The sequence below is a fragment of the Ambystoma mexicanum genome, chromosome 3q (assembly GCF_040938575.1).
Source record: "Ambystoma mexicanum isolate Mex_15411 chromosome 3q, UKY_AmexF1_1, whole genome shotgun sequence".
NCBI lineage: Eukaryota > Metazoa > Chordata > Amphibia > Caudata > Ambystomatidae > Ambystoma > Ambystoma mexicanum.
Genome location: NC_090926.1, coordinates 858,715,605 through 858,787,693, shown reverse-complemented (window position 1 = coordinate 858,787,693; position 72,089 = coordinate 858,715,605).

Below are 72,089 nucleotides of genomic sequence, written 5' to 3'. Positions count from 1 at the left end.
AATAAAAACACAATCTAGTGGCTGAGCTCGTAGGATCACACATGTTTGTATTAATAAAAGCACTCTAAAAATGTGGTCCACTTTTGATAGGCCCCTTCCAAAGCCAGTCTCGTACCTCTCTAGGATTAGTAAGGATTGCCTGCTCCTCCATGCAACCCAATAACACGTTCCTGTATATTTTGGCTGAAGAATCCATTAGTGGAATTGGTGATAACTTGCTGGGTCCGAGTGGTCACTTTTTTAAAAATTGGAATTATGCTTGCACTTCACCAGCTTTTTGGGAATGCAAGATCTGCATTAGTATTACGAAACATTTTGGTCGAAAATGGGATCCATATATTGGGTCTGCTTTTCAACAGCTCTAATGGGATGTGTTTGGGGCCAAGGGCTTTTCCAGACTTTTAGGAATGTACAGCTGCCTCGACAAAAAAAGATGGTTGTCCGGTAAGCCTAGGTGCAGCCACAGATTTGAGGATATCTATAGACGTTTGATAGTCAGGGTGATTGCACTTATACATGTGTTCAAAGTGGGTAAACTAGACAGACTCTGGGATTGGTGGTGGTTTGGGGGAGGAGTCTATCAATTCCCCACCCGTCACAAACTGACAGACTCCTCGTGTGTCTTTAGCCTTTACGATGGATATGAGCTGGTTCCACCTATTTTCCAAGTAGTGTATTCTAAAATGAAGCATTTTGTAGAGAAAGCAGTTTTAAGTATCTGCTCATGACCACAGAAAGATCATACAAACTGTATTACAACCACAAGACTATATTCCTAGTGCAAAGAACGGAGGCAGATCCGTGGCCATGTGATCCATATGAACTACACGTTTACTATTCGGTCTATTCATGTTGTTCTGTTCGGAACAAAACAAAGGAGATTAAAAGGATTACATTTTTTTTTAATTTGAATTATTTATAAAGGGCTGAAAAAAGACCCGTAGGTATAGGAGCGCTGAAAAGACAGGCAACACTAAACAAAAACCATATGACTGAACAGACTGAGTGGAAGCAGGCGGGTAGCAGCAGGCAAGCAGAGGGTTACTGGAACTGCAGTGTTATCAAGCCACGCTTGAACCTGGCAAGAGAGCGGCAGGACCTCAGGTCAGGTGGCAGGGCATTCCAACTTTCCGGTGCGGCATAGAGAAAAGACCCTGGGGATACCAGATTCAGTTTGGCCCTGGGGGCATGCAGAAGAAAGGAGTTATTGGATCTGAGCACTCAAAAAAGCTGGTTGCCAGAGGAACCTATCAGATAAGTATACTGGGCTAGATCCTTTGAGGCACTTGTGCGTGATGGTCAGCATGCGGAAGGTGATTCTAGATGCCACAGGAAGCCAGTGTAGGGCTTTCCTGGCCTCTGAAATGTTTTCTCGTAAATCCTATACGGCCCGAACAGTGTTAATTTGAACTTTCTGCAGAAAAATCAGCTCTCCTTTGCCAATGCCTTGTAGCAAGCTGGAACAGTTATCAAGCTTTGCGCCTTTGATAGCTCTGACAATGATGGCTCGATTACTGTGGATAAGGTATGACCTGAGTTGGGATAAAAGTTTGAGATAATATGAGGTGGAGGAGATCAGGTAATTAACAAGCACTTTCATTTTTAATTCCTGATCCAGGAAAAACCCAAGAGTCTTAACTTGGGAAAGGGTGGCGATGGAACAGCCAGCAATTTGGAATTTGCATAGGTCGGGGCTAAACTTGGGCTAAGCTGGAACAGTTATCAAGCTTTGCGCCTATGATAGCTCTGACAATGATGGCTCGATTACTGTGGATAAGGTGTGACCTGAGTTGGGATAAAAGTTTGAGATAATATGAGGTGGAGGAGATCAGGTAATTAACAAGCACTTTCATTTTTAATTCCTGATCCAGGAAAAACCCAAGAGTCTTAACTTGGGAAAGGGTGGCGATGGAACAGCCAGCAATTTGGAATTTGCAAAGGTCGGGGCTAAACTTGTTCAACTGTGGTCTTGTACTCATAATCATTAATTCCATTTTTGAGTCATTCATGGCAAGGCTGGTCTCCATCATTCAGGTCTGGATGAGGGAGTAGGCCACGTTAATGGTTTTGGAGTATTCGCAGTAGTCCCGTGACCGAGGTACAAGGCATTGAATATTATCTGCGTAGTTATTATAAGATACACGATTCTCATTGAGCAGTTCAAATAAGGGCTTGATGAAGAGGTTGAAAAGGGTAGGGGATAAACAAGCTCCCTGGGGGACTCCATATGACAACAGGAAGTCCTTGGCCGCAGCATCACCAATGAAGACTCGGGCTGACCGTTTAGCAAGAAAGGATTTGACCCAGCACGCTGCAGCTAGTGAAAAAGCAGCAGAGTGTAGTAGCCTAGTGGCCATCTGCACATGATCAATCAAGTTGAAAGCTGCTGATAGGTCCAAAAGCATCAGGAAAGCTGTTTCGCCTTTGTCAAAGATCTGGAGATTGCAGCAAAAGTGCTGACTCTGTATTATGGGCATCATGGAAGCCAGATTGCCCTTGACCCAGGATGTTATATTTGGCTGAGAAGTCTTGCACCTGAATGTAGGCTGCCATGTCCAGGATTTTTAGCAAAAACAGTGAGTTGGTAATGGGCCTGTAGTTTGATGGGACATTACGCTCTAATGGAGGTTTCTTAATCAGAGGCAAAATCGACGCTTGCTTAATGCATGATGGCACAGTGTTTTCCCTTAAAAATGCATTAATTAATTTGGAGATCAGAGGAATGAGTCGCTTCGCACATGCCTTAACGGTCGTGTGGGTCAAGCGTCTCCCTTAGAATGAGTGGGTTTGAGTTGTTGGAGTATTACTGATACTTCTGCTTCTGTAACCTGAGAGAACTCAAACACAGGAATATTTCAGCCTATCCTAATTGTTTCTGAGGCAAGCTATGGTGCTCTACGTGTTACACGTGCAGCATGTTTATTAGCCATATCCTTTTGGATATTTTCAATTGGGTTGGCCAAAGCATCCTGGATGGATGTGCACTAACCTTTATTTATATTAACAACTGGTGCTAGCAGGCATGGATCTTCCAATTCGTTAAGAATTTAGGAGAACTCTTTTGTGTTGGAGCTGGCATTTTCAATCCTGTGATTGTACATCATTTTTTTAGCTAGGATGATAGCTTTTTTAATGCTCCTTACCTGCAATATTGTAGCTGTTTCTGTTCCCGCCTGTGGTGTTTTTTTCCGGATGTTTAAGACTTTTCATTTAAGCATCTTAAGGTTTTGGATTTCAGGAGAATGCCAAGTTTTGGAATTCTTCTCCCTGATTAACCTGGATTTCTCTGGAGCCACAATGTCAGCTTGCATGGAACATCATGTTCTGGTATAACTCGGCTAGCTCCACGCTGACTCAAAATGAGTCAGATTATCCAGTGTGTTTTTAAATAGAGGCACTAATGTCAACCACGCCATCCTCATAAAGAGATTAGAAGGACTAGGGATAACAGACACTGCCCTACTATGGATCAAATCCTTCCTAACAAACAGAGCAGAAACAATATGGATGAAACCTTGTAAATCCAAACCCAGAGTCTCCACGTGAGGAGTACCACAAGGATCATCCTTGTCCCCGCTTCTATTCAACATCTACATGTACCTATTAATCAAACTCATCAAAAAACACGGCCTCACATGCTACAACTACGCCGACGATACTCAAATAATCTTCAACATACAAGACACCCGAGAAGAAAACACCACACTAGTGAATTGCCTTCGTGACATATTCAACTGGATGAACCTCAACCATCTCAAAATCAACCCGGGCAAAACAGAGATAATGATTGTCTCAAAAAAGGGAGGAGACATCAACTACATCCCCTGGCCAAGAGAGCTCGGCACCACACCAGAACCATCATCAACTGTAAAAATCCTAGGGGTCCTGATGGATAACAACTTCACTCTGGAGCCACAAGTAAACTCGGTAATCAAAAAATGTTTCTTCCTCCTGCGAGCAGCAAAAAGGATCCTACCGTTCCTGTTATTCGCCAACAAAACACTTACCATCATCGCTCTGATCATGTCCAGAGTAGACTATGCCAATAGCCTATACCTGGGCATGCTCGAACGACCTCTAAAAAAACTGCAACGCATACAAAATGCAGCAGCCAGACTCCTCCTCAAGCTACCCAGAAGAGAACACATCACACCCGAGCTAAAAATACTACACTGACTACCACTGAAACAACAAATAAAGTTCAAGGCCATGTGCACCACGCACAGAGCAATATACAAACAAGGCGCAGAATTCCTAAGCAACAAACTACGCCTACACCAACCGACAAGAACACTAAGATCAAGCACCGACATACGCCTGGAAGCAAAACCCTACAACAGAAAAAAACTCGGAGGATCGTCTTTCTCTCACCAGGCACCCAAAACATGGAATGACCTACCCAAGAATATACGGAATACAACAAACTACCTAGCATTCAGGAAACTCCTCAAATCATGGCTCTTCAAAGCGTAACCACAACAGAGACGCACTAGAATGCCCAGACATTAAAACAATGACGAAATAACTCCAACCTCGACCACTCTCAAATTGGACAAACACTCAAACCAAATAACCAACCAGTCGACAGAGCATAAGACATCATGGAAAATAGCCAATAAGGAAGGCTGCAGAGACTAACCACATACCTAGACCCAGACAAAGGCCCCAAGTGACTCCCCCACTCATACATACCGGACGAACATATCCAGACCGGCAGACGCATCTAGATAGACGTTGGCCTGCATCGCATCTGGATAGGATCGTTTGAAGGATACCATGCCCGCGCCCAGAAAAACGTGAATGCTAACATGTGCCACGCCTAGAATTGTGAACACCGGCCTGCGTGGCGCTCAGATGGAGTTGTGAATGCTAGCATGCCCAGACCTGGACGGGTCTCTAGACACTAGCCTGCGCCGCATCTAGATGGAGGGTGGGAGGGTTGGCACGACCACACCTGGATGAAGTCCTAAACATTGGCCTCCGCTGCATCTAGATGGGAATGTGAGGGCCAACAGGTGTCACACTCAGACATAACTATGAATGTTAGCATGGTAAAGGTCAGGTAACCCACTAACCAATATAAGCTCAAACTCTGCATACTTATCTCTCTCAAAAAACTCACACAACCATCTCTCGCAAAACAAGCCGCACACACTTCACAACAATGCAACAACTCATAAGCCGGAACAACAGCACACGCGGACTGACTCCGATCCGATACCTGCACCAAAGCTCAGCACCCGGTGTATACTGAGTTGAAGCTGCCAACAGAACACCACTCCTCTCACTATCCTACTCCCTTCTTCACCTTACTAACCCATCCCACCTTTACCGTTTATAAATCCGCCTGGGCGCCTGGGGACCAATTCCGTTGGTGACGGTGCGCGGTACAAATACCTTTTACATTTAACATTTAACATTAACTAATGCTTCCTCAGTCAGCCTGCGCGTGTTTCTTGAGTGGATACGGATCCTTTCTGTTTTAATTTTCTTTTTCTGCTGTGCAGTGGCCATCTTTCCGAAGTGGATTAAGGAGTGATTCGAGCATGGGCATGCAATACGTTTTTCCTTCTTTACTGCAGTTTGATGGCATGCAATCTAGTCCAGGGTCCTGCCTTTCATCTGTGTGGCCTCTTGGACATGCTGCAAAAAACCTAAATCCACAAAAGCAGCCTCAATGCCTGATGCATGGGAGTCAGGGCCAGTGGCGTCACTAGGGGGGGATGTGGGGGGGCCAGTGCCCCTCCTCTGAAGTCCTGTGCCCCCCCTACCTAAGGCGCACAGTGACCATGTTCTCTGTTCGTGGTTTTGTGACACTCACTGAGGCAAATGTCTGCATATCACACGGCAATACTCCTTTTGTCTCAAAGCGAGTAGTGCTCGAGCAGCTTGCAGTCCCTCCCATCAGAATGTAGCCACGAAACTGCTAATGATGGGCCATTAATCACCGAATTGTTTCGTGCCTGCATTTTGATGGGAGGGAGGGGAGCTGTGTGGGGTGTGGGTAGTTGGTGTGCACAAAAACCTCTCTGCAGGAGTGCTTGTGACGCCACCACTGGCATACCGAGGGCCTCCGCAGCCCCCACGGTTCAGGGGGCCCCTGGGAGGGGGTCCCACTTTGAGAAAAAAAATGAAACATCCCCCCCCCCCCAAAAAAAAAGTTTTGTTTCTTTTTGAAATCACTCTGCATTCATAAAGAAATGATTTCTTTAACAAAACTCATTTCTTTATTAAGGCAGAATGACTACAAAAAGAAACGTTCTTTTTGAAGTCTGCCTTCCCCTACCTCCCCCACCCCATGACATGGTAGACCCTAGGCTCGAGGCTTCCATGTCATGGTGTTGGGGGGATCCCTATGACTTCAAAAAGAAATAGGGACTCATTACAGCTATGCCAGTCTGGAAACAACGGTGCTGGTAAGCTTACCGGCACCGTTGTTTCCGGACCAGCATATTATAGGTCTGCCTGCCATAGCCACCGTGCCGGCAGGTCTGACCCTGCCCAGCACAGCGCCCATGGTAGGCAGACCGCCATGCAAGCACCAGCACCATTAACAATTAACAGAGTCCTATGGGAATAGGGAGAAACATTTTACCGGCGCCTGACTTTCTGGGCTGCCGGGGTTGTAATCTCCCGGTGGCACTGGGAAGTCAGGCGCTGTAAATCATTCCGAGTCTGGCGGCAATCCTGCCGTGGCAACAGCACGGTTATCACCGGGACTCAGAATGAGGCCCATAGTTTATTTTTGAAGTCACTCTGCCTTCATAAAGAAATTATTTCCGTTATGGTTCGGTCCTTACCGGAAATGATTTCTTAATGAAGTCAGAGTGACTTAAAAAAAACATTTCTTTTTGAAGTAATAGGGCTCCCCTCAACCCCATGACGTGTGCGTGTGAGAGTGTATGGTGAAAGGGTGCACACTTAAATGTATAGGTGGCTGCCTGTGTGAGTGTATGGTGAAAGGGTGCACACAAATGTATGGGTGGCTGGGTGCGCGTGTGTGCTTGTATAGTGAAAGGGCACACACTTAAATGTATGGGTGGCTGCCTGAGTGTGCCTGTATGGTGAAAGGATGCCCACTTAAATGTATAGGTGGCAGCCTGTGTGAGTGTATGGTGAAAGGGTGCACACTTAAATGTATGGGTGGCTGCCTGAGTGTACCTGTATGGTGATAGGGTGCACACTTAAATGTATGGATGGCTGGGTGTGCGTGTGTGTATATGGTGAATGGTGCCTGTGCTTATGTTCAGGGGTGCAACAAAACCTACATTTCGGGTGGGCTAATCCTTCAAATGTTGGTAGAGGCGCTAACTTCACGAGCGGTGGGGAGGGGAAAACGTATTTGTGTGGGGGCATCTAACTTCTTTACGCATTTTAATGAGACTATTCTAGTGCAGCTTCAATGTTACAAGCAGTTAACTCTCTCCTTTAAGTCTAAAAGCACCCAGCTATGGAGTACTGTGAGAATGAGCGGTCTCCTGTTCCCTCTCCACCCTACCAATCACTCCCCTGGCATGCAAGTACTAATCCCACATCACAATTTCAATTGCCTAAAAAATGTGGCATTTGAAGGCAGGTACTAACAGTGAAATGCTTTACATTGGTAATTTCTGGGCCCTTGTTAACAGTGAAACCCAGGTGCCGTTTAACATCTGAGTCCTATTCTGTCCAGCAGCTGCTCTAAAGGTCAGCCAGGTCGAGTCAACATAGCACAAAATTTCAGGGGGGGGGTGCGGAAGCACAGTCAACTCAATGGTGTTGCACTACTACTTGTGTTTAATGCATCGATTACTTATTGGTAATCTTCATTACTCCTAGCCCTTTTCTTCCTCGTCCCAGTACTATGCATGAGGCAGTACTTGTGTTTGAGGCACTCTGCCTCATACACAAATACTGGGGTGAGGAAGAGGTACATGGCGGTAATGTCTGATTTTGCTACCTGTAATCTTCATTACTCCTAGTCCCACTCTTCCTCACCCCAGTACTTACCTATGAGGCAAAGAGCCTCATACGTAAGCTCTTGGACAAGAACGAGGGACGTGGAGGTAATTCTGGGCCAAGGAGCTGATTTTGGAGGTTGGGGTAGGGGGTGGGAGAGGGGAGGTTCGGAGGGGCGGGATTGTGTGATAAATCATAATGGTTGTCCATGTCCAGGCCAAGCAGGCATGATATGTGCATTATGGGCTAGAGAGGCATTTTGGTGCAGCCAGTCTAGTAATTCCTCAGTTTGGTATGACTTTCTTTTAACTGGGCATTTCTGATAAAGCAGTCCTGCTAAGTGTAATTACCGGGATAGATTGGCATTTCAGTGCTGCCAGTCTAGTAATTTCTTACTGCCGCATTTCATATTTTTCTGGGCATCTGTGATAAAATGATATGATATGATATAAGTCATTTATAACGCGCCCGTACATAAGGCGTGACAAGACAAGGGAGGGAAGATAGACGGAGGACAAGACAAACAATCTTACTAGGCCATGTGTCATTCAGATGGTGCAAGTGCGAGAACGAGAAGTGCAAGGGAGGAGGGGAGGGAAAACCAGGGCAGCAATGCTCTGAGTAGGTGCAGCCAGGGCAGCACGGCTCTGGGTAGTGCAAGGAGAACAAGGGATTTCAGGGTTACCGTTACAGCCCCTAAGTGCATGGTAGGCCCGGAGGCAGTGAAAGGGTAACCGATCAAGAAAGTGCCTGGACTCGGAGAGACTCTGAGGGTAGCCAAGCAACCAGGCGATACAGCAGACAGGTAGGTCAGCAGGGGAGAGAGAGAGAGAAAGCAGAGGAGAAGAGGAACGTTTTGAACTGCTTCCGAAACATCAGGTGGTCTGCCTCAAGTTTGAGAGGAGCAGGGAGGCCATTCCAGAGGGAGGCACCTGCAGAGGTGATAGATATATCCCCCACTATCTGCCTGGAGAAGGGTCTAACCCTTAGAGAGTTGGAGGTAGCTGAGCGAAGGGCTCAAGAAGGAAGGGATTTTGAAAGAGAGCGTTGGAGGTAATGCGGGCCATGGCCCCAGAAATCTTTGCAAAGGGTCTTGAACTTGATCCTTGCCGCCACTGCGAGCCAGTGGAGAGATTTCAGGCTGAAGAGATATGATCCCTGGGCTTGATGCCAAGGATAAGACTTGCAGTCCTGTTCTGGATTAGTTGCAGATGATGGAGAGTAGAGGCAGGCAGATTGAGAAAGAGGCTGTTGCATTAGTCCAGCCTAGAGAGAGCCAGTGCTCTGGATACAGTGAGCCTCTCGTGGAAAGTAAGAAAGTGAAGAGCCCCTTTGAGGAGGAGCAGCTGCTAGCGGGACATCTTGGCGACATCGGAGATGTGAGGAGAGAAAGAGAGAGTGGAGTCCAAGATAACACCAAGGTTTTTTGCCTCTCAGGAAGGCGAAGGAAGGGGGACCAAGGTGGGAGGCCAGAGTGAGAGAGGGAAAGCATGGGCAGGGGTCCCAATGAGACGGATCTGATGGCATTAAGGTAGAGATCGTTGGAGGTGCACCAACCTTGAATCGTAGATAGACAGTCAGGAATGAGCGAGAGAGGAGAGGAGGCTGAGGGGAGCCTGAAGGAAAGCTGAGTCATCCGCATAACACTGAAAGTTAGAGGAGAAGGCAGAGATCAGGTGAGACAAAGTGTCCAGTAGAGGTTGAAAAACCAGGGTGAGAGGATAGACCCATGGGGAATGCCACAGGTGGGGAGAGGTGGTGGAGAGAAAGGAACCAAGTTGAACCTGAGAGGGGAGGGGTGGTCCAATAGGAAGGCGATCAGTCACTACAGGGCCTGATCCGTGATGCCCAGGTTCTCACAGAGTCGATTGATCAGGATGGCATGGTTGACCATGTCGAAAGCTGAGGAGAGAAGGAGGATGAGGATGAGGACAGAAGGAATGCTTGAATCACGGTTAGTGAGCAGATCTTCACAGGTTTTCAGGAGAGCATTTTCCGTGCCTCTGGCAGCCCTGAAGTCAGACTGAAATGGCGACAACCAACAGATTCATTGTGGAGAGTAAGCTGGGAGATGGCAAGTTTTCCAAGAATTTGCCCAGGAAAGAGGTAATGGAGAATGGCCGATAGTTTGCCGGGCAGTTAGGATCGGCAGACGGCTTCTTGAGGTGTGGGTGAACAAGGGAGTGCTTAAGAGGAGAGGGGAATGTTCCAGTGGCAAAAGAGTGATTACAGAAATCGCCCAATGCTGGAGAGAGGGTGTCAATATGGTCCTTGATGGTTCTGGAGGAGCAGGGGAGCACCTGTTTGGATGACATTTTCATAGATCGGACTTGTCTAGAAACCTTTTCAGGTGTTGTCAGAGAGAAAGAGGAAAAAGTAGGATAAGAGGTAGAGATGGCCAAAGGAGGCCGAGAGAGGAAGAGGGAGAGGAACAGGAGATAGCGGACAGGATGTCCTGAGATTTAGTGTGAGGCCAGAGATGTACAGAGGGCCTGGGAGGGAACAGGAGAGGTAGAGACCGCAACAGTATTGACCATTTCCTTCCAGATTGTAAAGAGTTTGGCCGTGTTATTAGAGGCCATGGAGACGCAGGCTTTAATGTGTGCTCTTTTCTTGATGAGTGTTATTGCTTCGACTGGCATTTTGGTGCAACCAGTCGAGGTATGTCTAAATGTGGCCTGGAATGCTTTACTGTAATGTTATTACGTGTCTACACTGGTCTACATTGTGCAGTCAGTTGGACGTGTTTTGATTGTGGCATGGCATTTTTAATAGCAAATAATTAATATTACTGTGCATTGCTGGTGACTTGCACGTATTGGATTGGTGTTACGCTACAAAACAATTGCAAACACTATGGCTTCATAGCCAAATGTTTTCATAAAATTGTGTTGTATATTGCATTAAAAACACATATATATCTTTCTCCTAGTGCAGTGTGCGGTATACCCCTTCAGCAGCATGCTTGTGCATATTGTGCAAGCGTGCTAATCTAGGCCGGCCTAGAGTGTGCTGCGAGCCAAGATTTGTTGCCGAGTAGGGGGGGGACCATGGCTCGCAGGAGGGCCCCCACATTTTGTGTTACACCACTGCGTCACTCATTACCTTTCATAGGCGCCCCCCTACTTTTGTCTGTGCCCAGCCTACTTTCGTCTTTGGCCCACTCTGTGCCCCTCCTAAATTTGATTCCTGGTGACACCACTGGTCAGGGCCACCCCCCAGACCCACATTGAGATCAACCCTGGACGATAAATGTAGATAGCGGTTTAAGTAGGGGCATCAGCATGTCACTGGGCCTCATTATGACCCAGGCGTTAAGGGTTAACGCCGTCGTTAACCCTTAACGCCTATTCTGATTTTAACGGCTGCTTTTAGCAGCCGTTAAAATCCATGGCGCTAACCCGCCATGATGCTAATTACGCCACCGTAATTTACGGTGGCGTAATTAGCGCCTTCCCCACTCCCATTATGCCCTATGGGGCAAAAATGGGAATGGGGAAGGGAAAATGGGAAATGGGGATTTACCGCCCCACTCACCTTGGAATGGGGCGGTAAATCCGCCATCCACCATGGTGTAAACATAGTTTACACCATGGTGGTAAAGTTGGCGTACTTAGCGCCTGGGTCGTAATGACCCCCACTGAATTGTGCATGGAATTCGGGCATTGTAGATGGAGGGCGATAGGCGAAAATGAAATTAATGGTAGTGTTATTATTGGCCAACCTTTTAATATGCAAGATCTCGCAGCCGAGCAGGCCTGTAATGACCACTTTGCGTAACTGTAGGGAGGCCTCGTACATGATGGCAACACACCCACCACAGCCAGTTTTGCAGTCTGCTCTGAGGATTTGATATATACAAAAAATGCACCAGAGGCAAGAGGATGGTAAGAAACAGTTCAAACCTTTTCACAAAAATATCAATTTATTTTCATATTTAACAAATATTTAGTGGTACTCAACCAACATAGGCATTAAAAACCAAATTTTATACATATCCATAATGACTCATACTCCACTCAGTGTACTCCATCAGACATAATATCAACATCATAACTCACTCACATACCGGCAAAATAATTCCATTGAAGGACAATGCTACATGCGAATCACAGAATGTAGTGTACGCAATCAAATTCCCATGTGGTCTCACATACTTTGGACAAACCAGTCGCAAAGGATGCATAAGCTGGAATGAACACAAATCTAATGTAAGAACAAATAATCGGCATTCACCCATAGCAAGACACTTTCAAGATTATAAACACCAGTTATCTCAAATGAGGTTTCAATTTTTGGAAGTAATCAGAACTAAAGATTTACGCATGAATACCACAAAAAAACTCAAACAACGTGAAGCTTACTGGATAGACAGGCTTGAAACAGTTGCTCCTGCAGGTTTAAATGAAGAACTGGATTTATTTTGTTTTTTTATGAACTACGTATGATGAAAAGAGGTCCCCATAAAATTAACCAAAAGAAAGGGGCATCAAGAACGAGCATTGGACATAAGGTTGAGACTGTCATTAAGTACCAGATTAAAATACATAATATGGATCTCTTACAATGAATAGGAGCATATATGAACAATGATGTGATATTGAAATAACATTTGCCAATTTATGACCATGCTATGCCATACAAGTTGTATGTTTTACAAGTATAGAGCCATTTACATCCGGTAGCGAATCAGGCATGACATATTAATGTGTGTGTTTACTGGAAGATATTAATAGTAGACACTTGATATTTAGATCTAACAATTATCACCATGTGGATAGGCAAAATCCTCTGAGTTTCATGATTAAACCATGTACACACAAGCAATTTCTATATGCGAGGTGCATTGATTGTGCTGCCTCGTTCAAGCAATATTGTACATAAGATCACACTGAATACTACTAGTCATTAGATATACCCTATCAGGTTTAAAACATTTCAGAAAGCGAGACACCGATTTCAAGTACCTCAGTTGGTCCTCGTAATTTGAATTCGAGTTAGGTTACATTTACCTTGTAACTAGATACTGTCCATATCGAACCACAACTCCCTAACACCATCGGATTACAAGACAGCGTCATTGCGTGCTCGAACACGATGACTTATCATATTTAAAGATGGCTGGCGGCACACAGCGTTCTGTTGCCAGGGGGAACCACCGTTGCCCCAGACACCACAACGCTGCGGACCCTCGATACGATCGCATACGGAGGCATGAACAAGTAAGTACTGCAACAACGCTCGGATTAGTATACGCATATTCAGCTAGTGCATGCTAGGTTTTTAACTTATTCACGTGTCCTTTGTTAGAAAGGACCGGCTAACTGCAACAGAAAAATCGGAATCTCCATAACAAATTTGTTTAGAAGCGCACCTCATTGGCGGTCTAATGAGGTAAGCGAGCACATGGATTTGTCTTTTCATTTTGTCTACAATACGTTTTAGCCAGCCAGATGGTAAATACCATTGTTAGGGCATGGACTTTAAAATGAATGCTAAGCAGAGTAATTTTGATTTCTTTACAGAATATCTCTGCATGTATAAATAACCATGAGTATCATCACAAGCAGCTTTAAAGCTGAATGTATCCTGGCATACTCTCAAGAAATGCTACATAGGAGTGTATAATAAAAGTAGTTCGCAGCCAAACAGTGTGCAACATATAATTGTGAATGGAAGGAATTGAGCAATAAGGAAAGCATACAATAATCTGGCAGGTGTGTGGTATTTCGATGGCATGAACAACCAAAAAAATAGTGTGAATGTTGATAAATGCAAATTGTAATGTTTATCTTGAGTTGATTGTATCGGGGGTGCAGTTAACCCCAAGCTGTTAATGTTTTTTAGAAACCTGCCTTGAGGAATGACACAGTCCGAAATGAATCGGCAATGGCTTCTGCTATAACGATAACAATAAAGAAAATTTGAAAATGAAAGTGTAAAAGTGATTGAAACTTAAGTAAACAATGGGAGTCGATCTATTAATGATTGACTACACAGGAAGCATTATAAAATTTGAACTTTGAATAGAAGTACATTTGAAGTAGTATTTACTACAAAAATAGGCGTCTCCAAGCTCAGTGGATGTGCCACTGAGCTGTTCTCTCCTGTTACTCCATCAGACATACTCACTCATACATACATATATCGTATTTCTCCACAGTACGTTTTTTATATCGGTCTTGTAACATACATGACCATGTAACAAATGTTCACAAATTTCCCTACACCCCCTGCGTATACTGGTGTGTCTGTCTACTCTGCAACAGATGTTGTTGTCGACGCATGTTTCAGTCAGAATCAGCGGGCCTAAGACTATGGCTCTCAGTTTTATCCAACCCCACTACTATATATATGGAGTTGGAAACACCTAAAAAATAAAAATTCAAGACCTATTACCACCCATGTTCTCACCATCCTCATTTATTCTAAGTTGAGGCACAGATACTTGTGCATGTAACCACTTAATTGTTACACAAATTGTACTCACCTCCAAATGATTCTTGGAGGAAGTTCAAGACTATGGATTCCGGAATATTGGCTGAGCAGGCAGCAGGCTGAATCAGGAGCTCCTGCCCCCCTGCTATGGATGTTGATTCAATGATAATGAATTCAAAGATGAAAAGTGATTCTTTGGAAACTCCAGTCTCCAGGAAAACTAAGGCGGATATGGAGGATACCCCCAGTGTCCAGGATGTTTACAAACTGTTATTGAAGGTAGCCCAGGATATGGAGGATTTGAAGACCTCCTTTGCTGATCCTTCTGGCAAGGTGATTCATTTGGATGGTAGGGTGGAACAGTTAGAAAAGGACTCGGCTGGTTTTGCTTCTGAGATCTCGGGAAGTTACAGAGCCTACAGTGATTTGAAGAAAGAAATGGAGAATCTTAAGGTTAAACACCAGTTGTTGGATTTAAAATCTAGGAGTCACAACCTCAGATTAGTGGGTATCCCAGAAGATCTGACTGCGGACGGACTGATGGATAGCAATGTGATTAAGATCATTACTGAAATTTATGGTGAAAACATTATCCTACCAAAAGACTTGGATTTTGCCTATAGGGTGGGAAGGTTGGATAGTGCGAAGCCAAGACAGATTCTGCTGGTGTTTAATAATATTTCTGCAAAGGAGAGAGTGCTTAAAGCAGCCAGGGAAAAAGGACAAGTAACATACAACAAATCTAAAGTAGCAGTGTTTCTGGTTATTCCAAAGGACCTAGTGGAGAAAAGAAAGCTTTTCTGGGAGGTGAGAAAGTTGGCAAAGGAGAAAGAGATTAAAACAATTCTGGTTACCCCAGCCATTTTCAAAATATACTTCCCTAATGGTATTAGCTCGACTGAGGATCCAGAGGAGGCAAAGAGTTGGATCCTTAATTATAAGATATAAGATGTGAATTTAGCCTAGGTGCACTAAATTATAAATTAGGTGTGGATGTTTGTTGTAGGGGATATGTTTGTATGAATTTGGGGATGCTGTTTTTCTTTTTTAATTCGATCTTGCAATTTTTCATTTTCTTGTACATTGAATTAAATGGGGACAAAATGGTGGCCTATAACGTTTGTTTTCGAATGTGAGGGTTTGAATTTAATATGTGGAACGTGCTTTCCTTTTCATGTGCTTGTTGGGTGCCCTTTTCTAATGTTGAGATAGCCTCGCAGCTCCCGTGTGCACGTTGGGTTCTAGGGAAAAGGAGACGAAATGGTGTGGGAGGGGCTGTTTACAATAGGAAGGTCAGAGGTGCAGCTTATGGGAGGCAGTGTATGAAATCTGCCATAGCCGCGCTTGAGTGGGGGCATGACCTCGGAGTTCCGGGAGGATGTGTGCTTCCGAGTGAGCGAGCAAGTGTATCAGTGTTAGCAGTGGCATCACCAGGAATCAAATTGAGGAGGGGCACAGAGTGGGCCAAAGACAAAAGTAGGGGGGGCACAGACAAAAGTAGGGGGGCGCCTATGAAAGGTAATGAGTGATGCAGTGGCGTAACACAAAATTCGAGGGCCCTCCTGCGAGCCATGATGAGGGTCCCCCCCCACTCGGCAACAAATCACGGCTCGCACCGCACTCTAGGCCAGCCTAGATTATCACGCTTGCACAATACGCACAAGCGTGCTGCTGAAGGGGTATGCCGCACACTGCACTAGGAGAAAGATATAAATGTGTTTTTAATGCAATATACAACATAATTTTATGAAAACATTTGGCTATGAAGCCATAGTGTTTGCAATTGTTTTGTAGCGTAACACCAATCCAATACGTGCAAGTCACCAGCAGTGCACAGGAATATTAATTCTTTGCTATTAAAGATGCCATGCCACAATCAAAACACGTCCAACTGACTGCACAATGTAGACCAGTGTAGACACGTAATAACATTACAGTAAAGCATTCCAGGCCACATTTAGACATACCTCGGCTGGTTGCACCAAAATGCCAGTCGAAGCAATAACACTCATCAAGAAGAGAGCATGCATTAAAGCCTGCGTCTCCACAGCCTCTAATAACACGGTCAAACTCTGGAAGGAAATGGTCAATACTGTTGCGGTCTCTACCTCTCCTGTTCCCTCCCAGGCCCTATGTACATCTCTGGCCTCACACTAAATCTCAGGACATCCTGTCCGCTATCTCATGTTCCTCTCCTTCTTCCTCTCTCGGCCTCCTTTGGCCATCTCTACCTCTTATCCTACTTTTTCCTCTTTCTCTCTGACAACACCTGAAAAGGTTTCCAGACAAGTCTGATCTATGAAAATTTCATCCAAACAGGTGCTCCCCTGCTCCTCCAGAGCAAATCAAGGACCATATTGACACCCTCTCTCCAGCCTTGGGCGATTTCTGTAATCACTCTTTTGCCACTGGAACATTCCCCTCTCCTCTTAAGCACTCCCTTGTGCACCCACACCTCAAGAAGCCGTCTGCCGATCCTAACTGCCCGGCAAACTATCAGCCATTCTCCATTACCTCTTTCCGGGGCAAATTCTTGGAAAAGCTTGCCATCTCCCAGCTTACTCTCCACAATGAATCTGTTGGTTGTCACTATGACCATCAGTCTGACTTCAGAGCTGCCAGAGGCACGGAAAATGCTCTCCTGAAAACCTGTGAAGATCTGCTCACTAACTGTGATTCAAGCATTCCTTCTGGCCTCATCCTCCTTCTTTCCTCAGCTTTCGACATGGTCAACCACGCCATCCTGATCAATCGACTCTGTGAGAACCTGGGCATCACGGATCAGGCCCTGTAGTGACTGATCGCCTTCCTATTGGACCACCCCTCCCCTCTCAGGTCCAACTTGGTTCCTTTCTCTCCGCCACCTCTCCCCACCTGTGGCATTCCCCATGGGTCTATCCTGTCACCCTGGTTTTTCAACCTCTACTGGACACTTTGTCTCACCTGATCTCTGCCTTCTCCTCTAACTTTCAGTGTTATGCGGATGACTCAGCTTTCCTTCAGGCTCCCCTCAGCCTCCTCTCCTCTCTCACTCATTCCTGACTGCCTATCTATGATTCAAGGTTGGTGCACCTCCAACGATCTCTAACTTAATGCCATGAGATCCGTCTCATTGGGACCCCTGCCCCTGCTTTCCCTCTCTCACTCTGGCCTCCCACCTTGGTCCCCCTTCCTTCGCCTTCCTGAGAGGCAAAAAACCTTGGTGTTATCTTGGACTCCACTCTCTCTTTCTCTCCTCACATCTCCGACGTCGCCAAGATGTCCCGCTAGCAGCTGCTCCTCCTCAAAGGGGCTCTTCCCTTTCTTACTTTCCACCAGAGGCTCACTGTATCCAGAGCACTGGCTCTCCCTAGGCTGGACTAATGCAACAGCCTCTTTCTCAATCTGCCTGCCTCTACTCTCCGTCATCTGCAACTAATCCAGAACAAGACTGCAAGTCTTATCCTTGGCCTCAAGCCCAGGGATCATATCTCTTCAGCCTGAAATCTCTCCACTGGCTCGCAGTGGCGGCAAGGATCAAGTTCAAGACCCTTTGCAAGGATTTCTGGGGCCATGGCCCGCATTACATCCAACGCTCACTTCCAAAATCCCTTCCTTCTCGAGCCCTTCGCCCAGCTACCTCCAACTCTCTAAGGGTTAGACCCTTCTCCAGGCAGATAGTGGGGGATATATCTATCACCTCTGCAGGTGTCTCCCTCTGGAATGGCCTCCCTGCTCCTCTCAAACCTGAGGCAGACCACCTGATGTTTCGGAATCAGCTCAAAACGTTCCTCTTCTCCTCTGCTTTCTCTCTCTCTCTCCCCTGCTGACCTACCTGTCTGCTGTACCGCCTGGTTGCTTGGCTACCCTCAGAGTCTCTCTGAGTCCAGGCACTTTCTTGATCGGTTACCCTTTCACTGCCTCCGGGCCTACCATGCACTTCGGGGCTGTAACTGTAACCCTGAAATCCCTTGTTCTCCTTGCACTACCCAGAGCCGTGCTGCCCTGGCTGCACCTACTCAGAGCATTGCTGCCCTGTTTTTCCCTCCCTTCCTCCCTTTGCCCTTGCACTTCTCGTTCTCGCACTTGCACCATCTGAATGACACATGGCCTAGTAAGATTGTTTGTCTTGTCCTCCGTCTATCTTCCCTCCCTTGTCTTGTCACACCTTATGTACGGGCGCGTTATAAATTACTTATATCATATCATATCATTTTATCACAGATGCCCAGAAAAATATGAAATGCGGCAGTAAGAAATTACTAGACTGGCAGCACTGAAATGCCAATCTATCCCGGTAATTACACTTAGCAGGACTGCTTTATCAGAAATGCCCAGTTAAAAGAAAGTCATACCAAACTGAGGAATGACTAGACTGGCTGCACCAAAATGCCTCTCTAGCCACTAATGCACATATCATGCCTGCTTAGCCTGGACATGGACAACCATTATGATTTATCACACAATCCCGCCCCTCCGAACCTCCTCTCTCCCAACCCCTACCCCAACCTCCAAAATCAGCTCCTTGGCCCAGAATTACCTCCACGTCCCTCGTTCTTGTCCAAGAGCTTACGTATGAGGCTCTTTGCCTCATAGGTAAGTACTGGGGTGAGGAAGAGTGGGACTAGGAGTAATGAAGATTACAGGTAGCTAAGTCAGACATTACCGCCATGTACCTCTTCCTCACCCCAGTATTTGTGTATGAGGCAGAGTGCCTCACACACAAGTACTGCCTCATGCATAGGTACTGGGAAGAGGAAGAAAAGGGCTAGGAGTAATGAAGATTACCAATAAGTAATCGATGCATTAAACACAAGTAGTAGTGCAACACCATTGAGTTGACTGTGCTTCCGCACCCCCGCCCCTGAAATTTTGTGCTATGTTGACTCGACCTGGCTGACCTTTAGAGCAGCTGCTGGACAGAATAGGACTCAGATGTTAAACGGCACCTGGGTTTCACTGTTAACAAGGGCCCAGAAATTACCAATGTAAAGCATTTCACTGTTAGTACCTGCCTTCAAATGCCACATTTTTAAGGCAATTGAAATTGTGATGTGGGATTAGTACTTGCATGCCAGGGGAGTGATTGGTAGGGTGGAGAGGGAACAGGAGACCGCTCATTCTCACAGTACTCCATAGCTGGGTGCTTTTAGGCTTAAAGGAGGGAGTTAACTGCTTGTAACATTGAAGCTGCACTAGAATAGTCTCATTAAAATGCGTAAAGAAGTTAGATACCCCCACACAAATACGTTTTCCCCTCCCCACCGCTCGTGAAGTTAGCGCCTCTACCAACATTTGAAGGATTAGCCCACCCGAAATGTAGGTTTTGTTGCACCCCTGAACATAAGCACAGGCACCATTCACTATATACACACACGCGCAACCAGCCATCCATACATTTAAGTGTGCACCCTTTCACCATACAGGCACACTCAGGCAGCCACCCATACATTTAAGTGTGCACCCTTTCACCATACACTCACACAGGCTGCCACCTATACATTTAAGTGTGCATCCTTTTACCATACAGGCACACTCAGGCAGCCACCCATACATTTAAGTGTGCGCCCTTTCACTATACAAGCACACACGCGCAGCCAGCCACCCATACATTTGTGTGCACCCTTTCACCATACACTCACACAGGTAGCCACCTATACATTTAAGTGTGCACCCTTTCACCATACACTCTCACACGCACACGTCATGGGGTTGAGGGGAGCCCTATTACTTCAAAAAGAAATGTTTTTTTTAAGTCACTCTGACTTCATTAAGAAATCATTTCCGGTAAGGCCCGAACCATAACGGAAATAATTTCTTTATGAAGGCAGAGTGACTTCAAAAATAAACTATGGGCCTCATTCTGAGTCCCGGTGATAACCGTGCTGTTGCCACGGCAGGATTGCTGCCAGACTCGGAATGATTTACAGCGCCTGACTTCCAAGTGCCACCGGGAGATTACAACCCCGGCAGCCCAGAAAGTCAGGCGCCGGTAAAATGTTTCTCCCTATTCCCATAGGACTCTGTTAATTGTTAATGGTGCTGGTGCTTGCATGGCGGTCTGCCTACCATGAGCGCTGTGCTGGGCAGGGTCAGACCTGCCGGCATGGTGGCTATGGCAGGCAGACCTGTAATATGCTGGTCCGGAAACAACGGTGCCGGTAAGTTTACCAGCACCGTTGTTTCCAGACCGGCATAGCTGTAATGAGTCCCTATTTCTTTTTGAAGTCATAGGGATCCCCCCAACCCCATGACATGGAAGCCTCGAGCCTAGGGTCTACCATGTCATGGGGTGGGGGAGGTGGGGGAGGGCAGACTTCAAAAAGAACGTTTCTTTTTGTAGTCACTCTGCCTTAATAAAGAAATGAGTTTTGTTAAAGAAATCATTTCTTTATGAATGCAGAGTGATTTCAAAAAGAAACAAAACTTTTTTTTGGGGGGGGGAATGTTTAATTTTTTTTCTCAAAGTGGGACCCTCTCCCAGGGGCCCCCTGAACCGTGGGGGCTGCGGGGGCCCTCGGTATGCCAGTGGTGGCGTCACAAGCACTCCTGCAGAGAGGCTTTTGTGCACACCAACTACCCACACCCCACGCAGCTCCCCTCCCTCTCATCAAAATGCAGGCACGAAACAATTGGTGACTAATGGCCCATCATTAGCAGTTTCGTGGCTACATTCTGATGGGAGGGACTGCAAGCTGCTCGAGCACTACTCGCTTTGAGACAAAAGGAGTATTGCCGTGTGATATGCAGACATTTGCCTTAGTGAGTGTCACAAAACCACGAACAGAGAACATGGTCACTGCGCGCCTTAGGTAGGGGGGGCACAAGGGGGGGCACAGGACTTCAGAGGGATGGCACTGGCCCCCCCAGATCCCCCCCTAGCAAAGCCACTGAGTGTAAGTAGTGGGGGGCCGAATGCCGTGACTTGTGTCTCCCTGGATGTTCCTTTATTCAACATGAAGGCTGTGAACTGCTTGGGAGGGGCAAAATGTGCTGCAGCGTTCCGGGGACCAACAGAGACAGCTTCAAAGTGCACCCATTTCTCGCGTTTTGGTGGGTGTGATTCTGATGGGTTCTCATTTTGTGCTTTTGTGCTGGGTTTCCGTGATTTGCTTGTTCGACTACCAATGTGTTTTTGATGGCTCTTCTCGCATATGGGGCGGGATCGGAGTGTGCTCTGGTTCGCAGGGAGGAGCAGGACGTATTGAAGCTTTCTAGGGCCAGCGGGGGCGGCTTCAGGGTGCAACCTGTGGTGTCGTCACCATAGTATCAAAGAGAGGAACAGTCGTCTCTCTCTGTTATCATTTGTTGAGTGGGCTGCGTCCCACGTGACAGGAAGGAGAGGGGTTACCGCGGGGAGCGGCAGTTAGTGTTGAAGTGAAATAAAGTTAAGACGTGTTGCACCCCAGCTCCCGTGTCAGCCTCTTCCTTGAGCGAGAGAACGGTTATGAGTGTGAGGAGGTCCACGTACAAGACACTACATCTGGCGACGAGGCGGACACGCACCCCGCCGTGCCCGCCACCTCAGGTCACAGCGCTCAGACGCCCGTGAGTCTTCCGTCCCTCCGATGCCCCGAGGATAGCGGGTCGGAGCATGAGGGCTCCCCGCCACCGGAAGAGGTCCCGAAGCGCTCACTTCACGGGTGGAGCAGGAGCAGCAGCTCCCCGTGTAAGAAGAGGCGCCGAAGCGCTCACTCCACGGGTGGAGCAGGAGCAGCAGCTCCCCGTGCAACAACCCTCCGGGCGGGAGAAAGAGAAGACCTCTTTCCCGCCAACAGCATCTACGCCGGCAGGCGTGACCCCAACGCTGCGGGTGGAGCAGTGACTCCCCGCATCACACCACCGGGCGGTCGAGGAGCACTGGCCTCCCGCCAACGGCAACGGCGGAGCAAATAACTCCAGCAGAACTCCGGGCGGTTGAGGAGCACTGGCCTCCCGCCGATGGCAACATCTACAAAGACGCATTGTGCCCACTCAGCGCCCGCATGAAAAGGGTAAGCACACGAACCCCTACGCAAGCAGCGAGTCAAGAGACACATCTCGAAGGCCTCACAGATCCCCACGCAGCCATCCACACCCGTTTTGGCACAGGGAGAGCGAACTCCCCAACGCAGCGCCCCCTAGTGGCGGTCAGACGCCACCGCACTCGCGAACAATAAGCAAGCCCAGGTCAAGCTCATGAGTGGCTCAGGAGAGGAGTCACCCACTGCTACAGCGACTCCAGCCCGAAGGGTGTCACTCACAGTGCCAGTGACACCAGCACAAGAAGAGGGATCCTCCGCCCCAGCGTCCCTGCACAGAAAAATGACGGACAGCCTTCTGGCCCAATTACCAGCAAATTTTGACCTCACAGAGACAAGCACCCTGGGGTCAAGGTGGAGAAGATGGTTGAGAGACTTTGAAGTATGCCTAAAGGCAGCTGGACCACTGGAGGATGAACAAAAACTAAACCTTCTAAACCATGCGGTAGATTCCAATGTGCGAGATATCCTTGAGGAAATGCCGGAAGACAACATAGATACTTACATCAAGCTAAAGACATCGCTCATAGAATATTTCACACCTCACACAAACGTGGACTACGAACGGCACGTATTCCACACTACCAAGCAAAACAAAGGAGAATCTATAGACGCGTTCGTCATGAGGTTAAGATCAAAAATGAAGCACTGTGACTTCAACAATTACTCGAACGAGGAGGCCCTCAGATCGCAAATCATAGTGGGGTGCGAAAGCGCGGACTTCCGGAAGCGACTAGTACAACAGCCGAGAAGTCTAGAAGAAATCCTGCGCCTAGCGAGATCCGACGCTGCCCTTGCAGCGCAAGTGGAAGGCCTGGACGACATAAAGATCACACACGGCAAGCAGGAAAACATCAACAAGCTGGAGGGTACAACAAGAACCAACCAAGATCCTTTCTGCTACAGGTGTGGCCATGAATACCCACACGAAGGAACGTGTCCGGCCATGGGACAGACATGCTCCGCATGTGGTGGCGACAACCACTACAAGTCTGTATGCCTGATATTTCGCAGCAAAATGAAGGGAGCCAGTAGAAGTGGGAAACCCTCGATGGAACCAGAACAGAACCAACCCTCCCACCACAACAGGGCGGCACACCACTTCCAGGAACAAGGACGGCGCCGTCCCCACGACGAGCAACCGGAAAGAAGACAAGAGAGGAGAGAATGGAGGGAGAGCAAAACCACCCAGCCAAAAGCAAGAAGGCGACCCAGAAGATATGTGAGATGCCTCATAGAACAATCACAGTCAGACAGCGTGTCAAGCGCATCCTCAGAAGAGAGATCCAGCAGACCGGAAATGCAACAAGAAGCACCGCGGAGAAAGGGATATCTATACGCCTTTGGAAACAACTTGGCCAAAGAACACAGCCCAATGCTAAGAATGCGAATAAACCAAACAGCTGCAGAATTCCTGATAGATACTGGAGCAACTGTGAACGTAATAAGTGAAGAAGTATACCGAAGCATACCGAACGCTCCTCGCCTACAGCCAGCACAAGCCCTCATCTATCCCTATGGCTGAAAAACACCCCTAGCATGCAAAGGGTTTTTCATGGCATCATGCCAATACAAGGAACACAAGAAAAGCATCCCCATGCACGTGTTAGAAGCCGCCGCCGAGAGCGGATGCATTTTGAGCTATCGGTCAGCCATAGAGATGGGACTCCTTCACATATTGTACCGTCTCATGGTGCACAAGTACCTAGATCCAACGGCAAGCATTGATCAAATATTCCCGGCACTGTTCAAAGGCCTAGGAAAGCTGAAGGGAAAACAGATTGAACTTCACATCGACCCCCACATCACTCCAGTAGCCCAGCACTACAGGGGCATCCCTATCAACATTCAACAGCAAGTCGAAAACGAGCTAACTAAGCTACTAGAGGCCGACATCATTGAGCCCGCGGAAGGCCCCACACCATGGGTCTCTCCTATAGTGCCGGTACCCAAAAGAGAATCCCCGGACATTAGGATATGTGTAGACATGAGAAGACCAAATGAAGCCATCTTAAGAGAACGACATCAAGCCCCCCGAATAACGGACATGGTGCATCTCTTAAATGGGGCGACAACATTCTCGAAGTTAGACCTAAACAAAGGCTATCATCAGCTGGAGCTCAGCAAGAACTCGCGATACATAACAACGTTTGCCACCCATCTAGGTTTGTTCCGCTACAAGCGACTTAGTTTTGGAATATCCTCAGCGGCCGAAATTTTTCAAGCAGAAATCCACAATGTCATCAAGCATGTGCCCAACTGCTTGAATTACAGCAATGACATTCTGGTGTTCGGCCAGACTCAGGAACAACATGATGACACTCTGATGAGAGTCTGCATGGCTTTGGAGGAAGCCCAGCTAACACTCAACAAAGAAAAGTGTGAATTCCGCAAGAAGACGCTCAGATTCTTCGGACACATATTTTCAGAGAAGGGCATGACGCCTGACCCCGAAAAGGTTAGTGCGCTCCGAGAAGCTGAACCACCCGCAACAACATCAGACCTCAGATCATTCCTGGGGCTCGCAAGCTACTGCACGAGATACATACGTGATTTTGCGTCCGTCAGTGAACCCCTGAGAGCTCTAACCAAACTAAACACCGAATTTGTGTGGTCACCCAAATGCCAAGAAGCATTCCAGATCATCAAAGACCGCATCTCAGATGCCCGAAACCTGGCGTACTTTGACCCCAAGAAGACAACAGAACTCGTTGTAGACGCCAGTCCCGTTGGGTTAGGCGCCATTCTCACGCAACTAGACGACAAAGAGGGAGGCGGGAAACACATAGTATCGTACGCCAGTCGAAGCCTATCAAAAACCGAACAAGCCTATTCTCAAGCAGAAAAGGAAGGACTGGCGGTTGTCTGGGCCTGCGAGCATTTTCACCTTTTCCTGTATGGGAAACCTTTCATAGTTGTGACGGATCACCAGGCGCTCACTTTCATCTACGGCAACCCACAAGCCAAAATGCCACCAAGGATAGCCAGATGGGCACTCAGGCTGCAGGACTATCGATTCACCATCATACACCGGCCAGGGAAGGAACAAAATCCCGCGGATTTCCTCTCCCGGCACCCCAAGGAAAAGAGCGGACCAGAACAATCCATTGCTGATCAATACATCAGATATGTCATTCACAGCAGCACACCACAAGGACTTGACATGGAACAGATAACGAGAGAGTCCACGGCAGATCAAGGAATACAAACCATCTTGAGGTGCCTAGAAACAGGACGGTGGAAACATGCAAAACAGATCCGTGAAACAATGAACGAGGATATCAAACAAGACATCACGTGCCTTTTGGCCGTAAAGGAAGAACTTGCGAAGTCAGAGGAAGGACTACTACTAAAAGGGACAAAATTAGTAATACTGCGAAGCCTACGCCAGAAGGTGCTAGAGCAAGCTCATGAAGGACACCGGGGAATTGTATCCACCAAAAGGATGCTGAGGCAAAAGCTATGGTTTCCCCAACTAGACACCTCTGTGGAAGAATTATTACAAAACTGTCCCACCTGTGCCATCGTAAAGCCACACACAATCCCGGAACCACTAAGAATGACCGCACTACCAGAAGGAACATGGGAAGAGATAGCCATCGACCACTTTGGGCCCATGGAAGGGGGTGAATACATTTTGGTAGCCGTAGACGAATACTCCAGATACCCAGACCTACAGATCATCCCATCCACCGCTGCACATCACACCATACCGGCACTGGATCGGATGTTCGCAATCTACGGCATACCGAAGGTCGTAAAGTCTGACAACGGACCACCTTTCACGGGACAAGACTTCCAAAGATTCGCAGAATACATGGTTTTCCGTCATCGTAAAGTAACACCTTTGTGGCCTCAGGCAATGGCACTGTGGAAAGATTCATGAGCAACATCAAGCGCACAACTCAGATCGCACGCCTTACGGGTGAACCTGTTGAAAAAATGCTGTACCAGCTTATGCGAGACTATAGGAACACCCCACACAGCACCACGGGGAAGTCACCATCAGAGGTAATGTTCGGACGAATGATCAGAACGCGACTACCGCACGCACCCGACCATGAAGAACAGTACGAAGAGGATGCCGAGATAAGAACAAGAGACTCCCCCATGAAGGAACACATGAAAGAAGCGGCCGACCGCAAGCGCAGAGCCAGAGAGAGCGACCTGGCGCCAGGGGACATGGTCGTGGTCCGACAACAGCAACAGCGCAAAAACGCAACTCCGTTCAATGAGGAGCCACTCATCATCACCAGGAAGAAAGGATCGCTCATCACTGCAGAAGGAGATCACCGGTCCATAACGCGAATCTCTTCTCACTTTAGAAAGATGCCTGGCTTTCAGCATTCAAGAAATTCAAGTATGTGTGACACTTTCTCCCAATGGGACGCCCCCTATCAGGGAGACAGGGAAGACTCTGGAGATGACGTGACACCAGAAGAATGGGTGGCACCCTCTGCAAGTGTGGACCACCGACCACAGAGAACCAGAAGAAAGCCTACTTGTCTCATCGAAGAAATGGGTTGAGAACGCAACTGACTGTTTAGTGACGGGAGGGTGTGGTGTCGTCACCATAGTATCAAAGAGAGGAACAGTCCTCTCTCTCTGTTATCATTTGTTGAGTGGGCTGCGTCCCACGTGACAGGAAGGGGAGGGGTTACCGCGGGGAGCGGCAGTTAGTGTTAAGGTGAAATAAAGTTAAGACGTGTTGCACCCCAGCTCCCGTGTCAGCCTCTTCCTTGAGAGAGAGAACGGTTATGAGTGTGAGGAGGTCCACGTACAAGACACTACACACCCTTTCCTCACATTTTGACGGCTCTTCTCCCAAACAAGGCAGGATCGAGTTGTGCCATTGTTCACAGGATGAATTTATACTGGTGAAATCTTCAGTGCATTTTGGGCTTTTCTGAATGTTTTGGAACTTCTATTTGCCATTCGTTGATCCATTCAACATGTGCTCATCCTCACTTCTAGTTTTCAGGCTGGATTTTGAATGATGACATTTTTGGTGCATTTGGAGTGTTTATGTGTGTTTCGGATCTAGTTTGTCCCTCTCTCCTCCCATGCGTTTACAGGCTACTTTTTTGTTTGATGACTCTTTAATTGCATTTTGATCATTACGTTGTGTTTTGGACCTGGTTGTTTTCTTTCGCCGAAAGGCAGGATCAAAATGTATTCAGTTTCAAATGCGTTTGGAGTGTTTGTGTGTTCTGCAGAGAGGGGCATGCAACGGTATGTGGCGCAAGTTGTGGGCTGCTCAAATATATCCCCGGTTTCTTCAACTGTCATATGACGTATGGGTTCATGGCATCTGTCCCCTCGTGCATGCTCTACGCGTCTGCTCTCCTCTCCTAGCCTGTGAGTACCCCAATTCACGGCCAACTGTACTCAAAATCACTGTGTTACCAACAGTGCAGCTCAAAAGTCAATAGTGTGTCATCTTAGGTCACATTGAATATGCACACATATTACTTTGCGAGGTACATTCTGAAAAAGAAATCTTGATGGTGGGGAAGTGATGTCCCTGCCCTAGTTGCATAAGAACTGAGTGGGGACAAGCCTCTTTCTATCGTTGTATCAGGCACCGGGGTGATATTTCTCTGGTTAAATTGACTGTCTTTGCCACAATGTGATTTGAAGCTGAGTAAGCCCACTCGTTACGGCGAGGCTGTAATTCGCTCTCAAGGTGTTCTGGGCAGCTACTTTGGTTGAAGAGCAGTATTTGCAGGTTGGAATGGCTTGTACTGGCACATAATGACATTCATGTTTTTTGGGTAATTTTCAGGCAAGTGCCCTGGTGAAATGCATGTTGTCTTTTAGCGGCCTTACATCCTGACATGCAACATTATTGTGGTTTCCATTTTAGAGCATCTGGGGGTCGTCAGCCATGATGGCTGGGCTGGACAGCAGTAGATATATGGAACCACCTGTATGTGTCTTGCAAGATGCCTGATTTATGATCATATAAACATGTGTCACTGCACTTGTCTACTTGTAATGCAGCACTTGGGGTGTGTCTTGTGCTGCCATCTGATGACGTATCTAACTTGAGGACCCATAATAGAAATGAAAAGGGTGTTGGTTTTTATATTGCATCAAAATGCAGGCCTCTATTGTGAACTGCACAAACTATATTGGCGTTAGTACGGTGGGTGAGTGTTAATAGGTGTGCACTAATATGGCTTTTACTTTAACACATGGGGCCTCATTAAGAGGTGGGCGGTAAGGGGTTAACGGCACCAGTGAAGGTGCCGGAGCCGTTAACCCCTTACCGCCCTATTACGAGGTCCGCTCGCGGGACCCGCTATGGATTCCTGGTTTCACCAGACGTCCTTAGCGGGTCCCGCGAGCAGCCCAGCATGCTAACAATGGGCCTGTCATTAACGCGGCCGTTGTTAGCATGCTCCCCATTCCCATTGAGCCCTATAGGGGCTCAAATGGTAATGGGGATGGTCCGGGTTCCCTGAAAGGGGAAATACCGGGCCCTCCAAGGTCGGAATGGCCCGGTATTTCCCCATTCAGGGAACCCGTACTCGAGTTTGGAGGCAGCATGCCCTCCAAACTGGTAATGGGGCCCATGGTCTCTTCAGCATGTTATTATTGCTATTAAGACTACAACTACCAAAATAATTGGTACCGATGAGTAGGATGTAATGGGACTGTTGGCTATGGGGTATGGCCATGGTCCTTTTCATTCGGGGTGTTGGGATACATTTATAATGGAGAGATAGGGAAGGGAGGCAGAGATGAATGGGTATTGCAGTACGGATTGGGAGCCATATTTAGACTTATGGGCTTCATATATATTTACACGTTCTTTCTGTTACAACTGGTCACTTTTGGATGATTGGAGCAGATACTTAAATGTATACTGGTGAGTTTCTGGATTATATTAGGCAGTAGTTTTTTTTTTTTAAAGGGATATAGATTGGGGTGTGGTGCAATAGGGAACTGATTGAGCTATTGGTTAAGGGCACCAGAAATTGAAAGGAGATTCTTTTATTGAATTCAGGTGGATATATATAACGGATTTATGGGGGGGGCGAGCTCGGTCTGGGGTAGGTTTTCTTTTTCCTTCTTTCTGCCTCTCAGTGCAGCTCCGAGTAGTTTCTAGATTTCTTGTCGTTTTTGTTATTTATTATTATTATTTCTTTTGGAAAAGTTGATGTGGGTGTACATTTGACCAAGGATTTTGTAATTGACAGTATGGATTTGAGCAGTCCTGTTGGAGATTGTATGCGAGTGGTCTTGTGGAATGTAAATGGGTTGAAGGACAATATTAAGAGGAAAAAAGTTATGACGCACATCAAACATTATAGGGCTGATGTTCTTTTCCTACAAGAGACACATTGAGGCAGTTGCGTTTGGGAGAAGTTGGCCAGGTTTGGCTTTCCACTCCACCTACAGTTCAAGTTCTAGAGGGGTCTCTATTCTGTTTAAGAAACATTTTCAAGGGAGTGTATTGAATTACAAGGCGGACAAGATGGAAGGTGGTTATTGGTTAAGATCCAGATTCAGGACATGGAGATGACTTTGTGTAATATCTACCCACCAAACGTTAACAGGGCTGCATTTTTTAATGATTTAGGGCGACAACTTTTGGATTGAGAAAGTGGGAACATTTAGTTGGGTGGTGATTTTAACCTGACGGTGGAACCCTATTTGGATAGAAATAATCAGGATGTTAGAGATGGAAGGAAAAAGGATAGAGAAGCTTTGAGATTGATGATGGATGATTTTGCCCTGTCTGACGTATGGAGGTTGGAGAATCCCACTGGGAGGGAGTACACATTTTATTCAAATGCACATCATATATACTCTCGAATTGACAATGTTTTAACATCTGGGTTTCTCACGAGAAAGGGGAAGAAATGTGAAATAGGGAGTATAATAATATCTGACCATGCTCCTGTGAATATGGAAGTTTCATTGGAGTATTCATCAGATAGGACCAAAGTGTGGAGGTTTAATACAGGAATTTTGAATGAGGATGAGTTGAGAAAGGAGTTAGTTGATGCAGCATCAGAGTATTTAAACACCAACTTCAATGGGGAAGTTGGGGTGGAGACCAGTTGGGAAGTGTTCAAGTGTGTGATGCGTGGGGAGGCTATGAGAGTGTCAGGGATCAAGAAAAAGAAAAGGGACGCAGAGCTGAAAGAACTGAACTCCACAGTGGACGTTTTGGAGTTTGAACTCATGAGACATTTTGATAGTGTGAAACATTTTGAATTAATGAACATGAAGTATAAACTGAAAAGATCCTTTGCATTATTCAGATTGAAATGCAAGTATTATGAGGGTGGGGAATGTGGTAGGCTATTGGCCCATAGATTAAGAAAGAGGGATTCTGAGAGGGCAATAGGAGCGATAAGGAAAACCGGTGGGGTGACCAGAAATCCAGTTGAAATAAACTAAATATTTAAACACTTTTACAAGGACCTATATAGTGAAAAGTGCTCATTGGAAGTGGAAAGAACTTCAGACTTCTTTGAGAGAATTACATTGAAAAAGGTGAATGAAGAAGAAAAATTGTTTCTGGATGCAGAGATCTCCATTGAGGAAGTTAAGAAAGCTGTATGGTCACTAAATATTGGGAAATGTCCTGGACCAGACGGGTCGCCATCCGAATTTCATTGTGTGATGCCTGATGGGGTTCTGGAGTTAATGAGGGATATGTTTTTGGAAAGCAAGGCTCAAGGTATTCTGCCTCCCAGTCTACGCCAGTTATCCATTTCTTTATTACTCAAACCAGATCACCCTGAATTAGAGCCTGGAAGTTACTGACCCATTAGCCTGATGAATACGGATAGTAAAGACCTGCCTAAAATTCTGGCAGATAGACTTGAGAAAATCCTCCCTAGGTTGATCCATACTGGCCAAGCTGGTTTTGTTAAAGGTAGAATATCGTCTACGAACTTGAGGAGGTTGTTACTGATGATGGAAGAATGTCAAAGGTCGCAAATTGAGTCAGTCGCTATTTCCCTGGATGCCAAAAAGGCTTTTGACATGTTGTGCTGCAAGTTTCTGCAATATACAATGGAGAGAATGAATTTTGGTATGGAGTTTTTGAGCTGGGTGAAAGTCTTATATAATAAACCAATGGCAATGGTTAACGCCAACGGCAGATTGTCTGGAGAGTTTAAATTACAGCGGGGGGGCGACAAGGATGCCCGCTGTCTCCATTGTTGTTTGTGATCTCGATCGAACCCTTGGCAGAAGCAATCAGATCCACTTCAAGAATCAAAGGGGTTTGCTATGGAACAACTTGCCAAAAGCTCTGGTTATATGCGGATGATTTATTGGTGGTGGTGCAAGATCCATCAAACTCAATTGTGGAATTGATGAAGGTCCTGGATGATTTTGGCGCAATCTCAAACTACACAATTAATTGGTAGAAATCAGAGACCTTACCATGCTCAAACAGCACAACTTGTGAAGTGGTAAGAAGTTTTGGGTTCAGATGGTGTGCTAGTAAAATTAAATATCTAGGTGTCTTGATAACTAAGAATTTGAAGGATCTTGTGAAAACTAACATGGATCTTTGTATGCAGAAGATAAAACAGGAGATTAATCGCTGCTCTGCACTTCAGCTGTCCTTAGGGGGCAGGGTAAATGCAATAAAAATGACTTTAACATCGAAAATAACTTATATGTTAGGAATGATTCCGATGCCAGTGCGAAAAATGGAATGGAAGAAATTAGATTGTATGCTTCAGTCATTTGTATGAAATGGGAAGATTCCAAGGTTAAAACTTTGGAAACTACACCTCAAAAAAGAGAAAGGGGGCTTGAACATTCTGCATTTTGAGAGATACCACCAGGCGTTCACCTTGAGGCACATCCTTCGGTTCCTGACGTCAGTGCTGAGGCACAGAGTGCAGGGCCGTTGGATATGTGGGCCATTCCATGAACCATTACTTGCAAGAGGGCCCACGGCTCAGCTCTGACAGATTACATGAGGACAATTTGGAGAGCCTATGAACAAGCAGCCGGAATAGATAATGGTACAAATGTAGAATCATCGATATGGCTGAAACCCAGAATAATAATTGGGAAAAAAGTGATTTTTTGGAGAAGTTGGTTCACAGCAGGCATCAAGAAAATTGTGGATTTGTTCAAAGATCAAAAATGGAAGACATTCAGGGAGCTGAGGGCGGAATACAACCTGGCCCACAATTTATATGGGGACTACAGGAAATGAAGGAAAGTGGTGAGCCTGCCATCTGCAAATACTTTCCAATTGACTTCCAGTATCAAGAGGTTTTCCGGAAAGGCACATTTAGCCTCTAGAATGTACACTCCGTTATGTGACTTCTCAGAACCAGATCAAGGGATCCTGATGAGATGGTCATGGATTTTGGAAACGGAAATGACTTCTCAAAGATGGACAATTATATGTGCAAATATCATAAGAGTGTCCCTGAACGTTGGGGATCAAGATCGTCAGATTGAGATACTCCACAGAATATTTTGGACTTCTGTTCGTCTTTTCAAACATGGTTTATTGAACTCTGACATTTGCTGGCATTGTGCATTGGGGCAAGGCACTTTGGAGCATATGCTGTGGGGTTGTGTTAAATTGAAGGACTTCTGGAATGGGATCGTAAAGATAATGAATGCTGTTGTGGGGGAAGAGATGGGATACAACTTTGAAACATTGATCCTAGGTGAAACTGTACTGCTGGAAGACTTGAATGATAACCAAATCACCTGGATTATGAGAGGAGCAGCAGTGGCAAAGAGATTTATACTAAGTGCATGGAAGTCAGCTGACTTTATGAACTGGCGCAAATGGATGGAAGGAATGTACAAAATTTTCAACATTGAACAGGTAAAATACATGCTGCAGAAGAAGGTTTCAAAATTCCTGAAGCTCTGGGGGCCTTTTTTGGATTTGAATATGTCATAGAAAGGGTTTGATTTGAGGACTGCAAGAGAGATAAGTATTTTTTGGAATTATTATATTATCGTATGGTATTGATTTGAGGATTACAAAAAGCCTTTGTATTTTTTGGGATTATTATAGGGTATTGAAAGGATGTGTTAAAGGATGTTAAAAGAACACCCCCACCCTTTTTTTCTCCTCTCTTCCTTTCTTCATATTTTAGAGTGTTTTCAATTGTTATGTAGTATTTTTTGATATGTGGAGGGTGGGGTGTGGGTTGGGTATGGAGATATTATTGGGTTTTGTTTATGTGTTGTGAAATGATTCCTTGATAAGAACATTGTTTTGGTTGTATTGTATTATGGTTTTGAGAGAATTATAAATGTATTCCCAAAGATAAAATAATAATAAGAATATGGACAAATCCTCAATGCTCATGCGACCCGATCACTTCTTGGCAGAGCCTATAAAACGGAAGCAACAGGATAAGGAAACAGGCAGCCCTGACAACCCCTACCATCCGTGGGGTTATTAGTGGTCATAGAAAAAAGTTACCAGTGCTCACTCAGCTCTTTTGCTATGGGCACTCTGGTTGGATACGGTTCACCCTTGTTTCCTTTGTGTTTTTACGTTGGATACCTACAATTAGAGATCCAACACTTAGGTGTCCACCAGAGCTCATCTATTGATATAGCTCGCATATATGTGCCAAGGCATACTGCTTACCACGGATATCCTCATTCGTCAGAAGAAGGGGATTCCAGAGATTTCGGGAAGCCATGTGAGGAAATCCTCTCACGATGGATTCAAAACAATACAGGGGTTTTCTCTCTATGTTATGCAGTCTCTCACCTATACAGAGATAGATGGGGGATTTGGTTACTATCCACCCACTGTGAACGCTTTGAATGTGTTGTATATTGTACAAAGGTATGCATGGGGGTTCTTATCCCGCCACGCTTTTATCCTTAGTAATTGTTTGTCCCCCATTACACATAAAAAACAACCAAGTCTGAGGCCCCAGTGTTCTGCATGAGCTCCGTGAGCTGTATACGTGGAGAGCTCATGTAGTCCTGCATTAGTCATCTGTCCCTCATAAAACATCAACAGAGCTTGTGGCCCCAGTGCTATATGTAACTCACACCCACAAAATGCATACAGGGATCATTTTTTAACAGCGTACCTCTGCGCGTCTTTCACCGGTCCCTTACCTGTATAGACCTATGCTGTCAGCGTCGGTTCTCACTGCGGGCGCCTCGTCTCGTGTTCATATGCACAGCTGTAACACCCATTATTCATGGACATAAAAACAGGACTGCAATCATAGTCCTGGGAAGGCACACATATTTACTGTGTAGCCACACAGCTTTTTTCACTTGTGAGTCCCTCCTGTGTCAAGATATCACACTCAAGGCAGCATACCAGCTACTGCGCTTCATGGGCAAAATACAAGCCCAAATATCAAGTGGAAATGTTACATCTATTTCTTTAGGGCTCAACAAGTAGAGCAAGGGCTTATGGGCAGTGTAGCCCCAAACCACCCGTGCCCCGTGCTAGAGTCAAACATTTCCCATTCACAGGGGGATTGGTCATCTAAATGTAGATGTAGGCATACAGAACCCTCTTATGTCAAGATATCCTACCTCTTAATGAGCTCCCTGGGCAAACTAGAAGCCTGATTGTCGGCTCAAAAACAATACTCATATTTCTCAGGGTCTAGACATCTAGTGCAGGGGCTTATGGGCAATGTGGTCCCACAACCCCCAGGCACCGCGCTAGGTAGCAACCTTTTACCCTCCACAGGGGGATGATACTGGAGATGAAAAGTATTTTATTATGCTCCATTGTCATGCATGTAATAAGGCGGACCCCTGATGAGTAAAACAAGCCCCATATTTTGACTAGGATAGAATTGTCATATTTACTCGAAAGACCCCAGTATTCTACCAGAGATCGTTGATGAAAAAAGGACTGTTGGTCCGTGCGCACAATAGTGCCTGGGTAAAGGATTGCCCTATATGACAAGAATGTATGCATATCACAAAATAAATGTGCTACATAGTCCCTAGGGGAATCCCTACGCAATAACTGTTTTCACGACGCACATATCAGATTGTTCCACTCCACAGCAATATTTAGCCCATGTTTAACTGTGTCCAGGGAGTAGATCCACTTCTGTTCTGTTTTGTGCAGTAGGGTGGCCAGGTTGCCCCCACACTATTGTGGTTTGAAAGTTTGTAATTCAAACCACCTTATATCTTTGTCTGTATGCCCAAATTTCACATAGTGGTCCACCAGAGGTTTATCAGCTACCCTATTCCTGATGCACGATCTGTGCTCTGATATACGTTTGCTCACTTGTCAGATTGTTTTTCCCACATAAATCAGGTCACACGAGCATTGGATGATATAAATAGCATTTTTCATCAGGCAATTTGTGTGTTGTCTCAGTTGCCATTTGATGTGTCCATGGTCAAACTGGTGTCTTGTTTCAGTATATTGGTGGGTAATACAGTTGCCTCATTTATAATGTCCTGTGACAGGTGTAAGACCCCACTGGTTCAGAACCGTCTGTTCCCTACTGATGTCTCTATAGGTATGTACCAATTTCTGCCATAGGTTGCTGTTTAGGAGGGGTTGGCAGAGGGCTTTTTGAGGAGAGGATGCACAAGAGAGTTCTTGAGGGGTAGCGGTAAGGAACCAGTCGCAAAGGAGTGATTGCAGAAATCAGCCAAAACTGGCTCAAGGGAGGCAAAGTTGTCCTTGATAGTTCTGGAGGCGCAGGGGAGCTCCTGTTTGGAGGAGACGTTTATAGAGAATACTTGACTAGAGACCTCATCTGGTGCAATGGGTGAGAAAGAGGAGAGTGGGAGGGAAGGGCAGAGGGGGGCCAATGGAGGTCTGAGAGCTCAGGAGGGAGCAGAAAGGGGTGTAGAGGAGAGTGAGGACAGGATGTCCTGAGTTTTGATTAAGAAGTGGGAGGCCAATAATGCACAGAGGGTCAGGGATGGCAGGGGAGAAGTGGAGACTGCGGTAGGACTGGCGAGTTCCTTGCAGATTTTGAAAAGTTTGCCTGTGTTGTTTGTGGCCCCAGAGATGCAGGCTTAGATATGGGCCCTCTTCTTCGAGCGGATGGAGACTATGTTTTGCCTTTGGAGCAGGTGGCAGGCCAGTCTGTCAAAGGATGTGCCTGAAGCCTGCCACTTCCGCTCAACAACTCTACAGTTGTGTTTCCGAGAGTCTAGGTCAGAGTCATACCAGGTATTGCGCTTGGGGGCAGGCTTCATGCAGATCCTCATGACAGGGGCAAGGATGTTCAGGGTGTTGGTGATAGAGAGGGTAGAATTAGCAAGGGAGGAGTCAGTGGGGGAAGTCTGTGGCAGGAGTGGGAGGGGGAATGAAAGTGGTGGCAAAAGCAGCAACTGACACTCGCTTCATCAGTTGAATGGCAGAGGAGACTGGTAGAGCAGGCAGATGATTAGCCGGGGGACCTAAGAGATCCAGGTTAAAGGACAGGAGAGCATGGTCAGACCAGGAGAGAGGTGTATTGAGAGGGAGGGATGTGGGGATGTCTGCTGTGATGAGAGCATCCAAGGTGTGTCGGGGTGAGTGTTTCGGACTGGAGGGAAGAATGGTGAGGGAAAGAAAGTCACAGATCAGGACAGTCAAGGTGAATATTGAACTCTCCAAGGTGGAGAAGCTTGGAGGTGGAGGCAAGAAGAGCAGAGGTAAGGTCAGACCACTCTGAGATGAAGAGGGAGACCAGACCAGAAGTCCTGTAGATGGTGTTGAGAGTCAAATAGAGGGTTGGAGAGACACCAAGCCTTCAGACGAGGCATTTCAAGGACGAGTAGGTCTGCGTGGGAATGATGTAGGGACCCATTCAGGGAAGATCAAGGCCACTCCGCTTCCAGACCGGTTAGGCCTGAGCTGAGAGAGGATCTTGTAGCCCTCATGGAGGAGTGTGTCAAAAGCAGTGACAGAGCTGGCAGTGAACCAGGTCTCAGTGAGAGCAAGAACATCAAGGTCAAAGTCTTAAAAAAGGAGACAGGTATCAGAGGCTTGTTTAACAGCAGAGCGAGAGTTGAGGGTATCTAGGTGAAGCTGGTTGCCACATTTGAAGATTTGCCGAGGAGGGGTACAGGGATGTGGTATGCCCGTCGGTGGTGAAGAAGGGGCAAGAGGGGGTGGCAGATGGAGGAGTGGTAGGAGAGGGGTGGAAGTTGATGAGAGACGCAAGATGCCTCTCAAGAAGGGGAGGTTTGGCTGAGAGCCCTGGGCCATGCCAGTACCGTTCTGATAGACAATAATTATGCACCTAGAGCATGGAAAGCATGCCAAGAGTATTTCCCATCTAGTTCCACCATTAATGGGTGGTGAAGGGAAAGGGGAGAGGACTAAGACCATGTGAGGAGTCCATAGGTCCGGAGAGGAAACGACAAAGAGAATGTCAGTGACAGTCTGCCAGGAAGAAGCATTGATGTAGGTGTCAATGATGGGCAGGCCTGGGTTGGACACCAGGAGATGTTTTCTGAACTTTTTCCTTCCAGGATTCGACAGAGATGTAGGATAGGTGATAGAGTAGCAGTTAGAGTAAATAGGAGAGCTGGAGAGCACCATGAAAGGAGAGAGCAGAGAGAGGGAAAGGTTGAGAGACATAGATAGGGAAACCTCACAATGCGCAACAAACTCACCAGCTAGCCTAGCAGAAGGACAGGTGCAATTGAGTTCATTGCACTTGGCAGTGTGAATTTTAGTCAGAATACTGGGTTTGGGTTTGACCCTAGCCAAGTCAACCAGAGCAATGCTTTGGAGAGGGATTGGAAAGGGCTCCAGATTCCCCCAGGAGCAGGTGAAGGGGGCTTTCCTCTCCCAGATTGGAAAACACAGCGCATCCACAGCTCTTTGTGCCTTCCCCTTGCTACACCTTGTTATAATTATTCCAATTTTCCCTTTGTTGCAGCTTTCTCCATGAACTGTATTTTAATCTGCCCGGACCCCAAAATTGACTCTTTTAATCCTCAGTTCATGCATAGACGTGGTTATGTCATGTTTCAGTGACTTGAGGAAATGGGAGATAGTAGCTTAGATCTATGGGTCATAGTATGTATATCCCCACTCTTCAGTGGACCATTATTTTGAGTAGTCCAAGGGGATTTGGTATCCTGGGCTGGTGTAACCATGCATGTGGTAGGGAGAGCCTCCACATTGGTCTTGCAGTGGCCCTCATCCATGGGTTCTAGTGGGGCTATAGATGTAGAAGTGCTCTATTTATTGATAGAATCATTCAGGGGTTATGAAGGAGTCGTCAAGGCACGGCTCTAATGCCATTGCTAAATAACATTTCACAATCTCGGTTGACCTATTCGTTTTAAGAGGTACAATTTCCTGCGTGTCCAGTCAGTGTGGCATCATACAGTAGGCCCCTAAAATGAATGGAGAAACAGTTGCAAAAAGACAGGTAGACTCAGCCATATGTGTACCCCTGTCAGAACCAAGGCGTAGTCAGCCAACAGGGAAACCGCAGTCCACAGAGTAATCAGACCCCTAATTGACCCAAGTGATGCCGTGGGATAGGAGTTCCCCGGTCACAGTTGTTTTTGTGAGCAGTGTATTTATGTGGCACTAATTTAGATGGAAAATCATAACAGGATTTACTTGCAGATTGAAATGATGAGCCTAAGGAAATGAGCTACAATGGTGGCTAGCAGTTGCGAATGACAGATACTTACACAAACGCGTTAATGGTAATGTTCTTTGAAGACTATCATAAATTACCTCCAGGTCCCTCTTCCTCATTCCAGTACTTACCTTTGAGAGGCTCCACCGCCTTCCAGGAACCATTTTCCAAGCCTTCTTTTGTTGGCTCTGACCCTCTTCTGGAGGTATTACCACTCCTCTTCCTATGAGCACCATTTCCTACAGGAACTACGTGACAAGTGTCCTCTTGTGCAGGGCTCTGAGGGGCAACTGTTGTTCACTCTTGTCCATTTGGTCCTCCTGCAGTGCTCTGAGAAAGCAGTGGACTTGAGGATGCCTGCGTGGCATCGGAACCCAGCGAATATGGATCTGAGACTGCCAGAGAGCTGAGGAGGAACTATGTGCTCAGCTCACCCTCTTGTCCCCTTAGGTGGGTGTAACATGCAGCAGGGCTTGAAGGCTCGGCACCACTTGAAGGCCCAGAGGACTTTGGGATGTTTCTCCCAGGACGGCTTCTGTGAATGTGCCCAGGAGTAGGTACAAAATGGTGATATGAATTATGTGGGGACACACCGTTTGCGGGTCAACTCGGTAGCATCGGTTCCCACACGTGCGCTCGACGTGTGATTGCTAGGATTCAGCTGTCGGCCAGTGTTGGCACACACACACAGTTGCTTGTCTATTGCTTGGCTGCAGTGGCAGACAACTAATATTGGAATTCACGCGCCCAGTATAAATGACTGCCAGTTTTCAGGGATTGGCTTGTGAGCCTATCAGCTGATATGAATGGGGCATCTAGTAGTTACCAGGAAGCTGGCTTTGCAGAAATGAGCTCTTTGCGAATACTAACAATGTAAATGTGTGCTGGAAATCGCAAGTGCCTGGTGCTGGAGCCTTCTTCTTCACACTGATGGAAGGAGTTGAAGAAGACTATGAGAACAGGCTACAAAACAATGAAGAATAAACATTAACAATGCAAAGGAATAGATACAAACCCCTCCTTTTACAAAATGATATAAAAATAATCACTGATCACGGCATCAGATGTATATAAGGTTTCCCTCCCCTTCCTCTCCTCCTTCCGTCTTATTCACGCTGACCTCTGCCTCTTCTTCCTGCTCGTCTTCCACCTCTGAATGAGTGGACCTTCAGGCGAGGGAATGGGAAGATTTGGAGTACATTGCCTTGCCACAATTCCTAGCAAAGTTGTACCCACTCCAAGGAGATGTAGTCAGGCTCAGGCTGCCAGTCTCTATGTGTGGCTCATATCTTGGCTGGCCTGGTTGGACTGTTCCAGAAATGCAGACAGGCAGCCTTCCTGACTCAGTCTACAGGAAGGTGGACATGTATACAGTCAGAGGGTCAGCTATCATCATAGGAGCTACTGTATGAGGATTAAGCATTGAGGATTCAGAATCTGAGGGTTCCTGGAAGTCCACAGCTCTAAGACTCACCAAACAGCTTAGTAAGGCAAAAGCTGTTTGGTGATACTTAAATACCTGGGCCCTCAAGCATTTCAATGCAGTCCCATGTGCCGACATATTGAGGAAGGAATCTATCTCTGGCTCCCCAAGTTCATGGCCCTTTTGAAGACCACGGTTCTGAAGGTGCCCAGGGAAAACCTGGCTCAGGGGCCCTTTCACGATGACCATGTTCCCACGTGGTGGAGTTTGTCCTGACAAGTAGATTCAGCCGATGGGAGGCAGACTGGCTCACCGTTTTTTCGTGGAGGTGGGACTGATCATTCTGTCAGCCTGGGACTACAACATATTGAGTTGGGGGGCAATATGATGAGGTCACTATGGGCGATGTCGATGAGGTCACTATGGGCCAATAACTGTGTAGGGTTTAAATTCAGCCCCAAGATGAAGTGAACAGAAAGGCCAAACTAGGCCTCAAATGTGTGTGTCATCTGTGTGAATAGCAAGACACACAGGACACTAAATCTAAAATGATTGGGTCCCTGACAGTGAGATATCATGTATTAAAAGAAATACAAGGTTTTATATGAAGGATATCTGCCGCAATGTTCTTTAATAACTCTGGAACCGTGGGTCGCACTGAGCTCATTCACATGTCTTTGGAAAGCTACAGCTGGGCCAGTTCCGATCATATAAGGTTCACCCATATGGGATGTTGTGTGTGTTTGTGTGCTTCTGGAAAATGTGATTTTGGCCTCCTCAAAAATGTTAAAAATCTGAAAGTTGGTGAGTGGATAGATTATTAATGTAGTGATTGAGTCAGTAAATCTCATAAGCATAAATGTTATATTTTCTCTGTGAATGGTGAAAAACTGCCACACGCCCGTGCAATATGGTGCATAGATAGATTTGCCATGATGAGAGGACTCTAAAAATATATATATTGAGAGGGTTTTGCTTAAAATAAAAATAATTGCCTTGTTGTGAGTTTTTCTGCACATTTCATAAAGTCCAGATGGCAAATCTAGTGATGGGACATATCGTCTCCCCTCATGGTTCAGAACTTAAATGTCGCCACCCCTGAAACCTATCTGTCAGCGTGAGCTGTACCTACGGGTTATGGAGATGAGTGAAGGCCCAACCAAATGTACCAGAATTCTTTGCAGGGCACTGCCCAATATTGAATTTGGGGTATGTCATCGATAGTATTTAAGGTCAATGTTCTATGAGAGAGGGAGGCTGCTGAAAATTCTGCTGGAGATTCAGATGGGGAGAGCCTGAAACATCTTATATTCTGAGACAGCTGCTCACCTTTACATGGAAAAGGGGAACGCCACTGCTGACTGGGCCCTGATGGAGAGACAGCCTTTGACCATACCTGTGCTGTGACCAAACAGGAGTGCCTGAGTGGTTGCCTGAAACTTAAACAGAACCCTCCAATGTGAGAATATATATATAGCCCAATATATCAAATGGGTGGGGGACCTGCTTGCAATAATCCTTTCCTTTAATAGTGGGGCAGGGGGAAAACCGGTGTAGACCCTTAGCTGATGGAACTTAAAATATGAATTTAATTAATTCCCCTTGGCAGAACACCATGGGATGATTGTTGTTAAAATTCAAAATGAACAAAGCTCATTCCCAGTTTGTGCTGAAAACTATAGACTGTAATGTAATTGGGCAATCCTATTTGTTCATTCAACCCCAGACTTCCTTTAAGGAAAGGGGTTCCTTACCCCAAAACAAAAATCCCAAAACCCTGCCTTTCAACTAAATATGCGTTTGTGCTAAAGTGAAAAATCCCATTTATTCCATTTTACAAACCCTGCATTTCATTAGAATGTGTTTGTGTTTCAAAACGGTTTTTCCTGTTGATTTGTTTTAGACATTTTACATGCAATTTAAAAAGTTGAGGTGTTCTCAAAACTGAACGTTTTCAAGTGTCCAGTGCAACCCCATACCTCTAGCGATGTACATGACATGTGTGATTTGTGCTAAAAGGATGAGCCTGTGATTTGTAGAAACTAAAATATTATTCAGTAATCTGTGCCAGTTTCATGAAAAATGGAAAGTGCCTATTTGCAGAAGTTTATTGTGTTGTGCCATGGGTAAAGTGTTGTGTGACATTTTAGTACGATTTTCCTAACATGTAATTCAAACAAATATATATAATATTCTGCACACAGCCCTGGTTCTTGGCTCATTGGTGACACAGGAGGAAGGGGCTGAGTGGCATTATATGGGACAAGAGTAGAGCCAATAACAAACTTGTGAAGCAGTTTGTTGGGTGAACCCTTGATTGGGGAGGGAAGGAACTTCCTGTGTTGAGGGTGGCCTCTCAATAAACCATTGCAGCCCATCACATGTCCACATGTACAAGTCTATGCTTTCGGCCCCAGTAGAACTGCTGTAGGTTTGCTTTAGTTAGAGTTTGTCAAACACAGTGGGGAGTGAGCTTTGATCTGGTACCTTCCTGGTGCCCCATACCGGGACACAACATATTGGTTACAGTCCTGAAGGACCTGACCAGCTTTGCGTGAAACTGGGTGTTCAAGATGGAGACTCTTACGGTGTTCATTCTGGGTATTCATAAAGGGGAATGGCTTGTGTAGATGGATCTCCAGGATGACCACTCTGTCATCGCTATTCTCAGGAACAACCTGCATTTACTGAGAGTTGCTCTGGGGAGAGTATCTTAACAATTCTGAGTCCTGCTATTCACCCTCATATCAACCACTGGAGTCTTTATGTACTGTTGCACCTCTGGTAGCCTCCGCTAATAAAGGGGTCCCTTATTTGCTCCAGGGGATTGTAGTGTCATATGACATGCCGCATAGAGGAGCGCGTGGAACGTAGCTAGTTATGTGACCAGAGGGGATCTGTCGAATGGGAGGCAGCAATAAAGTTAGTAATAAACTACATCTGCTGGTGTGTGGTCATCCTTGAGTGTGGCCTCCAGTTCCTGCATGGGTGTCAGGCCTAATAGCAGCAACCACATTGGTGACAAACGTTTGAACCCTGACTGCCTTTGTGTAATTGCAGCCATGTGCGGAGTTCATGTCAGCTGACACCTGTGCTCCTCAGTAGGCAGTCATGTTCTACAGTGTCAGCATGAGGTGTGCGCCGCTCTACGGGAGAGTTGGAGGAAGTCCGGTGGTATTGAAAATCCATAGGAACAGTGAATGGAAAGGACGCACGCCTAGTGGCATGCAGGTGGCAGAAAGGGTCCCGTCACGTCACAGAGAACTCATGCCAGGCTGCGCCAAGCTGGAGCACTCACAGCCATATTCAGGCAGTGTAAAGGGAGGAGCGCCTTCCCTGTGCCTTGCAGACCGGACTCATCCACGCACCTGCAATGGCACGCCACAGTGAGACTGCAGATGATTGAAGGTACCCAAAGCTTCACTCATACTGGCCCTGACCGTGCACAGACTGCACCACGTGCCTCATAAAACCAACGAGTGAGGTCAGGCATACACATGGCGGACATACCTGTAACCAGGCCTTGAAGGGGAAGAGCCAACCATTCACGAGTGTAGCTGAGGAATTTGCACACCACGTTGTCGCAGTAATACAACATGGGAGACCAGGTTCAAGAACAGGCAAACCAAGGACCGGCGCCAATACATAAGAATGGCGATTATGAGCGACACATTTTTCACACAGCCATGCAGATGGAGGACGAGGCAATGGAACAGATTGAGGTGAAAGGTCAGAAACTGTGATTTCCACCAGTAATCCAATGAGGAGGCAATCAGGTCACAGATCACTGCAGGTTGCTCCATGACTTTTCAGAAAAAATCTCATGCAAAAGACACACACCCTGGCAGAGATACTCCTGATAGCCTGAACTACTAATGTGCTGGAATTACAGCTGTCGACATTGAGTAAGTTACAACTTACGCCCATGGCGACTGTTAAGGCGAGGCGGTGAACAAGCTAGCATCACCATGAAAGAGGACAAGATGGAGAAGAAGCAGTGCTACCGCTGCAAGTATGAGTTGCCTCATGAAGGCGCATGTCCGGCAGTGGGACAGGAATACTCGGCATGCGGCAGCAAAGACCACTTCAAGGCAATCGGCCAGTCAACAAGAGCATCCAGCTCAAATCAAAATGAGTGTAGCTCATACCGATACAGTTCTCAGCATGATACCCTAGAGAGCAGAGACAGAAATGCTTGGACAGGAAACCTATATCCCGAGAGTGACGCACTCACCGGAAACTCATAAGAGGAAAGAGAAGAATTAAACTCCTGCGCACTTCAAACCATCGACAAGTGAGTTTGATACACAGACAAGCAAGGAGAGATGCACAGGGTATCTATACACCCTGGGAAATCCCACAACAACAGTTCACAGCCCAACGCTTCCACTAATGTCAATGTGATGCTCAAAGACGAGTTCAAAAACTCAAATCACTACCTTGTCTGAAGAAAGCACAGACAGACATATACGCTAATGGCACCAATAAACCACTACCCTGCAAAGGGATGTTCACCACCTCCTGCCACTACAAGGTCAAGTGAGACCAGATCACCATCCATGTGATTGATGCAGAAGCCACAAGCGGTTGCATACTGAGTTTACGGTCATCCATGCAAATACGACTCGTTCACACCTTGTGCCGCATAATGACTGCCAAATACATTACTCTGACGGCAAAGATTGAGGAGACATTCTGATCCCTGTTTGAAGGCATTGGGAGACTCAAGCAATGACAGATTAAGTTGCACATCGGCCCCTCAGTCAAGCCGGTGGCACAGCACTACAGGGGCATAACTCTAAACATTCAGCCTCAGGTATAAAGAGAACTACAGGCCCTCATCAGGGACAGCCTCATTGAGCCTGCCATGGGGACTACGCCCTGGATATCACCAGTGGTACCCGTACCAAAGAAAAGGGCCGGAAGGACATTTCCGACTGTGCATTGATATGCAGGTGCCCAACCAAGCAATCCTACACGAGCGACACCAAACACAACATATCACAGATATGATGCACCTGCTGAATGTGGCTACTGTCCTTTCCAAGCTGGATCTAAATAAGGGTTATCACCAGATCGAGATCAGTGAGGAATCCTGTTAGATAACAACCTTCACCACTCACCTGGGGCTATTGCATTATAAACGGCTCAGCCACCAACATTTCCAGGATGATATAAGAAGGGTAATATGTCATATCCCAAATTGTATAAACTATAGTGATGACATATTAATATTCAGCAAATCACAAGACGCCCACAATGACACAGTACTAAAGGTCTGCACAGCACTGGAAGACACCAACTCAACCATGAACAAGGACAAATGTACGTTCAACAAGTCAAAGTTAAAATGTTTTGGGCACATCATCTTGGCCAAAGGAATTGAACCTGACCCTTATAAGATGAAGGCATCCACGGATGCCCCACGACTGCCAAATGTGGCTCAACTACGCTCTTTCTTGGGCCTCACACAGTTTGCGTTCATTAGCACTCCGCTTCGCATGCTTACAAAAAAAGGCCAGAAGTTTGAATGGGATGCGCCATGTCAAACACTGTTTGACAGCATCAGAAGAGGCATGTTCACTTCTGAATTTGACCCTAACTTGATGACCAAGCTCACAGTAGATGCTAGTCCGGTGGAGCTAGGAGCGATACTTGCACAATATTCTGGAAGTGACCATGCACTGAGAAGGATAGTATTGTACACCAGCAAATGTCTATCCGAAGCCAAACAACGCTACCCACGTGCTGAAAAGGTGACCCTCACCTTTGTGTGGGAGTGCAAGAATTGTCATATTTTTTCTTTATTGAAAACATTTCACAGTTATCACGGACCATCAGGCAATGGTTACCATCTACGGCAAACCATCAGCGCAGATGCCACGTGCAGTGTCCAGTGGGGCCTGAGATTGCAGAAGCATCCGTTCACCATAGTCCACAAGCCCAGAAAAGAAGCCAATCCGGTGGATTTGTTGTCTCGCCACCCGCAACATGGTGATCGTGCCAAAAGGTACATCCGTTATGTCGTACATCATGCCTGCACGCCCGCCCATGATCACGCTGGATGAGCTCAGAAAGTGCTCACGGGAGGGCCCAACATTGTAATTGGTGCCAGAATGCATCAAACATGGACAATCGCATGGGGCAGATAACATGGCAACCGGGAGCCCAACCATGGACGCACGACTTTCGAGGATTTTATTTTGATTGCAAAATGAACTGTCGATTGCCCTCTCCGATATCATCCTGAAGATCAACAGGATTGTGATACTGCCCCAGCTACATCAGCTGGTCAAAGATATGGCCCATGAAGGGCACCGAGGGTTTGTCTCCACCATGAGACTAATTAGGCAAAAAGCATGGTTTCCTGGGATGGACAGTTTGCTCGAGAACACTCAAGTCCTGCCACATTTGCATCAGTCTGCAGCCGCGTATGTTTCCGAAACCATTTCTGATGGCACTGCTACCTGTTCATGTGTGGGAGCAGGTAGCAATTTGATTTTTTGGCCCGCTACACTCTGGCACCTACTATCTGGTGGGTCTGGAGGACCTGGGATGGACAGTTTGCTTGAGAACACCCTCATGTCCTGCCACATTTGCATCAGCCTGCAGCCGCACATTTTTTTGAACCCGTTGCTGATGTCACCGCTACCTGAACATGTGTGGGAGTAGGTAGCAATTGACGTTTTTGGCCTGCTACACTCTGGCACCAACATTCTGGTGGTTCTGGATGAACATTCATGATACCCGGAAGTGCAACTACTGAATTCCACAGCTGCCACAGTGGTGATTCCTGCATTGCACTGCATCTTCTCCATTTACAGCATCACCAAAGTGGTCAAGTCAGATAATGGACCCCCATCCAGCTGGAATGCCAACTACGTGGGATTCATACACCGGCGTGTGACCCTGTTATGGCCGCAGGCGAACAGGGCAGTGGAGAATTTCATGGCCAGCCTGAAGCGTGCTGTGTGTATTTCCAACATCACCCATAAACGATTGGAACAAACCCTTTACCAACTTCTATGTGATTAAAGGAACACGCTGCATAGCTCGAGAGGGGTTTGCCCAGCAGAAAAACTGTTTGCTTGCACCATGTGCATGAGGTTACAGCACACCCCATGTCAGAGAAGGTCAGATGACAAAGGACAGGATGTGAGAGATAATGATTCAAGGACAGAAGAGAATGAAGAGGGAGACCTAAACGTGGCCCTCGTTGCACCCATCCCCATCTCACCCTCATCCTGTGACAGAGAAATGAGAGGTGTATATCGTACCTGTGCAATCCCCCCCCCCCCTCATGGATGTATTACAGGTGTGAGAAATGCCACTCACTCAGATAACTGTTCAGACCCTATCCTGATGATGGTGTTGAAGAGATACAGCTGCAATCAATGGAAGAAGACGACTGACTGTAACCTTGAAGAAAGTTGATGACATTAGCACTGACACCATGACATAGATGCGTTAGACATGAACCACATAGGCATCCCTACATGAAGTTAGGCAGGCACTTAGATTTATTGCTGGCAGACACTTAGAACATGCTTATGACTCACATAGTTAGAGGACTGAAACTCATACACCTTTGCCACTCGGAAACTGCAAGATGCACAAGAATGCATATGAACTGCTTGCTGACACTTAAACGCAACTAAAATGGGCAGCCATATTAATCAAGATAAAAGCCACAAGTACATTGGAGTGAATGGATGAAGCAGAAAGGACTCGAGGATACAGAGAAAAGCTGACAGCAGGATCCTGCTAAAGCATGCAGACCGGGCATCGCGTGCAGCCACCATGCACAGCCTTGCCAAGGACACCGGGAGAAGGAAAGTTTCAAGTTAGCAAAAGAGATAGGACACCTGCAGGGAATACAAGCTATAAACCCTCATAATTGCAAGCAGGAAAAATCCATTTTGTGGTCCCTACACACCTCATCTGAACCTGCAAGACAGAGCCTATTAATTTGAGCCAGACTGAGGTGGCTGTTCTCATCGAACTGAAGGCAGGACGATAGAAAGGTAATACAAGGTTCAAGGCCGAATGTTCTTTCTCAAGGCCTAGGAGATAGGAGATGGTAACTTGTTGAGAACATGAAGCACCTTCGGGGCCGTTCTCACCACCTTGAATAGTAGTATTTAGCCTGGTAACATTTCAAAAGTCCAAGGCTGAAAAGACCCTTTTGCCCAATCCCTAACCACCTTTCAAATTAAGCTCACACTTTGTTGCACCGTCCAATCACCTCTCACTAACCTGCATAGTTTGTATTTGCAACATTTAGAGGTGGTCTCAGGAGGAGCCACCAGATATGTGTTGTCCAATTGTCACTCTAACGCCTTATAGAATGTGTATATAGTTTACCTTACTAGCCAATTCCGACCCTTGTTAGGTTTTCTAGGATGAAACTTTATTTTATGACATCATGTATTAACAAAACTGGAGGACAGGTTCAAGATCGACGAGAGCGAGTGTGGAGAATGCTGCATTGTTCATACTTCAATCCCTGTCATTGAATTTTCAATAAAGGCAGTAAAAACGTTGTCCTATAGCTGGATCTTCTATTTTCTGGTGCAGGGGATTTCCCCAGCCCAGTTCCTCTTGCATGTAATTGGGGGGATAGATAATAGTTCTTCTGACGAATTCAGGTAGTAGCAGAGAACGGTCGCTAACGCCCCTGGCAATTAAGACTGTTTTTTCCTGCTGCGTGCCTGAAGGGAGGCGTCATGACCCACGTTGACCGGATTGAAACCCAAGCTTGGACACAGAGAGGTCGTCGGGAGCCGCCTTGGAGAAATTCCTACCCGCTCCCCCTGCGACGCCATAAGCAAGGTTTAGGGATAATCTATACTTAGATCTTTTTTCCTTTGTATCTATTAAATCCTGGACCAACATATTTAGCATATAATTATTAGCATATCATTATTAGCATATCAATCGAGGCTTCCACAGATTCTAGTGAATCAATACACCCCTTTTGACAATTTTCCAGGAGCTGATCTGGTTTGCCTTCATTTGTATTCCTTAAGATCTCAAAGCCTGATGTAACACATTTCCTAAATTGACAGATGGATTTCCACAGGATAACAGACTCCATAGACTGCAGCCGCAGTCCGTATCTACATACCTAATAGGTGTCACCAGCAGGCACTCTGGTAGGCTCAATACTCTCCTCCAAAAGAATCCCTCCAGGATCCACCATGTTTATTTATGTATTGTTTGCTTGTTAGCCGCGTATACAGCAAATAAAATACTGTTTCAAAGCGCCCACATTGTAAGGGGAGGGAACAAGGAAGTGAAATACATTACAAAACACAATAATTAATAAGAGCAGTGGAGGGAAAAGGAGGAACAACAAACCTATTATGCCTTGTGAGCATTCAGAACATGCAAGTGCAGTAAGGAAAAGGGCAGATGGCATTAGTGCTGGGGAGTCTGGGCTCAATGGGGGATCCACAAATGAAGTGCTTGGGTAGATGGGTGCTTCATGGCCAGGGGCCACGTTATGAGTAAGTGCAAACCTCTAAGGTGGAGCGTGTGTCAAGGCAAGTGCTGAAGGTAGACAGGAGCTGGGCAGATTGGGTGTGGGAGGTCAGGGGTCTTGAGGATGCATACGAGCCCAGACACCAATCACAGCAACTGTGGGATTAGCAGTGAAGGGAAGGAGGAGGTGAATAGGTAGGTCTTGAGGAGCTTCTGGAAATTAAGAAAGTCCTGCTCAAGGCGCAGAGGCAGGGGGGGCTGAGGAAAGTGTTCAGCAAAGCCCTTTACACACAAGGAGTTGGTGCCAGAGGAACAAAGTGGTCTAGAGGGAGAGTATTTAGTAAGATGAAGTTGAAGATAGTGTGCATGTTCCCCAGGTCCAGGCAGCCTTGTGGATGATGCAGAGGGATTTGAATTTAATTTGTGCAACAACCGGGAGCCAATTAAGTCTTTTTAGGGCAAGAGAGATGAGTTTAAGACCAAGGATAAGTCTTGCCGCCCTATTCTGGATTAGCTGGCGGGGTCACAGAGTGGAAGAAGGTAGATTCAGGAGGGGGCTTTTGCAATAGTTAAGTCTAGAGAGAACCAGGGCTCAGGTAACATTGATCCTCTGGGGAAAGTGAGAAAAGGGTGAATTCTTTTGAGAAGGAAGGGCTGAAAGTGGGGCTTCTTGGAAATGTCCTGAGTGTGAGGGAGGAATGAGGGAGAGGAGTCAAAGATGACTCCAAGGTTTCTGGCTACAGAGGAAGGAGCAGGGGGAGAGGCCAACGAGGAAGGCCAGAGTGAACGGAAGAAGGAGGGAGCAGGAGTCCCAATAAGAAGGATCTCAGTTTTACAGGCATTGAGGCAGAGATCACTGTTAGTGCACCAGGACTGGATTGCAGATAGGCAGTCAGGGAGGATGGAGGGTGCAAGAGGGACAGCAGGAAGCTTGAAAAGAGCTGTGTGTCATCTGCGTAACACTGGAAGTTGGATGAGAAGGAGGAGATGAGGTGTGCAAACAAAGAAATGTCGATGTTAAAGAATCAAGGGGAGAGGATAGAACCCTGGGGGACACCACAGATGAAGAAGGAAGTAGGAGAGGAGAAGTTGCCCAGATGCCTTGGGAAGAGCGGTCAGTAAGGAAGGATGTCAGCCCGTTCTGAGATACCAAGGGTATCCTGGAGAATTTGAGTGATGATGGAATGGCTGACTTTGTCAAAGGCAGAGGAGAGATCGAGAGGGATGAGGACAGCAGGGGAGCTGGTGTCCAGAGATGCAAGCAGAAGAGCGGTTTCCGTGCCTCTGAATGCTCGGAATCCAGATTAAAGGTTGTGGAGACCATCAACAAGTTTGGTATGTGACTTGCAGCTTACCCAGAAGGAGGTGATGGAAATAGGGCGGTAGTTGGCTGGACAGGTAGGGTCTGCTGAAGGTTTTTTCAGCAGTGGGCGCACACAGAAGTGCTTAAGAGAGGAGGGGAAAGATCCAGTGTCACAAGAATGATTTCAGAAATTAGCTAGTGCGGGGCAAGGGAGCCAATGTTATCCTTGATGGTTCTGGATGAACAAGGGGAAACCTGTTTAGAAAAGACCTTCATGGAGCAGACAACTCTAGTAACTTCATCAGGTGTGACAGGGGATAAGGTGGAGAAGGAGAAAGGAGGAGGGTGAGGGGCCAAGGGAGGCAAGGAGTGAGGGAAGGGTTCAGAGATTGGCTATGAAGGGTGTTCAGGATGTCCTGAGTTTTGGTGGCCAAGTGTGTGGCCAGTGCATTGTAGAGGGTCTGAGAAGGGGACGGGGAGGAGGAGACTGCAGAAGGATTGGCTAGTTCCATGCAGATCTTGAAAAGTTCAACTGTTTTGTTGGATGCACTGGATACCTGAGCCTGTATGTGGGCTCTTTTCTTGGTGCGGATGGATAGTCTGTAGTGCCTTTGGACCAGACAACAGGCCAGTTTGTCTGACGGTGAGACTGAGGTTTGCCACTTACGTTCCACCACCCTGTACTTTTGTTTTAGCGCTGCACAATCGGAGTCACACCAGGTGTTACGCTTAGAGGCAGGTTTCAGGCAGATCCTCATAACTGAGGTGAGAATGTCAGGAGTATGGGTGATGGAAAGGTGGGGGTACCTAAGAGCAGAGTCAGAGGTAGTATCCAAGGTAGGGAGGTGAGGGGGAATGAATGTAGAAGCGAAGGCAGCATGTGACACTCGTTTCATCCAGCAGATGTTAGTGAACAAGGATGGCAGGTCTTTTTGGGGGGCAGTCAGGGGGCTAAAGGGTCCCAGGTGGGAGGAGAGAAGAGAATGGTCTGGCCAGGAGAGAGGAGTGACTAGTGGAGGGGAGGGAGAGAGAGGTCAGGGTGTATGAGGGCATCCAGAGTGTGTCCAGATCAGTGGGTTGGCCCAGAAGGGAGAATGGAGAGGTCAAGAGAGGTGCAGAGGTCTGTGGACAGAGTGGCTGAAGATCCGGGGGAGTCCGGTTGGATATTGAAATCACCGAGGAAGAGGAGGTTGGAGGTCGATTAAAGTAAGGAAGAGCAGTAATCAGCCCATTCAGAGAGGAGCAGGGTGGTGGTGCTTGGAGGCCGGTAGATGGTAGCAATGGTCACAGTGGAGAAGGGAGTGATGACCAACTTGCAAACCAGGCTTTCAAAGGAAGAGTAGTGCAGCAGAAACCCACTCAGGGAAGATTAAGGCAACTCCCCCCCCCGCAAGTGCAGTGAGATCGAGGCTTGGAGATGATTTTGAAGCCATTAGAGAGGAGGGAGTCAAAAGCAGTGACTGAGCTGGCATTGAACCATGTCCCGGTAAATCCAACCCCTATCTAGAAAGAACATGGCATGATAACCTGTTCTGTGTTTTTTTCCCACTTTGAGAGTCTGCAGCCATCGCTTTTATCTCGCTGTACTTTTCACAAAGGAGGAATATCCATTTGCATATCAATCTTTGTCCCACCCACAAGGGCAGTCCAGCACCGAAATGCCAGGCAAACCTCCTTTGAACAAGAGTACCAACAGCAACCCCATACATGTGTTTCAGCCTTGTTGGGCCTTATCAGTGAGGTGGAGCTGTGCCTCTCTGAGCACAGTGAGCAAGAGGTCCACGTCTGGGTTCCCCCAGGTAACTTAGGGTGACCAACCCTAGGTTCCTTACAAAAATACAAAAAAGGTAGCAGGCGCCCCTCTAGAAAGAACATGGCATGATAACCTGTTCTGTGTTTTTTTCCCACTTTGACAGTCCGCAGTGTTTTGTAATTGTAGGTAATTTTCCTTCCATGTGGCAACCCCTAAACTTTTTGCTGTTGTTTTTCACCTTGTTCTTGACTTTGCCAGAGAAGTGCAGCCTTCTGCCGCACTCCTCTGGGCTTTCGCTCCTTTCTTACGGGGAAACTGACATGCCCTTAAGACAGTCAGTACCGGGGAACGCTGTTTCCCGTAGTTTCTTTTATCATGTTGCGGCTTTCGTGCAACATGACACAAGAGGGCACTGTAAGCTAAGTTACAGCTCTCTTGAGTCTCTAGCCTTCTACATGCCCTAGATACTCGTTTAGGATTGTATCTGATCGGTGCAAGTGATTCAGGGACGGGAATGATGGCAGCGATCGCTTCTTGTGTTTTGAGCTCCTTTTGGCGTTCTAAGCGCGTTTCTCGCGCTTAACCCAAAATGGTGGCCTGGCTCCCAAAATGGCCAGACCACGAGGCTCCTTTGTCCTGTCCGCTGACCGTCTTGCTCCCTTCACCTTCCCCAGGTCGAGCCGACCTGGGGCCTTCCTTATTTGGGCCTGTACTTTCCCACGAAACACGGATGCTTTCGCGGGCTTCTACATGTCTTGTGTGTGCCTCCAGGATGTGGGCTGGGATGTCTGGTCCCAATACACATCCTGGGTGCCAGAGAGTCTAGGGTGGTGTGAATGCCTGGGACCACCGTGGTCCGTGATTGGTCCACGAATGGTGTGAGTGTTGACGAGCGGATCTCCCATTAGGTCCCCTCCGTTTTGGCACGAAGGGAACCGTGGATAAGAGGGGGCTGGAAACACCACTACCATGTCGATCTCCTGAGTTCTCACGAACGAAGGAATACAGGAGCCAAGTATCCTGCAACCAAGAGGCTGGACCGAGGAATCGCTGGTGACCCGCTGAAGGACTTCTCCTCTGCACTGCTGTCGCCTTGTGAAACCCTTTTCACCTTTGATCGAACCAGAAGGCCTGTACTGGTACTTCGACCCTTGGAATAGCGGGAACAGCTATTCTCGGCATCTTCACCATCTCCTGCCAGTAAGCCTTCAGAAGCGTCTCTGGGCCATCCAGCTGACTGACCAGCTTACACGGGAGTCTTGCTCTGTAACCGCCGCCAGGTTGTGTAGTATTTCGAGTCCTTGTCACTCTCACACGCTTCGTACACTTGGCGTTCCCAGGTCTGAAGTGAGTAGTGTACATTTGGCTCAGATACACACGGCCGCTCCGTTGCCCTGCTGTGGTAACAAACTGTGTGGGTTTCTTCGATTGGGACGTCTTTTTACTCAACACGACGACGAGGCGTTCCCTGCTCTTCTGAACCTGCCAGCTGCTGAAACGGACGCGGAGAAGCCTGGGTCTGCTTGCATCGGGGACCGGTGAGTAGCATAGCTAGGATCTGGTCGCCCTCCTGCAGGAGCCCATTGCTTTTCCCCGCTGTGTCAAACAGCACCCTTTTCCGTACTCGCGCTCTGCTTCTGCCCACTGTGGAGGCTGCGCTTGAGTCGCAGAACGTGTTCTTCTTCTTTTGTGCACTAAACTGAACTGCCTGATTTCCCTCGAAGAGCTTCTCCTTTTGCCCGTTGGCACCAGCGCATTCAGGTACTTTTGAGCACAAGGCTCCACTCTTCGCAGGGCTCGGACTTCCATCTAGTTAGGTGCCTCTGAAGGCGAACTGGGTCTAAGCATTATTTCGCACTGCCTGTCTTCCTTCCCTTTTAGGTGGACTACCCATTTCGTGCATCTAACGCTTGAGACTGTTTTATTTGTATATATATTGTGTTGATATGGTATGTGTTGGTTTACTATCGTTATATTGTGATTTTCTCGCTACGGTCATTGTTTTAAAGGCCTTGAAATGAATGTGTATATATTTTTAATATAACAACTGTTTGGAGTAGTTTGTAAGTGTTCTTGCTTTGTGTGCTCATTGCGGGCTTTCAGTCACCCTCATCCCTCTTGAGACCTAGTCTTGACCGCCGCGATCGCTACCTTGATTGGTCTGGCTCGTCCAGAGGTTACCCTGTTCCAAGTAATTAGGTTGGCCTTCTGAACTTCTGCGCCACCAGGACAGAGTTCAGAAATCCGTCTTAACACGCAGCCATCGCTTTTAGCTCATTGTACTTGCATATCAGTCTTTGTCCAGCCCACAAGGGCAGTCCAGCACCAATATCCCAGGCAAACCTCTGTTGAACAAGGGTACCAACAGAAACCCCTTACATGTGTTTCAGCCTTGTTGGGCCTCATCATTGATGTGGAGCTGTGCCTCTGGTGCTCTGTCTTGGTAAGAGTGAGAATGTCAAGGTCAATGTCTTCAAGAAGGAGGCAGATGTCAGCAGAGTGTTTGTTGGCTGAGTGGGCGTTAAGAGACGCCAGATGGAGGAGGTCTCTGCCGTTGAAAGTTTTCTGAGGTGAGGTACAGGGGTGTGGTACACCAGTCAGAGGTGGGATAGAGAGAGTGGTAGGGGGAGATGTAGGAGAGGGAAGGAAGTTAATGAGAGAAGGCAGGATCCGGTCAAAGAGAAGGAGTTTGGGTCGAGGGCCCTGGACAAGAATAGTGCCTGTGTGATAGACATTCACGAAGCAACGTGAAGATGAAAAGCCGGCCAAGTGGACTTCCCACTTGGTGCTACCTTTAATGGTAGAGGATGTTGAATGAGAGAGAGTGGAAATGAGATGGGGATCCATAGATCTGGAGAGGGGACAGAAAAGAGGATATCAATGAAGACCTTTCTGGACCTTCTGGACCCTGCACCTTCTGATGGGAAGTCCAGGGTTTTCACTCCAGATGTCTGTTTTGTGCTTTTTCCTACCGGACTTCATGAGAGAGGGGAAAGGTGATAGTGTAGCAGTTAGAGAAGATAGGTGTGATTGAGAGAGCTGTAGGGGTGGCAGAGGTAGTTGAAGATTGAAAAAGAGTGGCTGCACAGTACAGTTCTAGCTAAACTCACCAGATAGCCTAGTAGAATTAGTCACAAAGGTATAAATGCAATCCAGAAATGAATAGAGTTTCCAGAAACAGGAGCTGCTCAGATGTGAAGTACAAACAGCCTAATTGTGATTTTTTAAAAGTGCAATGTTAAATCTTGACAAGCAAGATTTAACATTGCGTCTGATCCGTAAGTTAACACCGGCATGACCATCTGTTAGGACCGCGATAACTGTATATTTCCCATAACACTTGTGCAGTGTCACCCCTTGAGCCGCCAGACTCTTGTTGACTTTGACTCTAAGTGTCAAGTACCAAGCTCTCTCGTTTATACTTCGATTGACAAGCACCCCTAGGTATAGTATCAAGTACACTTTTGACAATTTCTCTCCCCATAGCACCGAATGAAATCCACAATTTTTCTTCTATTGGGCTGCTGTTAATATCAAAATATTAGATTCACTCTGAGATCATTTTCAATTGTGTAGGCCATACATTGATTTAACCTTCACTCTAAACCTATTGGGGTCTGATCAATGATGACCAAGTCATCTGCATATAGGATCCATGCGATGTGGCAGTGCTGTAGTGTTGGAGGAAAAGCGACAATGAAATTCTGTGAGTCCCCCAAATCTGACATATACAGGTTGAACAATGCCAGTGGCAATGGGCATCCTTGCTTTAATCCTCTATATGTGTTGATTATTTTAGAGACGGCTCCCTGCGGTGCCATTCTAACCTGTATTGAAGTCACCGAATATAGGGCTTTAATTACCTCCACTAGGTCGCGCAGGCATTCCCAGCTTTAAGGTTTTCCCTGGAGTCTCTCCATGTTGACGCTGTTGAACGCTTGTTCTAGGTCGATAAAAGCCAAGTAAGTACTTGACTTGGTCTTAATAGTGTTTCATTTCAGCATATGCAAGAGGAGGATGTTTAGATTGGTGCCTACATCCTTTGCAAATCCTGTTTGTCTTGGGTCTAAACGGGCAGATCTAATTGCCCAGGCATTCAGATCACATAATAATATGGATGGCAAGATTTTTCCCAGGATGTCCAGATGGGCGATAGGCTGATAGTTCCTGGGATCTTCGTTATCGCCCTTTTAAAAGATTGGGACAATTGTAGCCATTTTCCATGAACTAGGGACTCCTCTAATAATCATGATCTGGTTAAAGACCAGGACGATAAATTCGGCCCAGGGACCTATTGCTTCTTTTAGCATTGAAATGGTGAGCCCATCAGGGTCGGGGGCCCGTGAAGAATTCAATTTCTTAATCAGGCTCTCAATATCGTCTTTATCAAAATGAAAGGACCATTTTTGTTGGGGTGTTTCTATCTTCCTTGGTTCCTTTATGGGGTAGCACTGTAAAGAGAGTTGTGAAGTGAGCTATACATGCTTCCTCAGAAATCTGGTTTGATTGCAGTGCGGATTGCAACCTGCCATAGTTAGTAATCAGTTCCGATAGGTTCCTGGTGTTATTTTTGCAGATGGATTTTAGCATGTGTTCAGCATCCTACTTTGATCTCAACGCTCTAGATGCAATCAAGCAGTTTTTGTACTGTTGTTTAAACTTTTTTAATAAAACCACCACCCCCTCATTTGAGTTTCCTGAGATCTGAGCAAAGCAGTTTCCTTGCATCCACCACATCTATACTATATATGTGGGTAGGCTTGGAATCAGGTCTTCCATGGTTCTGACTTAACTCTGCAAAGTCTTTTAATATCCATGCATATTCAATACCCCCTTTTGCACCAGACAAATATTTGCTAAATTTAGCTGTAATGGTTGTTAACTCACCTAGCTTTATTCTGGTCCAATAGCACAGCGAGTAGAGCGCTCACTTTGATATATGTGCATAGCTTGCTGACGCAGGTTTGAATCCCGGCAGGGCCGAACTCAGCCTTTCATCCTTCTGAGGTCGATAAATGAGCACCACACACCGTGGGTAATAATAAGCAGTGCTCAGATACCTGAGAGTTTGTAGCACTATATAAATGCTAAATTATTATTATTCTCAGTCTGTTTCTGACTTGGCCATGTATCGAGGTACGTCCCTTGTCCCTGTTTATATAGGGAGTTACCATTGTAAATTTTTCTGTTCACCTATTAATAATCACTTAACTCAAACCACATGGGCAACAGGTCCAAACTAGCTTCCATTAAGTTAGTCTTCACCAGGGCAGAGTTTAAATATAAAATAATGATCCAGCCTAGTTGTTTTTCATTCACAAACTGCTCCAAACGAATATCATCCGAGTTGATATATCTTAATTTCGGAATGTAGTGTAACAGTTTAAAGACATTCCTTTGGTTAAGTATCAAATTATCATCCATAGGTAACAATCTCTCCAATGTAATGAAGTTCTCCAAGGTGAAACTTAATCGATGAGTGCTTAGTGTGTTAACTGGCACTTTTAACCTTAGACCGTTGAGCTTCAGGTTGTCTCTAGTTGTTAGTCAAAGCCAGCTTTTTCTCTTCAAGTGTCTGAAAACTCTAGGCATGCACTCTCCTCCCCCACCCACTGTTACCTGGTCGGGGGGTGGGTACAAGAGGGTATTCCAGCCTTGACTGCCGATATGGTTTCACTATAGGCCTTTACCAGGGGCTCCAAACCCCCCAATTCTTCTCACACCTCATCCCCTTCATGGGTGGTAATTTCTTCTAGCAGGTCACTGAGGCATAGCTCCTCTGACATGGATGCTTCCTGATAGTCATGAACTTGTTCAAATTGAGAGGGAGCTAAGACACCTTTGGGCCCATTGCTCATCTTCTGGACAGTCAGTCCACTTTGCTTCTCCCTCTGCCTGTGGTGGGACACCAAGCTAGGGGGAGGTATCCTTAGGTTCCTCAGAAAAGGCCTTGACCCGTTGGACTTGGGTCTATCGTTTTTTATTTTTTTTTATTTCGAATAAGCTTCAGGTTAAATAAATTATCGCACCTGTTTTTCAAACATTACAAATGGTTTGATATAATGGTTTTTGAACTTCTCAGCTTTCTGCTTTGAAGAGGAGGCACTTTCTTTACCAGGGCTCGAATTCGATTATGACCATATGATATGATATGATAGGTTATTTATAAAATGCTTAATACCCAGAGGTTTCTAAGCGCGGCCACAGGGATCGAACATGTGGTGCTCCATGTCATCTTGCTTCCAAGACGAGCACGTTGCCCCTGAGCTATCCTCCTGAGACCTCAGCGATTCCATCTTTTGGATGGATCTCATCACATTGTTTTTCACCTGCCATCTCCATATGGCCTTTATTTGGCTTCTCTGGCACCAGCAGACTGATCGATTCAAGATCTATTATGGGTGTAGATTCATGCTGCTTTAATAAAATGTTGCTCATGGCCCCTACAACTTTAGAACATTTTGGCTGGATTTGTGGCACTAGCTCTCATTTCTCATAGAGGCCCCTGTTGATCATTTTCACATTCTTGTATTGGGATCTCATCCATTTACAGTCATCCTCGAGGGCGTCCATCGGGGTATTTTTATCCAGCTCTTCTCTCCTCTCTAAATCGCAAACTCTATTCTGCCATTGAGACTATTGTTTCTGCCTCTTTATCCAGTCTGCTGTAAACATTAGCAACAAAGCTTTCCAGAAATATCATCTTAGAATGCATCAATTCTAAAGGGTTGCCTGGTCTTTGAGCGTACCATTAATCGATTCATACAATTTAGAGAATGGGGCCATTGTTTAAGTGGTTACTGTACTATACACTGATATTTCCACATATTGCTCTTTTTATCATCCAAATCTGCCACCTCACCAAGACAATTGGGCACGATTTAACTCCAATATATGCCAGACACAGCCTTCTGAGACACTGTTTACCATTTCACCACTAGGTGGCTCTTTATCACGGTATGGGTTTGAAGCATCTGCATGTGCTGGCCCTGGCACAGCTTCATTTTAAAGGAGCATATTATGTAGGCATCCTTTCAAGAACATGCGCTAGTCACTCTCTGAAAAATCAGTTTATTTGGTGTGGAGGGGATAAGTACCTACCTAGTGCATCAGTTAAAGCCACCATTATGTTGTTTTGTAGTTGCAAAACTGCCGCTGATGAGAGATGGGCTTCATGTCCAAGTCTATCTACTTGGAAGGCAGAATCTTTCCCGACTCGTCAGTGGATACAGAAGAGGAGTCATGGGAGTGAAGGGGGTTTCAAGGTTCTCTCCACCCTAATAGGGGAACTTTCAGAGCTAGTCAATTTAACGAGTGTAGACCCACTCGAGAACCTAAGCCTTTTGATGCCTCAGCTAAATTCTCTGTGCCAGGTGCAATCCTGCTGACGGGTCTTAGGCAGGGTACTTGCGCTTCACAATCTTTCCGCTGTATGTTCTCTTTAACAGGATTTAGCCTCTGCCTTCCCCATTATCAGAGCCATTTGTGCTTGGATCATTAGCTTTCTTTTGACTTGCCATTTGCCTTTTTATCTCAGCAACTTCGCGGGTTAGGCGAGCCGCCAATAGGGAGTGTTGCCCATCTAAAGCCTCTATCGTTAACAGCGAGTCACCCACCACTTGGCTGGAAGGTCAGGTATCACTGACCGCCACCGGGCCCAGCGGTGAGCTTGATACAGCAAATATATGGTCCAAGGAAGCGAACTCATTCAGTGGGTCTGGATTTTCACTTGAGTTCACGTAAAGCTCTGCAAACTTGTATAGCCTCGACATCCACTTGGAAGATACAGGCGTCAGTCTCTGCAAAAACGGACTGCCTCCTGTCACAACAACTCCGCGACATCCTTCATGTCTGTCGCTGAGAACTAAGCAGGGATGTCATCAGGCTACCACTTAGATTAGCCTTGATAGTTTAATCATTGCTCACAGCCCCGGAGCCCTCCACCCGCTCATGCTCCACCCATGAGGTACTTTCTTTGATTTTCCTCCGCTCCAGTATCGTTGAATCGAGCGACAGTACAAGTGCCTGATTTAAGTCAACAAACGACGTATTATTTGTTGTTGCGGTATCTGCATCGTCATCAGAGTAATTAGATCTTCTATAGGTGGAGGGGGAACACTTACCTCAGTTGTTTGTGTTAGGCTTGGCAATGTTGCATCCTTGAGCCTGAGTTGATGACGCATGCGGGGACCACCTTGCGACATTGATTTCCCAGCAGAGACGGACCACAAGACTGTGCCTCGCCTGGAATGCGCCTAATTCTGTCTCAACTCCTGTTGCCCAATCATGCACTGGTGCTATGCACCCGTGTGGGGGTGTGTCGGCTATTCTCAGGGTTTCGGCCACCCACTGCATGTCCGATGGCGTATGTTACCCCATGAAGAAGCGGTTTCCCAGGAAAGGAAGTGCTTGTTGTATACAGTCACCATTGGGGTGGATCACGCTAAAAAAGAACAATTACTAGTACCACGGTCCTACCAGAGGGCCTTGTCTAGTTCGCACATCACCATACCACTGTGGAGTCATATGGCAGAAACAATGATGCAAAAAAGGCTTTTACAAGGTTTCTTCTGGCCAGGCATCTACTCTGATGTGGGTAAACATTGTCAAGGATGTCCTATGTGTCAGAAAATGAGTGCCCATATCCTACCGAGAGCCCACTTACAGAGGAAGCCCCTCATAAAAGAACCCTTGCAGAGGATAGGGATGGACATGGTAGGACCCCTTGAGCCTAGCAGTGGTGGCTACCCATACCTACTAGTAGTCGTAGACTACGCTGCAAGATATCCGGAAGTGTTTCCACTAAGGGGGACCTCAACTAGACAGGTTTGCAATGTATTCTTACCATACTTTGCACGGGTGGGGCTACCCCAGGAAATTGTCACAGATCAAGGTAGTAATTCCATGTCCCTTGTTATGAAACAGGTCTGTACAACCCTGGTTATCCAACACCTAAAATCACCATCTACCACACCCAGACCGATGGCCTCGTCGAGAGGTATAACAAAACCATAAAGCAAATGCTCTGACGGGCAACCGGACCTACGGGACTTTGTTGGGCCTGACCATTACCCTGGGTACTAATGGTTCTTTGGGACACCCCTCAGTCCTCTACAAGTTCTCACCCTTTGAACTCCTGTTTGGCAGTCAACCCAAAACCATCCTGGAAATCCTGAAGGAATCCTGGGAAACACAAGAGGAGACAAATCTAAAGGAATATGTATGTGACCTTCATGACCATTTGGGACCTTTAAGTGAGTTTACCCGGGATAACTTGGGGCGAGCACAACGACAACAGGAAGAACACTATAATAGGACCACTCTAGTGCACTCTTTTAAGGTAGGTGATAAGGCGTTTGTTTTACTCCCTACCAATTAAAATAAATGACTGGCTCAGGAGAGGCCCTTACACGGTAGCTAGAGTATTGGGACCAGTGAATTATGAAATTGAACAATGAGATCGAAGGGTAAAACTGCAGAACTATCATATCAATTTGTTGAAATACTGGAAGGGCCCTACGGTTCCAGTGCTGACTACTACCAATGTAGATCTATCCTTACCAGAACAGATGGTTCCAAGAAACCAAAGTGATATCAGGGATGTACTGTTAGGAGACCAGTTGAGTGAAGTCCAACAGAAGGAACTATTAGGGGTTTTAGCTCCGTGGCTTCCACTTTTTCCAGCATCCCTGGCCGGACCGATCAAGCAGAAAATTCAATCAGAACAGAGGCTGGCAAGATAGTCTGACTTGGACCCTATCGCATACGTGAAGCAAAAAGGGCTGAAATCTCCAGAAAAGTCAATGAAATGCTAACAATGGGCATCATAGTACCATCTAAGAGCACCTGGTGTTCCCCTGTCGTGTTAGTCCTGAAACCAGTTGGCACAACGAGATTTTGCAGGGACTTCCGACAACTGAACGCTATTTCCCTCTATACAGCATATCCTATGCCACGCATAGATGAACTGCTGGAAGACCTGGAGTCTGCTATGTATCTCAGCACAATAGATCTAACAAAGGGTTATTGGCAAATCCCGCTTAAATCTGAAAACCAAGAGAAGACAGCTTTTGCGACTCCACAAGGTCTTTTCCAGTTTACGGTCCTCCCTTTGGACTATTTGGGGCACCCGCCACTTTTCAGACATTGAAGGATAGAGTTCTATAGCCTCATGAGTCTTATGCTGCTGCCTATCTAGACAACATTGTGGTTTACAGCTTGTCCTGGGAGCAACACCTTAACCATCTCTCCTGAAGGTAATCGTGACCCTCATGGAGGCGGGTTTGCATATAAATCCAAAAAAAACCTGTTTAGCTAAAGAGACACCAGATAACTGGGCTACACTGTTGGGCATGGGGTGATAACCCCTCAAACCGACAAGATCCAAGCAATACAGAGACTACACTTTCCCACCACAAAGAAGGAAATATGGGCCTTCCTAGGCTTTGTGGGCTATTATCGCTGCTTCATCTTGCATTTGTCTACTATCGCAGCCCTTTGACTGATGCACTTCGAGCAAATCATCCGGCAGATCTACGGGTTTGGAGCTATTCAGGCCTTCAACACCCTGGTTTCGACCATTTCCTGCTGCCCTGTGCTCCACTGTCCAGACTACTCCAAACCATTCTTCCTACAGGCTGATGCTTCTGGTTGTGGTCTGGGGGCCGTACTATCCCAGGGTAGTGGGACTGACCTGAGCCCCATTGCTGTCATTAGTCGTAAGTTGCTACCCCATGAGTTGCCATACTCCACCCTCGAGAAAGAGTGCCTCGCACTCCAGTGGGCCGTTGAATTACTAAGATATTACTTGTTGGGACGTCACTTCACCTTTTACACTGATCACGCCCCTTAGCGAGGGCTGACCCTCCAAAAGCACTCCAACCACTGGGTCCTGCATTGGTTCCTTAATCACCATCCTTTTGACTTCTCCACCATACATTAACCTGGTATATTCCAGCTAGTGGCCAACTATCTGTCTCGGTTGGAGGACCCGCCCAAATGGCCTGGTCCCTTGGTGGGGATTTGTGGGGTTGCGTTGGCTATTCCCTGGGTCTGTCCACCCACTGCATGTCCGATGGTGTATGTTACCCCGCAAAGACCCTGTTTCCCTATTCCCTCTAGGCCCTGGCCGACCAGACACACACAGCTCTACCAACATACAGCTACTCCATACTCACGGTTTGGTGACGGGGGTCAGTACATGTTCTGTACTCTTCCCCATGACACGGATGCAGCTGTCTCTGCCCCTGTTGGGATCTGGGGCCACTCTGGAGTGGAGCTGGGCTTGGATGGTGGTACATGACTCACTGGAGGGTAGGCCCCTAGTGGGAGGGACAAAGTCAAGCTGGAGCACTGTACGTTCTGCAGTGTCCGAAAAAACCACTGATTGGCTGGCTGGTCGCAACGTGAACAGCTGATTACGTTCTTCTTTTCCTTGGAACTTCAGACCGAGAGGGAATCAGAGCGTTTTGGAGAAGAAGATGAAGGATTTCACTGGGCATACAAGGGTGCCACTCCTGAAACCGAAGAGACAGCATCAATACTGAAGAACTCTAGTCCGGTAGCCAGTGAACAACTTGAACTATTACGTTCCACCACAAGCGGATACCTTTGTAACCTCAATAAAGGACATTTTTCTTTGAGGCAAAATGTCTCCGGCCAGAGTTTCTCACTTAGGTAGGAAGCTGGATTTCCTAAGGGAACAAGCACTGAGTTTAGCAAAACACAGCAAGCACAGCAAAGCAGAGGTTTCACAAGCATTCTTTTGGTCCTCTCCATCTCAACTCCTGCTGCCAACTCACACGCCTGGCTCCTCCTTATGTACAACACTGGATTTCTTAAGGGAACAGGCACTGAGTTTAGCAAAATACAGCATGCACAGCAAAGGAGAGGTTTCACCAGTGTCCTCTCCATCTCAACTCCTGCTGCCAACTTAGACTGTTATACCATTTGGGTTGAGCTCAGGGAGCACGTGAAAGGATTGTGGCTTGGCCTTTAAGGGTGGGGGAAAAAGTGTGGGTGGTGTGGGGAGCACACTCCTGTTGGCATTGGTGAGCGAGGGAGGCTGGTGGAACATCTTGAGAGCTGTTGAGGTTTTGTAGAATTTGATTAAGAATTGACTATCATTGTGATATATGTAAATTGACAAATTGTTGAACGTGTAAAAAATCCTTACTTGAGGTCAAGTAAGTATCGGCAGTCAGAAAGTGACATGCCACAATGGGGGATACACCCCTTAAGCACTTGTGCAAGTACCTTCCATGATATCAGGAAAAAATATACAAGTATAGCATGGAACGGACTCACGATACAGAAGGCAACATGGCAAAGCCATGGGCCCGGGAGGGCAGCCTTTCTAAATCTGTGCTGCAATAAATGACACATATTTTCTTGCTTCATATAAAGGGAAACAATTGAGTAACCGATTAGCTATATTGGAGCTGTGGAAAAATGTTGGGGACAGGGAAGAGGGCACACCCAAGAAAGAGTGGATGCTGAGCCAGCATAATGTGGGGGGTGAAGAACCTATGGCTCCTCCTCACCCTCCTTAAACCAAAGACCCTATGACAGATTTTACCCCTTGAATGAATTAAAAGCAGCGGCAGGATATACCAACCCTGTTTATGCGCAACCTGCCTATAGCAGCGAAGACACTCTTAGTGGAGTGAAGAAAGTGAATAAGAGGAAAGGGAGTATGATTGATTAACCCAAGGAGAGCAGCAAACTGCAAGTGAAATTGACAGAGGGAGAAAAGGTGACATTGGGACCTGGTGGGAATAATGAAGTGACAGTCCTGCCAAATGAGTGGGTAGGAGGACAGATACTGATCAAATTGGACAGAAGGCTTAGGTAGAGCATAGAAGCACTGAAGAGGAAGCTCCGAAACACAAGGAGAAAGAGGAAGAGGACAGATAATGGAGGAAGTGAAGAGAAGGGTGAGGGAAGAGAGAGAGGAACAGGAATGGTTGAGAAGGGAGTCAGAGAAACAGCAGAAGAAAAAGAAAGAGAGGAAAGAGAGAAGAAAAGGAAGAAGAAAATAGAGGAAAAGGAGAATAGAAAGGCAGAGGAAGAGAAAGAGAGGCAGTTGCAAGTGAAGAGGGAGAAGAGGAAACTGGAAATAGAAAGGCTTGTTAAATAGTGTCGACGTTGAGAGGAAGAAGAAAGAGACAGAAGACAGGAGCTGGAAAGAGAGAGAAGTAGAGAGAGGCGTCTCAAGGAGGTAGAGGACATCAGGATGGAACCAAAATGTTTAAATGATGAGGAGGAGGGGATACAGAGAAGAAAAGGGATACTGTATAGGAGCAGGACGGATAGCACCTCTGTACATAAGGAAAGTAGGAGTTTAGTGGGGTCTCCATTGTGGAGGGAGCGACTCACTGGACAGGCTAACAGGGTAACGACAGGTGAAATACATGTTACGGAGGCTTCATTTTGAAGATGAAGAGGACCAGGCCAGCGATGACAGCATGGAAACCATGGATCAGAGGTGGACATAGAGGAAAGTGATGATGATGAAGGGAGGAGGCCATGCCACTCCATTAAAAGGGAAGTAAGCCCTGAGCAGGAAACACTGTGGGGTGGAGAGGAAGACAATCAAAAGGGCATGGTATGACCCGAGGGACGCCTTTAGCATTCCAAAGGTAGATTGCATAGTGCAGACACATTTACTCCATATGCACAGAGGCTGAGTGCCTTATCGGGATGGAAAAGAACCGGTATGGCAAGAGCGTTCACTACCACAACGGGCGTGGGGAAGTAATCCAGATGAGTAGGGCTGACACAGTTTCGGTTGCTAGACAAGGGTGGTGGACGACCACAATACATACCAAGTCAACAGATGGACAAAGTTCATTTGAGGTGTAAGTTACCCCTGTTGACTGCAGGAATGGGGAAATGGATAGGAAGACTGACAGCAGGGACGACGTTGGCAGTGGGTGACATGAAGAGCTTACTATCAGCCATTCTTGGGGAGGTAGCTGGTGATGTTTGGAAATGGCCAGAGTGACAGCAGAGACCAAAGCGCATGATGGCGCACTGTTCAATACTGCAGAGCAGCCCTATGGCAGGCTCTGAGAGCACAATACCCAGACACATCTGACATAAGCGCGATTATGGCAGGCAAAATGCGCGAGGACGAAGACCCACTTCAATACATTCAGGAGAATCAAGAGTGTGGGATAACATGCTGGGTTTATTTTAGCACATATTAAACCCAAGGTTACCAGAGCAAGTACAAAAGCAATTAAAGAAATTAACGGGGATGGAGGCAAAGCCATGTTCAGAGATTCAGTTGACTATAGTACATTATTGTCGATTGATGCCGGAAAACGCAAAAAAAAAACGCGAGGAGAGAAAACTGGAGGAAGCAAAGTTAGTACAGAAAACAACTTTCAGAGTATACAATGGAAGGGGCGATGCTGACGAGTCGAGAGGGAGTGATTACCTAGAATGCACACAAGCAACAGCAGGAGGAAGGGGGTGCATTTTGCAAGAGGAGGAGATGCTAACTATTGACCATTGGGAAGGAGAGGGAAGCCCCAGGGAAGAGGAGTTTGGTATCCGATGCAGCACCATGGAGACAGGTTTAACAGGGGACAGCCGAGACCCATGGGAGGTTCACCACAATGTTGGACATGCAGTAAAGTGGATCACATATCACAAATGTGTAGGAGAAAAGGGGGAATGCAGCTGAATGGGGAGGCGACATATCAGCCAACATACCAAGCCAAGCATCCTTTCTATTATGCCTTAGATCACACGCAGACACATGTGCCGCAAATGGCACCAGCACAACAGGCACCAGGACAGTCACAACAGCCCATAGTGTACGTGCCACAGACACAAGGGTACACACGGCCACTGCAATCAGCACAGCAAGCACTGGCGCAGCAAAACGCTGTAGCCACAAGACACGCAGACGCTGCAATGCAGACTCCAATACATAGATTAGGGCGAGCGACTGTGGATGGGGGGCAACCCCTTTACAGGGACAGGCATGACTTTATATCCACAATAGGACAGCCCACAGACAGACCTGATGTGTTCAATCCTATCTGTTACGCCTGACCCGAACGAGGAACCAAATGTAGGGGGGACTATAGCTGACAAGACGTTTTCCTTTTGTGTGGATACGGGGGCGACCAGATCCTGTATTAGGGAAAGGAGATTCCCAATGACAGTCAATTCCCTGAATGCACAAGGATTCTCTGGGGCTACAGAGTTGGTTCTTTTTACTGCCGAACTTCTGATTTCTATAGGGGAACATGACCTTAGCATGCCACTGTTATATTCCAGACAGACACCAGTTAACATAATGGAAAGGGATATGAGTAGACGTAACATGACCATTTCTTTTACTTAGCAGGGGATAGTATGTTCTACCCCAGGAATTTACTACATGAATGCACAAAAATGAATTCATGCATTTTGTGGTCGGACCGTGCAGAGGGGGGTGTCTTTAGACCCTGAGTTATTTCAATATGTAGTAGAAGTACTATTAGCATGGCTTCCAGGGATACAGGGAAAACTGCTTTGTCTGCCCAATGAGTTTTTATTCAAACCGGAGATTCCCTTAGACGAGAAAGAAGGGCAGGTGTTCCCACTAGAACTAGAGATGGTTAAAGTGAGGGAAGAGAGGATAATACTACACGGGGCTGATGATACAGGACGGGTATGGAGAGCACTGATCGAAGAAGGAAAAGGGCACAGACTGACTCACTTGTCAGATGAATAGTTGTTCAGAAATGACTATTCGGATTTGGAGACAGAGTTCTTATGAGGATTACTTATTGGGTGAGAATTCATTATAGGGAAATACCACAGAGAATGGAACTACTGAAAAAAGCGCCAGCGCCATTTCTTGAGGAAGATCTAGCACAAGTGCCGAGCATCTTATGGAGCAATAGCCCGTATGACATTGGGTTGTTGAAGGGAGTGGGAGCTGTTAAAATCAAGCTCAAGCCAGGGGCTATCCTAACAAGGACAAAACAATATCCTTTATCAAGGGAAGCATACAAGGGCATTTTTGAGACAATTTCTGCATTACTTCAGCAAGGGATTTTGGTGCCATCAGAATCTAAGTGTAATACAGCTGTGTACCCAGTGAAGAACAGGGGGATCATGGTGTTTTATTCAGGACTTGCGCTCTTTGAACAACATTGTTGAGGTAAAGTTTCCGTTAGCAATCAGCACCAATATTATGTGGCATTTCGCCAGAAGCTACCAATTTCACAGTGATAGGCTTGAAGAACACTTTCCTCTCTATGGCACTTCATGAGGAATCACAGGATCTGACATCATTTCTATATAGAAATAAATGTGGAAACATACAAGACTTCCTCAAGGGTACTGCAAATAACCTTATATACTCAACAGGGTCATCCAAATGGCCCTAGGGAACATACATTTGGACAGCACAGTAATCCAGTATGTGGATGACATTTTGATATGCAGCTGGTCAGAAGAACAGTGTTGGGAGGACTCAGTGCAGTTGCTGACAGTGCTTGCAAGGGAAGGATTACAAGGGGGACAAGGCAAAGCTACAATATTGTCAAAGCGAGGTTTTATAAATTGGACAATTAATATCACAGGAAGGCAGGAAGGTAACCCCAGAAAGAGCAGAGGTGATCTTTAGAACACCACCACCACAGACTGTGAGAGAAATGCAGCAATTTGTGGGTCTCTGTAATTAATGCAGGACTTGGGTGTTTAATTACAGAACAACCACTACACCCCTTTTAAGTAGGCTCTGGGAGGCGCAGAGGGGTGACGGTAAACTAACATGGAGGAGATGACTGAAGCATTTGAAGAACTGAAAGGGGCAATAGGCACAGCCCCAGTGTTAGGGATTCCTGACTACAGTGAGGAATTGTACTTTTTACTCCAACAGAGTGGTGATGACGGCAGTGCTTACACAAATAACTACTTTAGGGCATAAACCAATAGCTTACTATAGTGGGCATTTAGATCCAGTAATGAGGGGACATTGCCCTTGCGAACAAGCATCGGATGCTGGTGCCTTTTCAGTAGAGAAATCAGCAAATGTCACAATGGGCTGCAGGTCCATGCTGTACATGGAACATTGCCTCTTTGTCATCTTTGAAAATTCCTAGAGCAGACTGACCACGCAGAGAGCATCTGGATATGAGGTGATCCTCCCAGAGCCAGTGATAAAAGTAGTAAGATGCAGAGTTGTAAACCCGGTGACATTCATAGCAGAACCAGTATAGGAGGGAGACTATGCACAAGACTATACCACATACACAGAACACTTTGATGACATCCCCAGAGCAAGAGAGAATGCGCGTGGAGGATGAAAGGCACTCTTTATTGAAAGGTCTTCAACGATTGACCAGACAACAAGAGAGAAGCATGCTGGGATGGCAGGAGTAAAGCTTAAACCGGATGGGACGATTGAAATAGTGGCGAGCATGAGATTGACTTTTGCATTTTTCAGTGCAAGCAGAAGACCTGGTAGCTTTTATAATGGCATTAGAAGTGCATGAGGGCGAGGAGATCACAGTGTACTCACAGTCTGCCTATGTGACCTCAGCAGTACATGCAGGACTGTCACGTTGAAAAAGGAGGGCTACTGATGTGCTGACGGCACACCGGTGCAGCACTCGCCTCTATTGGATAGACTCATAGTCGTGCTACAACTTCCATCAGCCATAGCAATCATGAAGTGCCAAGCAAACATGAGGGAGGAGGACATGATATCCCACGACAATGAAGGCACAGACACAGAGCAAAGAGAGCAGTATATCTTGAAGAAATAAATGAGTTGGAACCCCACCTAATAAACGCATACGTGCGCTGAGCATGATATTGTGAGAGGGATACAGTTCCTTACCCGTTACCCAAATAGTAGAATTTCAGGGACAAGCACCAACAGAGGAGAAAAAACCATGGATAAAGAGAGGGTGTTCAATATGTCCTACAGATGCACTGTGGTGACAGGAAAGCACAGGAAAGCGGGTTATTCCCTCAGCCTTGTTGCAGATTGCGCTCACACAGCTGCACTATCCTACTCACCTTAATAAGGATGTTCTTGTGGCACGTATTGGGTAAGGTTGGTTATGTCCCAACTTGGCGGGATAAATCCCCACTTTTATGAGTACTTGGGTGGTATGTCAGAAATGCAACTCGGGTCACACGTTGCTTATAGTGCGACGAGCAATACCGTGCCCGAATTGCCCTTTCCAACATCTCCACGTAGATTAGGAACATGATCCAATTGTGCAACGGTTACAAATATATGATTGTGGTATTATGCCCATTTAATCGCTGGATCGAAGCTGGTCCATACTCACACCACGATTCCCTCAGTGCAGCAACATTCCTCATCAGAGAGGTGTTCCCAGGATGTGAGGTCCTGCATTCATGCAATGGACCTCACTTCGTAAATTAAGTTTTTGAGCACATCACAGCCCTGCTGGGTATTAAGCATACGTATTCCTGCGCTTATCACCCGCAACAAATGGAATTTGTGAACACCTCAATGGTCTGCTCAAAGAAAGGTAACGGTAAAAAAGGGATGGCTCCATTACCTGCCCTTCGCCTTGTTCGCATTGCATAATTAACCTGGATCCGACCACCATTTCACCCTCATGAGGGGGTGACAGGATGACACATGCTCCTCCGGCTTGTCCTCCCACTAGAGCATTGACAGATGCACAAAGTACAGCCACTGTTCTTGGTGATGAAATGCACAAATATTTCGCTCCAATGATGACTAGTGCTTCTTTTATCTCTCAACAGCTCCAGTCCCGGCGGGGAATGTCGAAGAAGGATGATGAAGATAACGCACCAGTAGAACATTCTGAACTGCTTAGGCAACCACTTCTTTATCCGGGAGACCAAGTGCTCCTCAGAGATTTCCTTAGGTCCTGCTACAAACCTAGGTTTGTTGGCCCTTTTACCGTAGAACAGGCAACTGACAAGGCTGGAAAGCTAATAAGAAAGAAGGTATAGAACTACCTTGTAGATGCCAAGCCCTGCAGAGGTCAGACCCCCTCAGCCCAACACGTAGATGATTTGATGCAAGAAGAAGAACAGGAAGAATAAGAAGAAACACAGATACAAATTCAGACACGATCTAGAACTAGAGCTTGACAAGAGCAAATTGAAAAGCTACATTGGGCACACTATTTATTCCTTACATAGGTAATCTTCGTGAATGTTTGGA